Source organism: Rhinolophus sinicus, chromosome 18 (assembly GCF_057876585.1).
Source record: "Rhinolophus sinicus isolate RSI-liver-muscle chromosome 18, RSI-T2T, whole genome shotgun sequence".
In the NCBI taxonomy this organism is placed as follows: domain Eukaryota; kingdom Metazoa; phylum Chordata; class Mammalia; order Chiroptera; family Rhinolophidae; genus Rhinolophus; species Rhinolophus sinicus.
The window spans coordinates 69,026,750-69,094,097 of record NC_142518.1 but is presented as its reverse complement, the minus strand read 5'-3'; the positions used below and the strand labels follow the sequence as shown (position 1 = coordinate 69,094,097).

Sequence of the window (67,348 nt, the reverse complement as noted above, 5' to 3'; positions counted from 1 at the left end):
TCACTGATTCTTTGCTCCATCTGGTCAACTCTACTACCTAAGCTGGTTATTTCATTCTTAATTTCTTCTATTGAGTTCTTAATCTCCAGAAATTCTATTTGGTTCTTTTTTAAAATTTCAATCTCTTTCGTAAAATGCTCATGCTGTTCTTTGATTGTGTTTCTGAGTTCATTTAACTGCCTGCCTGTGTTTTCTTGCATCTCGTTGAGGTTTTTCAGAACTGCAATCTTGAATTCTCTGTCATTTAAGTCACATATTTCTGTATCTTTAAGTGCCTTTTCTGGAGATTTTTCACTTTCTTTCTGAGCTATCTTGTTGCTTGGTTATTCATGGCAATTACTGGTTTAGTATTTCGCTTCCTAGACATCTACAGGAGTGACTCTACAACAGGTTGATAGGAAGCAGTCTTTCTTTTGTTTTCCAGCACTTGTTGGTAGAATGTTTCATTTTTCCTCCAACTGCAGCTTATTTTTCTTCTCCCACACGGTAATGCTATGTTTTCTCTGCACTATTCCAGCTTCTCACACAATCAGGGGATTCCCTGGGAGATGGGCTTCTCCTTTGTTAATAGTTCGTCTAGGTCACAGGGCGCAGTGTCCCGGTGGGTATGCGGAGAGCTTTTGATGTTCCAAAGCTCTTCCAGCTCCTGATTCAGAGCCCGTATGTTTCAGCAGTTCTGTTTACTCCTGCAGGGATCTGCCCAGATAGGTGGGGCCAGGGGCAGGGTGAGTTGTGAGAGGTGGCCCAGAGCAATGGTGGCGACCACCACCACAGCCGGTCCTGCTTCCACAGCTCCCTCCCCTTTGCCAGAACTAGTTGGGCTGTGAATTTGTGTCCGTGGTCCACAGTTCTCAGAACAGCAAATATTCTCTTCTTTTGATCTGACACTGCTACTGTTCTGCTTCTAGCACCGGGCAGGTGGGGGCGGGGTGAGCTCTGGGTGGGTAGGGAGGGGGCGGCTAGTCTCAGTGCCTAAGGCTTCCGTTCTCTGCTCGGCAGTGAGGGCTTAAACCACCGTTTTCAGCCTTCTTTTCTCAGTCTTTTCTCTGAGGTCTCTGCCGTGAGCGTTGGGTTCAGCCGTGTTATGTACTGCCCCCTCAGCCCTGTGGGCCATAAGCGGAGCCCTAGCAGTCCGAGTTCTTCCCTCTCCCACAGCTGCGGTAGTTTCGGGATGCAGCGAGCTCGGAGCACTGAGCTAGGTCTGCTTCCTGTGCCCGCGCGGCTCCGTCTCCTCACTTCTCCCTTTCCTCCTCCTCCCCCCCTCCCCCGCTCACGCGAATCTCCCACCTGTAGGTGATTTCGGTAGTGGGCCTCTTAGTCTTGCCTGTCTGCTGTGTAGGGAGTCCTTTGTGGAGTTTTTGTTGTTCAATTCGTTGTAAATTCCAGGGAGCTTTACAGAGGCTCACCTCACGCCGCCATTTTTCCTCCCTTCTCTCCCCCATTTTTTTAGCTCCTACTCCTGCTTTAGATGATTACCCTAAAACATGTGATTCATACTTGTTGATTGTAATCATTGAAGCCTAATGTTCTCTCCTACCAGTTCCGGGCCTAACTCTTGTACAATTAACAACACCTGAATGACTGGCTGAATGGCCACAGGCTCTATGAAGCCAACAGATTTACTTATTAAAACCTATTTTTCCTCATTCAGGTATCTTGGGGACAAAGAGGATATCCCAGCAAGATTGCCAGTCCCAACCAAAGAAGCCAATGTGGTCTTCCAGGCGGATCTCGAGACCACTTCCTCTCGTCTAAGATCAGATAGGGTGAGAGTTCCATGAATCCCCCAATAGGTAGGGACAGCTCTACACCCCTGTCCAGCAGGAAGCAGATACAGAAGAAAAGGCCTCCTGTTCCTCAATTTCCTATAGAAATTTTATGGGGATCACATCTCTCAAGGAGAAAACAAGGCAGGCAGTTAGAAATAAGCATCAGGTCTCTGCATTCCTGTATAACCCACAGAATGAGACTACCCAAAAGACCTCCCCCTCTCACCCCAAAACTTCCCCTTTTCATTGTAATTATCTACCCCATATGAGGAACAAATGGGTACAAAATACCCAACTAGATTAAACTGGCCACTCCCGCCTGTGCAATAAAGGCTACAACGACTTCATTTCACCTGGGCCTCATTGTACTATCATTATAATATCATACATATGACCGGAAGTTCATTAATATCATTATAACAGACTGAATTCTGGGAAGGAACATGTGCATTTGTGGGGACAGAGCCAGGAGTGCAGTTTCCAGGCTCTCGGCCTCATGTGAAAAGGTGCTGGTTCAGGTAGTAAATGGCCATCAACTGTGATTGGATGGCCATCAGCTGTGGCTAGTTGGCCGTCAGCTGTAACTAGTGAGCCATTGGCCACTAATATAACTGCCGTGGCTACGCTAGCACCAAATGGGGGCTAGCAAGAAGATGGTGGCTGGGCTAGGAAGAGCGGATTACAGTTAGCAAGTGAGGTTGGTTGGCAGAGACAAGTGGACGGCAGGTTGCGGATCATGTGGCTCCTGCTTCCTGTGTCTCCAACCCAGCCACCACCGAGAATATAGTGGTATGACTCCCCTAACTATGGCTCCGTGGGTGTTCCTTTTTGGCCTCACCATATCCTGCATTCTTATTTGGGGAGCGGGACCAGAGAGCCCGCATGACACCATGCATGACAGCAGTCGAAAAAGATGAGGTAATAGCCTCTTGTCAATCACAGGTGTCAATGAAGTGGTCCCATGCTTGGAAAAGAACAGCCCATTCTAGAAGAAAAAAAAGGATTTAAAAACCAAGTTCTCTCCACTCAGTGCTTTCTGAGCCTTGCCTTTGCTCTGGGGCCCTCTCCAAACCCTTTGGAGTGTACTTCTTCCTAAAAGTGCCACCTTGGGCCTTTGAGCCATTCTCTGCTGCTCGGGTCCCCTCCTATTTCTTTGGAGTGTACTATCTCTTCTAATAAACTACACTTTCATAAATATTTCAGTGTCTCATTCAATTCTTTGCTTGAGACGCCAAGAACCTGGACATCGCACCGAGAAGATCCCACTCTCTGGTAACAATATCATGTGTGCGCACACACGCATGTGTGTTTTCATAAAGGCCCCCCTTCCCACTAGACTGTAAGCTGCCGAGGTCGAGGCCTATGCCTGTTGTCATGCAGGGTGTCATGCAGGGTCTCTGGTCCTGCTCCCCACATAAGAAGACAGGACACGGTGAGGCCAAAAAGGAACACCCATGGAGCCATAGGTTGGGGAGTCATACCACTATAGTCTCACTGGAGGCTGGGTTGGAGACACAGGAAGCAGGAGCCACACCATCCGCAACCTGCTGTCCACTTTTCTGCCAACCAACCCCCCATGCTAACTGAAATCCGCTCTTGCTAACGCAGCCACCATCTTCTTGCTAGCCCGCATTTCCTGCTAGCATAGCCATAGCAATTATATTAGTGGCCAATGGTTCACTGGTTACAGCTGATGGCCAGCTAGCCACAGCTGATGGCCATCCAATCACAGTTGATGGCCATTTACTACCTGAGCCAGCACCTTTCCATGTGAGGCCGAGAGCCTGGAAACTGCTCTCCTGGCTCTGTCCCCACACCTGTTTTTCTCATCGCTGAGCGCCCTGCAGCACCTAGTGCAGGGCAGGCACAGGAAAAGTGGCAGCTACATATTTTGGAACAAATGCATGAATGAATATGTCAAAGAATGCATGGGGAGGCACTGGTGGCAGCTCCAGCTTGGACAGTGCCGAGTGGCAATCCTCCGTGGGGACAGTCCTAGCTGCTCTGTTGGCAAGGTTGCTTGCCACACCATGAATGGACTTGAAAGGTGACAGAGCAGGGCCTCTTCTTCGTAGGCTCCCCTCTGGGGAGTCACCTAGGTGACTCCCGACATGTAAAGCAAACAGAAGCCAAGGCAGCCAGGCCTGGGGTAACAGACCAGTGGAAGCACTGCATTTCCAGCTGGTTAGCTGGGCACCAGAGGCTGGGCTGGAGGGGGGTGGCCCTGGGCCTTGCTGCCTTCTTGCCCTAGCCCTGGCCTATCCCGTCTCTGGCTCCCTGGGGAAGGGCACAGAAGAAGAACAGAATTTGCCGCCCCCAAAAGTTCCTTTTAGGCATAAAGATTATTTCAGGCTGATTATTTTTGAAACCAGCAGACACAGGGAAAGCTCTGAAAACTGAGTAGAAGTTACTCTTTTGTGAGAGGCATTTACGTGTATAAGGGAAATCTCCATTGTGAGGGTGTCTCCCTCTCTGTACCAGGAAGAGGATGATGAAATCTCTAGAAACCCTTATCAATGGAGAGGGCAGAGACTTAAATCTGGTCACTGTGCTTTGCCTGGTCATCTCTCTTAACTGCCCCTCCCCCCCCCACACATTTTCTTTTGTCTCTAACTGGAGATGCTATTTAAGGTGGTGGCTTGGGCCATTTCAAGGGGTTACTCAGTTTTTCTGTGTCTCTCCCACGTATACAGGAGGTATACAGGTTATTAAACTTCTTTGTGTTTTCTCCTGTTAATCTGTCTTTTAATACAGGGGCTCTCAGCCAAGAACCTACAAGAGTAGAGGGAAATTTACTTTTCCTCCCCCACAGCCCTTACCCTGCCATATGCAGTTTTGAGCAGGTGGCCTCAAAGCCCGGTGCCTTGGTCTCCAAAGCACCGTTCCCAAGGGAGCCTCAAAAATGAGGAGGGCCACACATGCGTTTGCACGAAATCACATGTGATGTGCATCGAGCTGCATGTATTCCGAGGGCTGGCTCAGGCACCGTGCAAACCACAGTCTTCTCATGGCTGGAATGTCATGCTCTCTCCGGAATGAAAAGCCAAGTCCCAGTAACCTGAACACTGGGACAAATGACAGACCTGAAACTGTCTGTCAGACACTGTTCAACAGCTCAAATGCTGAAGAATGAGGATCTCTGATGAGGCAAATAGCTAGCGTTTTGCAGTGTTTCCTAAGGGCACGTGCTGACTGCTGTACGTGCATTGCTGCAGTCTTTTGAGCTGGGTACTGTTGTTCCTAGTTTACAGAGGAGGAGACCGAGGCTTTGTGGGGCTAAACGTTTTTCATGGTCACTTAGTTGAAAGAGCCAGAACTGGGATGTGAACCCGGGCAGCCTGGCTTCAGAGCACAGGCCCTGAATGGCTGCTGAAACCAGAGGCCAAAGGAGTCCGGGGCTCGTGCTGCCTGTGCCGCTCAGCCAATAGACCGACACAGGAGTTGGGTCATAGAATAAGTGCTTATTATCAGAGCACTGGTGGTCTGAGACGGCAGCAGTTTAACACCTGCAAACACTGCCTTAGTATTCTCAGACTAGCCTGAGATATTTAAGGAAAAATCTGGATATGCCTCCAGAGGCCACGTGATGGTTCTGGGGTTCTGCATGGAGCCTTCCTTCAGGTGATGTGGTCTCTATCGTGGTCACCAACCCACAAGCAGTGATGACAGTAACCTGGAAAGAATGCTAGGCCATAGAAATTGTGATCAGTAAGCATGGGGTATTGTGATCAGTAAGCAAGCATAAGTTTCAGGGTAATTATCTAAAGCAGGGAACTGGCACAGGGGATATTCCATACTCAGGAGCTGGGACAGGGGACATTCCAAGCTCAAACCACTTGGAGCAGGTAGATCAATTGTTAACCTCTAGGTCAGGGAGAGGCAAAGCCTCTTTTTTGGGGGTCCAAACCGGGCCCTATTTCACTGCCTCCCTTGTGTAAGTGAAGACACTGACACAGAGAAGCCAAGCCTTGTGCCCAGGGTCACACAGCCGGTTAACGCCAGAGCTGCAACCAGAAATTAGGTCTCCTCTCCCCCACTCTCCTTTCTTTTCCCCCATGGCCCCAGCCCTCTAGGTACAACAGGGATAACTTGTCCTACTTTAACCAGCCAAGCAGAGTCCCAGTTGTGTCTGTTCGCTTGTGAGCCATGAAAGAATTCACCAGTCAGATAGAAATATAGAAGATTTATTAAAGTAAGGAGGGTCAGCCGGGCAGAGTCTGCTAGAAACTACTACAAACTACTGTGTCTAGTCTTTTCTGGGTCTCAAGTTTTATTTTCCTGTAGTTGGGGGTGGGGGAAGGTGTGGTAAAGCTGGTTATTGCAACCTTTACATATGCTATGTAGATTTAAGTTGGAGCCAGGAGTGCATCCCATACTGATGCAAATCCTCTCCCAAGTCCGAGGGCCAACACTGGGCCTAAGTAAATAGAAGCACTGAAACTGCACAGTAAATGTATAGGAAGCAGAATCATTAAGAGGCAAGGAAAATAAAACTTTCAACAATTCCCAAGCTAAATTGCATTTATTAATTTGAATTATACCAGAGATCCAAAACTCAAAAATCAATGATTTAGTGCCACCATTACAATCCCTCTGTTTTAACATTCCCCCATCACTGATCGGCAATGAAAAATCTTTGGAAATTGGGATGAGGGTCCATCTTCTGTAACTGCTTCAGAGCTGGGCAGGGGCCTAGAACTGTCCCTACCTATAAGATTGCTGGTCAAAGAGGGTGGAACAACTGGGCCTCGGAAAATCTGGGCAGCTCTGTCTAGAAACTGGACTGAGGTGGGGCCTCCAGACTGGGAGTTAGAGCTCTGATCTCTGGGGCCGGGGGCCATTTCAGGATCATCCACAGGGAAGGGCTGGAAGCCTTGCATTAAGTGCCATCTGCAATTTAATGAACTCGATTCTGGAAGAGACAAATTTAGCCAGAAGTTTAAAGAAGCATGGCCCAGATAGAAGTAACCTAAGGATAATAAGGAGGGGAACTAGTAAAGATGAGAGAAGGGACCACAACTAGGATCCCTAAGAGTGAAAAGGGGATCCCAGGTGGAGTGCAAGTAAAGAGGAAAAAAAGAGCTCTTAAGAGAGAGGTAATAAAGAGCAGCTCAAGGAGTCTGGGGTTAGTTATTAGTACAGTCCAGGGAGATTGACTTGCTTGTTTGGAGAGGAGATTTAGATCTTCAGGAACAGGTGCAATAGCCTTCCTTCTGGGAGTGTCCTGTGGACATTTAAATAAAACAGGGTTGATTCAAGGGAAGGGGACCCAGCTGCTGACTCTCTGAAGCCCGATAACTGGGCTGTCAGGGACCTCCCCCCCCCCATCCCACTCTAGGCTTCTAACAATACTTGGTCCCGACTTTAGGGGGATGCAATGTGTAGAGGGGTGGGCCTGGGGGAGGTGCCGGTCCCTATATTTCTTGAGTGCCTGCCATACCTCTCAAGTTAACATAGGAACAAACAGAATTGAGGTCAGAATCTACATGCATAAAGGAATGGGCGTAATTAGAGCTAGGGCTTAGAGGCCTCCTGACCAAGTGTCATGCAGGGTGTCATGCGGGGTCTCTGGTCCCGCTCCCTGCATAAGAACGCAGGACATTTGGAGGCCAAAAAGGAACACCCACGGAGCCATAGATAGGGGACTTATACCAGTATAGTCTCACTGGCGGCTGGGTTGGAGACACTGGTTACAGCTGACGGCCAACTAGCCACAGCTGATGCCATCCAATCACAGTTGATGGCCATTTACTACCTGAGCCAGCACCTTTCCATGTGAGGCTGAGAGCCTGGAAACTGCACTCCTGGCTCTGTCCCCACACTCCACCCCTACAGGGTATCGCCTCCCAATCTACGCAACAAGCGTCTTCTGTGAGGGGCCCTGTGTGAGCAGCCTGGAAGTGAATGCAATATTCTGGACACAGCCAGGCTCTCTGGACACAGCCAGGGTTTCTCAGGGCACCACCAGTCCTTCTGTGCACAGCCAGACTTCCTGGGCTTCTTAGGGTACCACTAGTCTCCCTGGGCACAGCCAGAGCCTCTCAGGTCACTGCCACTCTCTCTGGGCCTCTCAGGGTACCGTGCTGGAACAACAGCGACTCACAGTCAAGGTGCTTACATATTCTTGATGGTGGCCAGTCAAGACACAAAAGCAAACATCCAGCAGCTCCAGTACATGGTGGTATGTTTCCAAGCAAACAGTCAAGTGGTCCATTAAATTAGGGATAGAAGGCCATTCCCCATAGTCCATAGTCATTCGCCAGGGCTGTTCTGGGGGTGAGGGACGACCTTGACCTCACCCTTATCTCCCACAGAGGACTCAGCAAGCGTTTCCTCCTGGGACTACAAGTCCTGCATCCGGGCTGCCTCAACAGCTGCCCAGCCCACAGGGTCGCAACAACCTTCACTTTCTCCGGCCTATGCTGGTTGGAGAACCGTCCACGTCTTCCCACCCCTCAACGGGGGTCCAGCTCTCCAGGAGCTGCTCCTCCTGGTCTTCCTGAGACTGAGTGTTCATACACACAAACTGTTCCACCGCCCTTCGGAGAGCTTCGGCTGGCACTGTATCCTGCCGACTACGCTATGTGTCATGCAGGGTGTCATGCGGGGTCTCCCGCTCCCCACATCAGAACACAAGACATGGTGAGGCCGAAACGGAACACCCACGGAGCCATAGATAGGGGAGTTATACCACTATAGTCTCACTGGCGTCTGGGTTGGAGACACAGGGGGCAGGAGCCACACGATCCGCAACCCTCACTCCACCGCTGGCTATCTCAGCAGCCACCATCTTCTTGCTAGCCCCCATTTTTTTGCTAGCATAGCCACGGCAGTTATATTAGTGGCCAATGGCTCAATGATTACAGCTGACGGCCAACTAGCCACAGCTGATGGCCATCCAATCACAGTTGATGGCCATTTACTACCTGAGCCATCACCTTTCCATGTGAGGCCAAGCCTGGAAACTGCACTCCTGGCTCTGTCCCCACACCAAGCTTTCCCAGAGTCCTTTTCAAGGGACTCTATTTATATTTACAACCAAGCAGGTTTCAGGAGTGGTGAAGAAAGAATAAATGGCTAATTAACAGGCTTACCTGCCACGTCAAGGGTCACCTACAGTTTTGCTAGTGATAAGAACAGCTTGGGAGCCACTGGGAACTTCAGGCCCGTTAGTCAGTCACAGCCATTTATGGGGAAGGAGTTGGTCTCTGTTCCCTTCAGAGCAGGGGATAATCCCTTCTCCAGTGCCCTTTTACTTTGCACAAGGGGCAAGGCTGCTTTGGCGGAATAGGACACTTGTCACGCGGGGTGTCATGCGGGGTCTCTGCATAAGAACGCGGGATATGGCTAGACCAAAAAGGAATACCCACGGAGCCATAGATAAGGGAGTGATACCACTATATTCTCGCTGGCGGCTGGGTTGGAGATACAGGAAGCAGGAGCCACACGAACAGCAACCTGCCATCCACTTCTTTGCCCCCCAACCTCACTTGCTAACTGCAATCCCCCGTTCTGACTGCAATGTGCCGTGCTAACCGCAGTCTGCACTGCTAACTGCAACCCACACTTGCTAGCTCAGCTACGGCAGTTATACCAGTGACTAATGGTTAACTGGTTACAGCTGATGGCCAACTAGTCACAGCTGATGGCCATCTACTACCCAAGCTAGCACCTTTCCACGTGAGGCCGAGAGCCTGGAAACTGCTCTCTGGGACTCTGTCCCCACAACACTCCTTACTCCAGTGGTCTAGGCTTGAGCATCCTGCTGTGTCCCATCTGGGGTTTCTTGGGTGCCCTGAGGTCATCAGCCTGTCTGTTAACTACAGCTAAAAGTCTAGCCTGTCTCTGGCCTTGCCCGATCTCACTGTTCCTTTCTTTCCTCCTCTTTTCTGTCACGGTTGTAAAAGATGTTGCAACAAATTCCCTGGCCTTCTCTAGGATCTGTGCCTTTTCATTAAGATGCAACAATGGGTCAGAATTACTATCATATCTTGCCTGGTTAGAGAAAATAATAGGCCAAGCTTAATGAATTTACCCTAAATTTATCTAGGTTTTTGGTAAAAACAGCTACATCATTCTTTACAGTGGCTTATATCTGACATGAGAAAGGCATATGAACTCCAGTAGTCTCAAAATACAGAAGTTTGCATAATTATTAGCAGAACTTAGTTCTTACTGTTGTGAAGATTTAGTTTTCTTCAGTAACCAAGGACCTGATTAGGACAACATAAAACAGAAATTATGACACATGTAATCTTTGATTTTTAGGTAGAAAACTTTTATAATATCAGCAGCAGACCAATAGTCTAAGAAATTTGTCCTGTTTAGCTGAGAAAACATTCAACTCTAGGAGCTTACTTTTGATATTCAAATTTACTTAATTAATCATGTTTAGCATTTCCTTTCATATTAGAATCCATAACCTTCAGAACTTTAATTTTTTTACTGACAACCAAAAGCAAGCAATTAGCACTTCCACTGGCAAATCCAGGAATATATTTTGCAAACTTCAAAAGCATAGGCTTTGTAATAAAATATAAAATATATTTATTAACAGATATTAATTTATCTGTTAATGTTCCTGTGACAAGAAGCCAGAAATAAATGAACTTAGACCTATATAATAATTAATATTTCAGTATTTCATTGTTTTGAAATACCTAGATATTCAATAATTTTTATCATTTAACATAACTTAGCAAAACTGAAATCTTAAGTTACCAACAGATGCTAAAGAATCACATATAAGCATCCACAATATATTATTCTTACTGAAAAGTTTCACTTAAAACCGTATTTTAGTTACTTCTTATTAGTTCTTAACTCTATGAGATCCCAAAGTCAATTATGCAAGCTATTTTCTTGACAAATTCTGCAACAGAGATAACATGATTTTAAAAGGCTTATTCAGAATGCTAGCACTCTGGGAGGATGGTGACTCCAGTCCAAAGGCCATCTCCCTTACAATGAATCCCACTACGGGTGGTCCCTGCAGGACTTAGAACAGGACCAGAGGAGTAAGGGGAAAGGGTCATGAGAGACTGGGAAAGGGATGGGGCTGAAGAATGGAAGGGAGAGGAAGGAGGGGGTGCCAAAGCCTAGGGAGGAGGAAACTCCAGAGGCTGTCTCCTCCATGGGGGACCATGGGATAAGAGAATCAAGGAGGTCAGGGGAGGTGGACGGAAGAAATTTAGCCAAGCACATGCGGCATTGTTTCTGGGGGTCCAGGTCTTGACTTAGAATCCTTAATGCTTGGACATAGGGGACCTCAGATCATTTTTATAGCCACCGGCAGAGGAGGCCTAGTTGCATGGTATTAAAGTTAAGAGTTCTGTTGGCTGGCCAGACCTCCTGATCATTTAGCTTATACTGTGGCCAGGCAATGTTACAGAAAAAGATTGTTAGAGAAGCGAGGTCAAATTAGAAGACAGCTGAGAGAAGAGTCTTGGGGAATAGACGGGATACATCCCATGACTGCAGGGCCGGTTGTTCGTGATAGCTGGGTGGAAGATCGAGGAGCGTCTAGCTGAGTCTCCGAAGGTTTCCTCCCACTCTGGGTTACGGACTTAACTGGTGCTTTACTGCGTACCCAAGAGGGAGTGAACGAGAGAAACTGACTGATCATTAGCTACTGAGGTGTCCCCTGTACTAAGGTCGTGGGTCGTGGACTGGCTGGTGGAATTCCTGGTGCCCCACAGATGTCCCCAGGCATATCCACTTACTGACTGATGACCAGGTGAGTCACTGGAGCTGTTTCCCCAGAAGATGAAGTTAAAGGCAAAAGTAGAGGAGATAAGGAGCATGAGAGAATAAAAGGGGAGTCTTAACACCATTCGGCCTTGGGAGTCCCCTTTGGAGAGTAGGTCGGGCTTTCAGTCCCACTGGAGAGTAGCCCTAGCCAGGAACCTTCAGTTCCCACTGTGGGGACAGAGCCCCAGAAAGCAGTTTCCAGGCTCTTGGCCTCACATAGAAAGGTGCTGGCTCAGGTAGTAGATGGCCATCAGCTGTTACCGGTTAGCCATTAGCCACTGATATAACTGTCATGGCTAAGCCAGCAAGGCGTGGTGTGGCGGAGTGTGGATCTCAGATCTCAGAGAGGTGGATTGCAGTTAGCAAGTGAGGTGGGTTAGCAGAGAAGAGTGGACGGCGTGTTGCAGATCGTGTGGCTCCTGTTTCCTGAGTCTCCAACTCAGTCGCCAGCGAGACTGTAGTGGTGACTCCCCTACCTATGGCTTCGTGGGTATTCCTTTTTGGCCTCACCATATCCTGCATTCTTATGCGGGGAGTGGGACTAGAGACCCTGTATGACACCCCTGCTAACCAGTGGGGGATTCGTGAGAGACTCATGGAAGGGAGAGGAAGGAGACCTACTAGCGTGTGGATTCGCCCTGGATGAGCTGCCGCTGCCAACCGCACCACACGTTGGAGAGTAGGCCTCAGAGAGGATAGAGCCAGGAGACAGCTGTTCCTCCTATGGGCCACCAAATGTTGAGTCTGCTCGCTCACGGGCAGTGAAAGAATTCACAAGTCAAATAGAATTATGTAAGATTTGCTAAAGTAAGAGGAGGGTCGGCTGGGCAGAGTCTGCTGGAAACTACTGCAAACTACTGTGTCTAGTCTTTTTTGGGTCTCCAGTTTTATGTTTTCCTGTAGTTGGGGGTGGGGGAAGGTGCGGTAAAGCTGATTATCGCAACCTTTGCATATGTTATGTAGATTTAAGTTGGAGCCAGAAGAGTGGATCCCATACAGATGCAAATCCTCTCCCAAGTCACAGGGCCAGCACTGGGCCTAAGTAAATAGAAGCACTGAAACTGCATAATAAATGTATAGGCAGCAGAATCATTAAGAGGCAAAGAAAATAAAGCTTTCAAAAATTCCTAAGCTATATTGCACTTATTAATTTGAATTATACCAGAGATCCAAATCTCAAAAATAGAAGGTTTACTGCCACCATTGCAATCCTTCTGTCTTAACACCAGTGACCTAGACAGAGGCTGAGATCTCTTCAATCCCATGACTGGATTTTCTTTGCTCAGCACTGGAAGGTTCTAGGGCTGGGAAGCATGGTGGGATCAGGCCTTTGCTGTTTGTCCAAAGCTTTTGAGAAAGATGACACAGCTGACCAGCACCGTGGTCACCCTGTGGTGAAGAGCCTCCACATGTCCCATCACCCTCCTGCCACCTGGGTCTCAGGGACTCACTCTCACAGGCCCTTCGGTGAAACCTCCCACCCCTGCCCCACACCTCTTTCTCCCCTTGTCTTTCTCTCTGGCTAGCTGTGGGTGTTGGGGCCGGGTAGGTTACTCCCACCCAGGGCTTTTAATGAGAAGTCCTGTCATGCCCAGGCAGCGAAGATGAATAATTCAGTGAAGGAGGCCTAGGAAATGTTATTCTTTCAGAGAAGAGTCCCTTGATAGTGGGAGAGGCAGAGAAGGGCTGAATCTTATTATGGGATGAATGGGGGATGGGATGGCAGTGATGGAGGAGGAAGACTACACAGTAGTCACTAACAGTGTAGGCTTTCAGTAAAACGTTGTAAACAAATAAGTTACTGGAGATAAAATTGCCTTTTTAAAGAGTCCTCTGACTCTAGCGAGGATGGTGGATTGGATTTGGGGCTAGAACATAGAAAGGAAGAGCAGAGAGGACGCTATTGTAATCATTCAAGTTTCAATTGCAATCAGAAGGAAAAGGTGGAATGGACAGGACTATGTGGGTCATGAAGGAAGAGTCCAGGATGATTCTTCGGTTTTTGAGCACTGACCTCAGAGCAAACTCTAATTTGTTTCTTTCTTTCTTTTTTTGTTTGTTTGTTTTTTTTAGACATTTCACCCCTCACAAAGTGATAAGCCCCCACCTCCAATCTATTGCCCCTCTCACATCGTATATATCTATTACAATTCCATTGACTCTGTTTGTTTATTTCTTTCTTAAAGTGTATCATTTTAGGTGTGTTTGGAAGACCACAGAGTAAATTTTTAACCATCAGGTGCTTTTTCCACCAGCGTGAGATCTATTGACAGCCTATGTCCTGGCGCATAGAGGGAAGGTGAGGTAAATTTTGGGCCTCAAGGAGTCCTCCATTTTCCAACTACTCCTCTCCCCAGTAACTTCATTGCTGTGGAATTTTCTTGAGATAATCAACTCCTGATAATTCAACCTAAAATTACATTAACTTTCTTTGCAGCTACACCAAACTCTCTTCACTTCTTCCTTTCCTTCTTCCCACCTTCCCTTTCTTTTTACCTTTTTCAAGTAGTTATTGCCAAGTTCTGGGCTAGGCACAAGAAGATCATTATTAATTATTCCTCCTAGTTGTTTTTCTCATGTGCTGCTGCTCAACCTTTTACTCCTGTCTTGTACAAATGCTATTCATTGGGAGAGATAGGGATAAGAGTCTATTACTATATTCAATATGGCACTTAATGCTGTGTAAATACATCTAGCCCTTCTAAATTGCATCTTATTAGAGACCAGCCCATGTTAACAATTTTTAAAGATGGTTTCTTATCCTAATTCTGGCATCCATTATATTTTCTGTTGCTTTCAGCTCTTGTCATCCACAGATTTAATATGCAAACAGTTTGTATCTTTACCTAAATCATTGATTAAAAATTTGAACAGGTTGTGCTGAAGGACAGAGCCCTTCAGATTGTTATAAACCCACTAATTAGCACTTTTAGAGTACAATCACTCATCTTATTATAAACCCACCAAATTATATCATCCAATAATCAGTATTGTTTTCCACCTTATCCTCAAGACTATCATGAAGAGACCTGGTTAAATCTATTCCTGAGATCTGAATACATTCTCTTATTACTTGGGCATGGATGAGAGGTGAGCAATTTTCAAGAATATATCCCATGAGGGTAAGACGGATCAAATATATGGTGATGGAAGGAGAACTGACTCTGGGTGGTGAACACACAATGTGATTTATAGATGATGTAATACAGAATTGTACACCTGAAATCTACATAACTTTACTAACAATTGTCACCCCAATAAACTTTAATTGAAAAAAAAAAAAAGAATATATCCCATATGTGCATCTAACAACAGAGCCCTGAAATACGTGATGCAAAAAAACTGACAGAATTTGTTGTCACACAGCAGCATGCCTGTCTGTCCCCTCGTACCTGCCCCTAAAAAGAAAGAAGAGTCTGTGAGACTATTCCTTTCAGGGACATTGCTTCATCTTTATGCCATCTCCTTGTTTGGCCCCAAAGGATGGCTGGCTAGCCAATGACGGGTAAGATTCTTTAAGAAAGGAACAACCTAAGACAGGCACAGTCATGTGGGGACCACCAGGAGAATTCACGGGGTTGACAGAGGTGGGCACAGCCCCCCACCTTCCCCCGTCTAAGAAGAGCTTCTGCCTCTGTGGCTGTATTCCTTCCCACAACCTGCATGGGAAGTGATTCTAGATGTGCTAACATCAGTTCTCCATCTCAGTAAGTTTTCAACATAAAGGTTTTGTCCCCTGGGGAGGTACAAACAATAATTATTTTTACGTCATGGGACTTTTGACAGGCAAGGGTGATTGGTTTGAACCAGTTTTCTGGTATGGTGTATGAGACTCACAGACTATAGTAAAAACAATGCTACTTCCTTGTATGTGCATCAATAAAAGCCACAAGGTGGCCCAATTCGGGGCTCTCAGTTCTTTGAAGCTGTGAGACCCTTGGCCCCTGTTTCAAAACTTTCTTGATTTCTGTTTCTTTCTTAACCCTTTGCCACCCCTTCTCGTTCTCTCACTGCCCGTGTTGCACTGGATGCAACAAGAATTGAAGGAAGAAGTAAACAATTTAACAATAATCATTGGATACTTCAATACCCAACTTTCAATAGTAGATAGAACAACTAGACAGATGATCCATGAGCAAACAGAAGATTTGAACAACATTCTATATCAACTGGACTTAAAGGGCATCTATAGAAAACTCCACCCCAAAACAGTAAAGAATATGTTCTTCTCCAGGACACAAGGAATATTCTCCAGGGTAAAGCATATGTTATGCCATAACATAAGTCTCAATAATATTCAAAGGATTGAAATTATACACAGACCACAGTAGTCTGACCACAGACTGTGGTTCTTTGACCACAGTCAATGAAATTAGAAATCCACAACAGAAGAAAATTTGGGAAATTCATAAATATGTGGAAATTAAACAATACTTACCTAAATAACCAATACATAAAAGGATAAATCATAGGAAAATTAGAAAATATTGTCAGATGAATGAAAATAAAAGTACAACATGCCTAAACTTAAAGGATGCAGTGAAAACAGTATTTAGAGGGACATCTATAATTGCAAACACCTATATTGAAAAAGAAAGATTTCAAATCAATAACTTAACCTTTCTCCTTAAGAAACTAGGAAACTAGGAAAGAGTGAACTAAACCCTCAACAAGCAGAAAGAAGGAAATAACAAAGATTAGAGTGGAGATAGATGAAATAGAGAATAGAAAAACAATAAAGAAAATTAATGAAACTAAAAGTTGGTTTTTTTGGAGAGATCAACAAAGCTGACCAAACTTTAGCTAGACCAATCAAGAGAAAAAGAGAGAAGACTCAATTTATCAGGAATGAAAGTCATCTTTTAAAAAAATTTTTTTTAAAGATTATAGAAGAAACTATGAACAGCTCTAGGTCAATAATTTAGATGAAATAAACACATTCCTAGAAAGGCACACACTGCTGAAACTGACTCAAGAAGCAATAGAAAATCTGAATATATTTGTAATGGGTAAAGAGACTGAATTAGCAATCAAAAAACTTTCCTGCTGTACACCTGAAACTGAAGCTGAATAATATTGAATGTCAACTGTAATTTAATATATATATAATCATGGGATATGGAGTACAGCATAAGGAATAGAGTCAATGGAATTGTAACCACTATATACGATGTCAGAGAGGTAGTAGATTGGGGGAGGGGAGTTATCACTTGGTAAGGGGTGTAAATGTCTAAATATTACCTGAAACTAATTAAAGGAAAAAAAACTTTCCACAAAGAAAAACTCAGGACCATATGGCTTCACTAATTAATTCCATCAAACTTTTAAAAAAGGATTAACACCCATTCTTCACAAATTCTCCCCAAAATAGAAGGAAACACTTCCCAATTCATTGTATGAAGTCTAACAATTAAGTTCACGAATTTGTTGCAACAATGTTGCTAAATTTTTCTGATATCAGATGGATTATTCATTATGAATTTGTACCAACTGGACAAACAATTAACCAAGTTTACTATTTGGAAGTGCTGAAAAGGCTGTGTGAAAAAGTTAGATGACCTGAACTTTTCTCCAACAATTCATGGCTCTTGCATCACGACAACGCACCAGCTTACACGGCACTGTCTGTGAGGGAGTTTTTAGCCAGTAAACAAATCACTGTATTGGAACACCCTCCGTACTCACCTGATCTGGCCCCCAATGACTTCTTTCTTAACCCGAAGATAAAGAAAATATTGAAAGGAAGATATTTTGATGAAATTCAGGACATCAAGGGTAATATGACACCAGCTCTGCTGGCCATTCCAGAAAAAGAGTTCCAAAACTGCTTTGAAGGGTGGACTAGGCGCTGGCGTTGGGGTATATGGCTTCCCAAGGGGAGTACTTTGAAGGTGACTGTAGTGATATTCAACAGTGAGGTATGCAGCACTTTTTCTAGGATGAGTTCCTGAACTTAATTGTCAGACCTCATATACTGATAACAAAAGATGAATACAAGTCACGTTTGACTTCTGCAATTACATGAGGTGTTCAAAGTGGTTACCATCAGCATAATTTTAATACAGTTTTTTTTTCCTTTCTTAAAATGTGTATAAATTTTTTTGGCACCCTCTGTATTGCTTCCTTTAGTTTATCTCATTCTCTTTTCTTAAAAATGTATGACACATGCCTTTAAAATTGGAATTGAATGAAAATATTTTTTGTATTATTTTCCCAATAATCTTTGAAACAATTGGAGAATTCCAGGATGTGAAAACAGTCCTGGGAATTTGCTCCCCTAGGCTTTTATTATGAGCAGGAGCTAATGAACACTATAAAAGTCTCCCTAACCTGTGAAAGTAAAAGCTTTGGGCATGGAGCCATTTTATTTCAAATTTATATCTATTTGTAGAAGTGTTTGTGAGACAGGGTGTCTTCCAGACTGATGTACTAAAACGACAAAGAGCCTGGAGTTCTTATTAGGGTTGCAGTATCAAATATGCCCAGGTCTGGTTGAAAGAAGATACTAATTCACCATATTTGAATCCATATATTAACTCCCTGACAAAACCACATTTAAGTCCGTTGTTTTAAAGGTTTCTGAATTCTGGAGTTTGAAGTGAGAGTTGGAGAAAAATAGACCTAGAGCTGTTTTCTTTCTTCTTTCAATCCTGACCACCCTGCGCACCTTCACAGAGATGGGGGAGGGGAGGAAGGGGGAAAAAAGAACCCAACGAAGCAAGAGATTGTTTTGATACGGTTTCAACAACTCAGAAATAAATTAAATTGCTAAAGTGATGAGTGTGTTCCAGAAAAAAAAAATCCAAAACACAACGTCAGTAATCATAATGACAGTCTGCCTTACTCCACCACTCAAATAAAGCACAACTATTTTTGATACAGAGGCTGCAGAGAAATGTTTCCACTGTAACCTTCTGGATAAATACAGTACAATGGATGACACCCACAAAAACATGGTCTGAGTAAACACAGTCACTGTTGCGTAGGACTGCTTTTTAAAAATGTCCCTTAATATAGATCACTGACATCACAAAACAGAGAAATTCACTAGAAATAATTTCATGGGGGCCAATATGAAGTGATTCAAGTATGTTGCCACCTGTTGGTCTGGCATAAATCACGAAGTGATTTTAGATTGAACTGAATTCATTCTCAAAGTTTTACTCCTCTGTTCGCTTGGGGTAGTATGTAGAAAATGAAGGCATTTCTGCAAGGAGTCATCGTATCTATCTAAACACCAAGGATTGTCAGAGGAATGAACACTATGTCTTCATGTATGTGGACAGTGATAAAATACAAACTCATTTTAAAATGGCATTGAATGTTAATTATTGTTGAAGTTGAGTCATGGGTACATGGAGTTGATTGTACCATTCTCTACCTTTGTGTATACTTGAAATTTTCTATAAGAAAAGGTTTTAAAAGAATGTTACTGAATTAACAGATTTTAAATGTTTTCCTCAACCAATGGATATGAAAAGTACAGTAACTATAATGATGAAGGCCTGAAAAAAGTTTTTACCTTAGAGATTTTCATGCTCAGAATGGTTTGGAAAAACTGCTACACAGTATGGTCTCTAATGTGGGAGGGGTTTACTCTATGAGACTGCAACATGATCCACCCATTAGAACTAGTATTTATATTATTTTTTAAATCTTAAAATAAGAATTTGTTTTATTAATATCTAATATAAAGATGGACAGTGGTGTTATCACTCTGTCTATTTGTCAAGGAAAGATGCCTTTTTAACACTGAGTGAGAAAGTAAGTGCTTTTTAAAAGAAATATGACAAAAGAGAGTATTTTGAAAACAGATATTTGAAAATGTTTTCATCGTCTTGTGATTTTGTTGCTGAAAACTGTGTATCACCTACTTGCTTAGTTGTATATATAAAAAAAAGGAACGGGACATTTTAAACTTGCCTAAAACACTCTATTCCAGTAGCTTGAACTCATTTGTAAAAATATTTTAGCGTGCAAGAGCCACTGATTGACATCAGGGAGAATGGACATTTAATAGCTGAATTTTAACAAAAACATTTTCATAACTGCAGAGTGAGACTGAAAAGTCAGTAACATGATTTACTGAGCATGGCTAATGCCATACCACAGCCATTTAGATCGATGAATCTTTGTGAGGTATTGTTTTCAGTTATGACATTAATCAGAGCCAAGTGTGAGTTTAAACTGAAGTCAGTATTCCAAAATGTTAAACAACGATTTCAAAAATTAATGAGACATATCTAATCACACATTGTGCTCACTAAGATAATAATAATATGTTTCAAATAGAAGATAAATTTATATATAAATCAAATAAAAGAAAATGTATTTAAAAATATTCCTATTTATGTCATACTTCTTTTGTATCTACATCTTTTTTTTTTTTAGTTTCAGGTGTACAAAACAACATAGTATCAGACATTTACAAACTCACAAAGTGATAACCCCAACAAGTCTAGTACCCAACATGATACCATATATAACTATTAAAATACCAATATACTCGTATATTCCCTGTGCTGTACGTTATATCCCATGACTATATATTTTTTAAATTACAGTTGACGTTTAATATTATTTTAAATTAGTTTCAGGTGCATAGCGTAGTGGTTCCTCTCTTGGGTATTTATCCAAAAAAATCCAAAACACTAATTCGAAAAGATAGCGCTATTCACAATTGTTGTGAATAGCCAAATACGGAAACAACCAAAATACCCACCAATAGATGATTGGATAAAGAAATTGTGGTACATACCGTACTTCCCCGAAAATAAGACCAGGTCTTATATTAATTTTTGCTCCAAAAGACACATTAGGGCTTATTTTCAGGGGATGTCTTATTTTTTCATGTATAACAATCTACATTTATTCATGTACAACAATCTACATTTATTCATTTATTCATGTACAAAAATCTACATTTATTCAAATACAGTCATGTCATCTTCTTCTGGAATATCGTCATAACTCTCCAAACCCCGAATTCCGGCTTGAATTTCTTGTGACTCCATTCCTGTAGAACCATTGGTCCCAATCTCTCATGTCCAGCAATAGAGCTCTCCTTAAATGAGCACTTCTTGTCCACGTAGCCTGCTCGTAGTGCATTGGCAACACATCTGTCAGTGATTTTATCTCATGAATTCTTCAACCAAGTCACGACCTCTTGCAGGTTTGGCTTCACAAAGTTTCCACGATGATTTCTCTCCATTCTATTTTCAATGTAGCCATTGATTTCAATGCACAAATGGTCCTTGAATGGCTCATTTATTGCAATATCATGAGTCTAGAGATAGGTAGTCATTCCTGCAGGAATCATTATTTGATCTACTCTTCTCTCTGCAAGGAAGTTCTTCATGTCTTTAGCGCGATGAGTGCTAGCTGAATCCCAGACTAGCAGACCTCTTTGGCCACCTCGCAAAACAAGTGGCAGCATTAAATCAACCCACTTCCTTACAACTGCTTGTGTACACCGGGCTTTTTCGGTTTCAAGAACACAAATGCCTGAAACACGTTCAACCTTATCTTTCTTGCCTTTAGTGATGATTAGAGATGGGGCTTTCTTTCCATCCAGACAAATTGCCAAAATACACATAACACGTGCACTTTCATAATAAGTGGAGGGAATGTAAATTGATGAGGCACCCCTCTGATCAATTGTCGTTTGAGATCCTTGGCCCATAAACACTGCACTTTCATCCATACCAATCATGTTGGAGAGTCGCTATCTAGAAAACTCGATGCCATCAACAAAGGATCTGAATGCAAGTGCACCTTTAATAACTTCAGTATCTTCCAGCTTGAACAGTGTTGTGGGTCTCAGAGACAGTTCATATGGCTGAAGGAAGCCATCTAGCCAGTGTTGTAATGCTTTGAATTCTTCTGGGGGTATTTCTAACTGTGATGCATTGCAAGGGCAAATGCTTGAATATCAGCCCTGCGCATAACCAAAGCCTTTGCTCTCCTGTCAGCAATCCATTCACAGATGATGTCCTCCAGCTCAGGAAATAATGGTTGCCGACCTGATCCACACTTGTGCTTCTTAGCATTTCCCTCGTCCACCTGTTGACTGACGTTATTGTACTCTGCTCGCCACTTTCAGACCATTCGGAGATCCAACTTCTCTTTGCAGAAAGCTGTAAGATTCTTGTCCCAGGAGTCCTCCACAATTCCTTTCTTGTACTGGATGGAATAGCTCTTTCTTTTTGCGCTCATCTTGTCTGGGGGTCAAAATATTATTCCCTGTAAATCTACCATTAAATCAAGTGTTAATTGAAGACTTATGACACAGAAGTGGCAACAAAAATGATGACAGTTAAGAATGATGGTCCACACAAAAGCGACGAAAAATTGCAGGCACCAAAATTCAGAAAACGTTTCTTTATTTCACACGAGTGCATTAAGTACGTCCATTACAACACATGATGTATTGAATTATGAAGATTCATATTAGACACAACCACATCCGGTTGTTATCAAGTGCGCACGTTATTCATGTGTTGTGTCTGTACTCGGATTGGTCATTCGGCAGTGAGTCTCGAGTTCATCTATTTACATAGGCGTTTACCTCTCATACAAAGGTGCCCACTTGGGTATTTACAAATACTTACTTATAATTTATATTATCATTTATTTTAAGTATTGTCAATAATATTATTTATTTATATTTAATTATATTATTAATATGATTATTTTATAGTCCAATGCATCCATCATGTGTTGCAACGGATGTATTAAATGCGTCCGTCTGGCTGGTGTTCTTAACTAGGGCTTATTTTTGGTGTAGGGCTTATATTATGAGCATCCTGAAAAATCATGCTAGGGCGTATTTTCCGGTTAGGTCTTATTTTCGGGGGGAAATGGTATATACAATGGATCACTACTCTGCCATAAAAAAGAATGAAATCTTACCATTTGCGACAACATGGATAGGTCTGGAAGGCATATTATGCTAAGGGAAGTAAGTCAAACAAGAGAAAGACAAATACCATATGATCTCACTTATATGTGGAATCTAAAGAGCAAAATAAACGAACAAACAAAACAAACAGACTCATAGCTACACAGAACAAACTGATGGTTGCAAGAGGGGAGGGGGGTTGAGAGGCTGGGTGAGAAAAGTGAAGGAATTTAAGAAATAAAATTGATAGTTACAAAATAGTAATGAGGATATGAAGTTCAGTGTGGGGAATATAGTCAAAAATATTTTAAAAACTATCTCATACTCTGAATTGCTCTGTTTTGCATGCTTTATAATGTATATAACATTAATACAGCAGTACATAAATATAACATTAATATTCTAAACACAAGTGTATTATACCAGGTCTGACAATTAAGTTCGCAAACCTGTTGCAACAATGTTGCTAACCTTTTTTCTTATCAGAGGGATTACTCATTATGAATTTGTACCAACTGGACAGTTAACCAAGTTTACTATTTGGAAGTGCTGAAAAGGCTGCATGAAAAAGTTAAACGACCTGAACTTTTCTCCAACAATTCATGGCTCTTGCATCACAACAATACACCAGCTCACACAGCACTGTCTGTGAGGGAGTTTTTAGCCAGGAAACAAATAACTGTATTGGAACACCCTCCCTACTTACCTGATCTGACCCCCAATGACTTCTTTCTTTATCTGAAGATAAAGGAAATATTGAAAGGAACACATTTTGATGACATTCAGGACATCTAAGGTAATATGACGACAGCTCTGATGGCCAGTCCAGAAAAAGAGTTCCAAAATTGCTTTGAAGAGTGGGCTAGGTGCTGGTGTTGGTGCACAGCTTCCCAAGGGGAGTACTTCGAAGGTGACCATAGTGATATTCAGCAATGAGGTATGTAGCACTTTTTCTAGAATGAGTTCACAAACTTAATTGTCCGACTTCATACATTTTAATACATTTTATATAGTTACAAACAACAAATCTACTCATTTTTTTAGTGCATGTGCTGCCGAAGTGAGCACAAATCTACTCAAATTTTAATGTGTGCACAGATTGACCTGGGATCTTGTTAAAGTGCAGTGCCTGATTCTGTAGTTCTAGGGCCAAGCCTGAGATTCTGCATTTCTAACTAGCTCTCCTTGGCAATCCTAATGCGACTTGCCTTTAGACAACACTTTGAGCAGCAAGATCATTAGGACCGGGAAGCGGGGGCTTCAACACATCTTACTTTGGGTTACAGAATCAGAAATATCTGGCGATGACTAGGGACTGAAAGGGCTCTGCTCCCTTCAGGTTAGCCTCTAGAGCAGGGGTGTCCAAACTGCAGCCCGCGGGACAAGTACAGCCCGCAATTCATTTTTAATTGGCCCGCAGCAAATTCCAAAAATATATTTAGTTTACTTAAATAAATCAGGTGAGGCAATACATACTTCACCTCGAGTGAGCGGCCCGCTTGTTTGTGGATTTTACCACATATGGCCCTTGGTGAAAAACGTAGAAAACCTTTTGGACACCCCTGCTCTAGAGCTCCTGCTTCTCTCACTGGAGTTTCTGGTAGGGACTGAGCTACAATGATCGAGGTTGTGTCCCCTGACAAACACTTGGCTGTAGCTCATCTCTGCTGTGTTAGCAGTCAGCCAAACTGGGTTAGGATTGACATCCTCAAGTTCAAAATCATGTGATCAATAATGGCGGGCACGTGCTCCAGCCTGGAGCTGAGGGATAATAGTTGCTTCTGCCTCATAGGACTGATGTGAGGGTGAAATGAGATAAGACGTCTAAAGTACTTTGTAGAGGGCTCAGTAAAGTGTAGCTATTATTATTGGAGGTATGGCAGCCAGTGGACTTGCCCAAGGTTCTTTTTAGTTATTTTGGGTCTTCTTTAACACTGAGACAAACAGGCCCATCAAAACTCCACTTCATAAAGCATGCCATTAAAATTTTTTAACCTGGAAATATTTTCAAGTGGCTGTAAGCACTTCAGCTACTAAAACCAAACAACTAACAACAGCAACACACATACAAACTCGGTCAGTCTCCATAAACACCTGGCTTTGAGAAATGTAACTTACTTATGTGTCGTCCCAGATACACTAGCTGCAGAATATATATCCTGTGGTACTTGCTCTAGAATTATTTACTCTATTCACGAACAAGAAGTTGGGAACAGTTACTGAAAATTACAAATTTGTTTTTAGAAAATTTGACATGTAGGCTTTTTTTCTAACAATAATTAGCTGAGACATTGGTTTACTAAGACCACTTCTATCTTGTGATAATATCATCTGCATATAAGAGAATGCTTATGTTTCTTTCACATTTTTTTTGTTAATGTGGCTGATTTCAGATTTCAAATCAAATGAGGTTCCACAAAATTCATATCTTGTATATTTGGGTGCGTGGAAGAGAGTTTTGATTGCAAGGGCCACATTTCCCTTTTGTTTTTAAGCAGTTCTACATGTGAATGCAAGTCATCAAATAGAATTTGAACCATCTATACATTTTCAAATATCAGCTGGCTTGTTTGACATTAAAGTATAACTGTCAGATCCAGCTTTGTGGTTTTCCCTTCCTGTTCGAAAGGTAGAGTTTCACATAGTACATGGAGTATCAATGAAGCTAGTTCCTTCAGAACCCAGAGATGGCTTGCTGTCCACGTCGGTGAACAAAATAGTACAAGGCCATTTAACATTTTTTGACCCTAAATACCATAACACACTAGGCCTCTTTCCTTAGATACAGACTTGCATGCCTACATTGTCTTTTACTTGACCCTTTGTTTCTCATGGGACTGTACAATTTCTCCGTGATTCTATCATTTCTACCTTTTCTATCAAAGGATGTTAGTCTCATTCTTCAGCACGCTTCCTGTCTCCCTCCCTAACCCTTTCTGTCTTTAGTTGAGTTCTATGGCGTTAGAGATCGCGTCTGTCTTATTCACTGCTGTATTACCAGCACCTAGCATAACTCTTGGCATAAAGAATTTTTTAAATAAATATTTGTTGAAGGTTTGAATAAAATGTTAAGGTTGGATTTTCTTTGGTTATTTCAAAACCTGGAAAATGCTCCCTACTTTATCTTATTTTTCTTTCCTTTGGAATAAAGTTGATCAATTCAAGGAGTACCAGAGCAGGAACACGGACACCAAACTTTGCAGGACAACAAAAATTGCGAAGGGCATGGTTGCTTGTTTCAAGTCAAGTGAGTAAACTAGGAAAATCTTTCCCATTTTGTAGATATTGACTTGAATTCCTTACCTGCTATGGATGTAAGAAACGGCCAAGTTTTGATTTTGTTTTTGTAAGAATGAATATTTCTTCCATTTGTTACTTAATAGTCATCAAACTAACTGTTAATGTCAAAATAGAGACACTATCTGTGCCCACGGTAAGGAAATTCAAAGAGAGAAGTAACTTGCATCTTATCATACCCTTCCATGGCTTCTCGGATTTAGCCTGGATGGAAAGAAAAAGCCGTGATGAATAGTCTGTGTTTGTGTAAATCCTGATCCATGTGCCCTCTGACTCCTCAGATGACTGAGTGGGTGGAAGCACACACATGCATTGTGACAGCATATGCATAAATACTGTCACATGTAAGGCCGGAATCAGGGTGACATAGAGACAGCAAGTCACAAGTTGTTAGGACTCTAAATTGAAGTTTTGTTTTTATCAGCGCCCAGAGGACCGAAGCCACGTGAAGTCATGGCCCTTCACCACCACCTCTCCCACACACTGAGAGGAAAATTCAGACGCCCATTGCAGTCAGCTGGTCAGATTACTTCTTGTATGTTTCTTGCCTCCACTTCGCTCCACCCTGGGAGACCTCTCTGCTCTGGTTGAGGCTGAGTGAGATCCTTGAATGTAAGATCATATCTTTACCACGTTTCTACCCACACCGCCCCCAAACTTGAAACTCCCAGGGTTTAGCACAAAGCTTAGTAGGTCCTCCATAAATGTTTGTAGGCTCAATGAATGAATGAACGAATGTTGCTCTGGCCCAAGCTGCAGCTTCCACACCCTGCATAAATGCATGCAATACTGACCCTGAAGATAGGAAAAGCAATACAACTGACGCTGTAAGAAAATGTTTCTTGTTTATACTGCTGCATCTTGATCTTTGGCTGATCTAAGCACAAAGAAAGCTCTTTCAGTTCAGAGAAAGGAGGTTCATGGTGTGTGGGAGAGCTAAGAACAATGGGCTCAATTGATAGACTGGAGATGCTCTCAGCTTCTGAGAGCCTGGAAACTCCATCTATAGATCCGTCCCAGAGGGCAGAGCCAAATAAGGGCAGATGGAGAACACAGCTTTCTTGGGAACTGGCTTCTCGCTCCTCTGATGCAGAAATACATTCACTCTATAGCACCCTGAATCAATTCTCCAAGATATGGTGTTGTGTCTTTGTTTGCCAGTGTCTAAAAATAAGTCCCTGTCATATCTTTATTCTCTTTGTCTTAAAGTCATCCAACCAGACTTGCTTGCAGAATATTAATTGTGGTGAAGCAGAAATCAGGAGATTAAATTGAAACTACTTTTGAACAGAACTCCTCAACTTGTTGCCCCCAGCTAAAGTCTCCTTTCTCTCCAGTCATGCTCCTTGCCAGCTGCAACTATGGGACAATGAATCTACAGCTAATTTTAAGTCAGCTTTCTTTAGGCTGGTCATTAGAGTACTGTTCAAGAGTGTCAAATTCTCGCCTGGGCTTCTGACAGGCATTCAATGCGGTGTCCCAAAGTGGGCTAGTGGGCTGGCCAATCAGGGTAGTAGATGTCACTGAATTATTTTAATACCGTCCTGCCACAGACTGTTTAAATTTACATTGCCCTTACCATATCTGCTCTGCCCTCAACATTAAACCTTTCATCCACTACTTTCCAGATAAAGCTAAGCATTACTCGTGTATGAAGTACTAAGGGCTCATTATTGGAAAATTCAAACAATTCAAAGAAAAGCTAACCATGACTAAATCCTAAACACACCAGAGCTGGGCATCATTATCGTAATTAAAGAAGTAACTATGTCTGACTCTGAATTAGCAGAACACTCTTAAACACAATTAAGCAAAAAGAAACCTTAAAACAGGCAATGAATTGGTATCAAGATTTGAGTTCTAGTCCAAGCTCATATATGTACTTATTGGGTTTCTTTGGGTAATATATTTTGCCTCTATTTCTTAGTGTCTCCAGCTATAAAAGTGGAAGTGATTTATCTACTCTGTTTTAGAGACTTATTGTGAGACTGACTTGGATGACCTGAAAAATAAATGAGCTCCTTGGACAAACACAATAAAGGTACAATTATTCGAGTTCTATTGCGGGGATAAACAGAACAATTCACTAAAAGGACACACTGTTTGATTGAGAACATTCTTATTTTTATTTTCTTTAATTTTATAAAATACATTTTGTAAGATAAGTTTCTAAAAGTTTATCCTTTATGCGTGTTAAAATTGAAATTCTATATCAGAAATGAAGGAAATACTTTCAGTTGATTAACTCTCTTCTTGTGTGTATATGTGTGTATGTATGCCTGGGAGGTTTTCAGGGAAGGGCTGGTTATTTGTTATGTTATTAAATCAAAACAAAACACAAGATATGGATTACTTCACTTTCCTTGATCTTGATTGGTTTCTTACAGAACCTTTTCCATCTCCTCCCTTTATGCAGCTAGGAAGCTTATCTGGTATACTGGTCTGAAAACAAATATCAAGTATCTTTTTGTAATGATCCTTACATCTCCTTAAACATTGCTGAAACCACGTTAGGAGGGGAAAAAATCCAATTCTTTACAGCAAAAGAACCACCTACAGTCATACCTGTAAAATCTTCCCTTCAATAAAGACCAATCAGCCTTTTATTTTTTAACCCAGTTAACAAATGAGAAAGACTGAAACCTGGGACCTATTCAGGTTTCAAACTCTTTCCACCTTTCCTTTTCTGTGGAAGCTTGCCAGCAGAATAGCTGATGGCTGGTGCATTCAGTTACGTGATCGATACCAGGAGAGAATAACCTGTATGTTAAATCTGATTCTTTAACATGCCAAGGCAACATTGCTAAATCAAATCATCTCCCACTAGCTAGAAAAAACAATCAACTAACGATTAAAATAATAGCTTATTCAAATTGAGGTTTAAATTCACCAAATCTGTTTCTGCAAAAGGCAGAATAATTTGTAGAAAATCCCAATAGATGCATGGAACTAGCCAATTTTACATATCATTCGTGCTGTTTAATGTCCAATTTTCATTTGTTAAAGAATCATATTCAAAGAATCATTCTCCAGACCTTTCTGATACAACCCCAACCAAGTGATAAACAAACTAGAAAATGTGAAATGTGCATCATTCTGAAACAAATCAAGATCTTCAAATCACCTACTATGACTGAATGAATAATACCCCATAAAAAGAGCACCATTGTGAAGATATGACAGGGGCCAGAATACACAACTAATTAACAGAAAAAAAGACATGCTATCCAAAGAGTTATCTATCCTGTGTCTACCAGAGGGCTGGCTCAGTTTACACCTTCAGACACTAGCAACTGCTGCTCCTCAAGCCAGTCTTTTTTCATCTGAGCTAGTTTCTCTCTATTCTCAGCTCCTTGGAAATCACAGGGTTGTCATGATAGCTATTCTCAAGAAGAAGGGAGTGGGAAGATGCTGACAACACCCTGTTTCTCTTTTCTAGTGAGGTGTAAGGCCAGGTGCCCCCTCTGTTTACACAGACACTACGTTCCCTTATGCTATAAGTAAGGTTGGCTGAGTTAGGGCTTAAATAGTCCTTTGCCATTGGGGTCAGTGCTCTCTTTCTATAAGTGAAAGATCCTTGCTTTGACCCCCTTCTCCCAGCTGCAATAGGTAGATATGGGCAAATGCTCTTACTGTTTTGCTGGCATTCCTTTTTCCCTTCTATCTTCAGTGATAATAGGGAGACGAATGTTCTGTTTTGCACACTAAGGAGAATATGTTTGGCCCCTATCGATGGCAAAGGGACCAGGTAAATCCCTTCTCTCTACCTGAACATCTTTTTTTCCACTTTGTTTCCATTAGTGGAAGTGCCCTTTGAGAAGAAAACACTTCCTGGTCCTCAGGAGATGCTTGAAAATTGAATTAGAGCCTCCATTTCTTTGTGACTTGCAGTTGGGGAGTCACCATCTTAAGCATTTTTCATGTCTAGCAGGAACCAGCTGTGAAGCAAAATGACTAAAAGAGGTACATAAGAGGGGAGAGTCCACACAGAGACATTAATCACCACAAGACTCTCCTTTCTTGTTACACTCGTCAAGTAAGAAGAGGGCCAGTCAGTGGCAAAGGCAAAGAGTTAACACGGGGCATGCAGCATTGTAGGCTGTGTGGTTAGAGCCTCGCTATTAGAGAAAGGGACATTTCTACACGCAATCAGAACTTGGTGCCTCGGCCCATGAGCTTAAGGACGGCAAAGTTGTAAGTGGCAGCAATCATGAAGGTGAGCTGTAGGGAACAGAAGAGAGAATATGAGTGAGAGTAGAAAAGGAAGCTGTCCCTCCTCCAGTCCTTTTGGGAATGAAGAAGGGTCGAAATAAAGTCATAGCTAAATAAAGGGAAAACCCCTGTTCTACAAAAAGCAGAATGCCCCAGGCTTTAGCCCTATGTACTTGATTAGAAATCCTCTCTGAGGCATTTCCTTCCAATGGCCCAGGCCCAGAGAACAAACTCAACAAGGATTTATTCCACACCTATGCTTGACCTAGCACTGAGTTTTCCTCAGGAAAGCAAACAATGCATGGGCTCTGCCATCATCCTATATGCATGTCTGAGTGACCTGGAGTCATACAGTGCCTGCTGCAGACACACAGCCCCACCATGCAGCACAGCCCTCTCATGCTTAATGCATCAATTTATTTTAGAAAATGAGAAGCCACTCGACTCTGTATAAAAACCTCAGCAGTAGGAACCAGGAGGTCTGTGAGCTTATCCTAGAACATTCACCACTTGTTCAGTGACTTCAGATAAATTGTTTCACCCTTCAATGACCTAGGTTCTTAATCTCAACGACAAACGCACTACACTGACACTGCACTGTAACACCATCAGCAAGATTTGGGACATAGGATCACATTATAGTAATAACAGTTCTCATACTGTTAAGAAGTGCTTCCCAGTATTTTCAGGAGAGTAACTAAATCCCTTGGAGAGTGTCCAAGATGGAGTCCTATTTACAGTATATAGAATTCCAGGTTTTTGGTGGGGGGGATGGAGGACCATTTTTAGTAATGTTTCAGTGTTTTTCTCATTGATCTGACCAGAGTGTGTTGAGAATTAATTGTAATGTACAACTGCAAAGCATTTGGCAATATTACCTGCTCTGTAAATGCTAAATATCATCATTCTTGACTATGAATCTCTTACCTCCTCTTTCTTCACACCACTCTTCTTGTTCCTGTCTAATTTCTGAAGTAGAATTGCACAGTCCCTACACTTTGCAGTGTCTTCCCAGTAGCTTCTTTCCACGATTTCAAGGTTAGAAGGAATCTATCTTTTTTCCTTTCAGCATAGCTGGACACCAGGACCCAGCATGCCAGCATTCCTGCTATCCCAGGACCGTATATTTGCCAGAGTCATTCAAAGACAACTCACCAGAGAAACCAGTGTAGCTGCAGCCCCCACAAATGCAGCAATGAACAGGTGGAAGGTCATTTGGAACTGCAAGAAAATTCAAAGGGAAGAACTGTTTCTTGCAACAGCAAAAATGAGTATTTTTGTAGATTATGCATGCAGCTGTTGTAGATTATGCATGCACCTTTCTTTTTTTTTAATTTTATTTTATTAAATTTATTGGGGTGACAATTGTTAGTAAAATTCCATAGATTTCAGGTGTACAATTCTGTATTACATCATCTATAAATCCCATTGTGTGTTCATCACCCAGAGTCAGTTCTCCTTCCATCACCATATATTCGATCCCCCTTTCTGAATGTATTGATATCTTCCTGTGTGTTAATTCTGCATCTCTAACTAAGTTGTCACTTCCCTGAGTGTAGGCCTCCCATTTTTCAATGTACACCATAGCACCTAGCTGCATAGCACCCAGAACACAGAATACTCATAAAATATTTTAATCAACTGGTTCCCTACAATTGTACCTTGGATCCCAAAATTTAAAGTCAATATTTTGTTTTCAAATAAATTATTTACTGCATTCTTCCTCAGGACTTACTTTTATTCCTCTACCTCATTTGTGTGCAATATCCACTCTCAATACAGTGTTTTCCTTTTCTCAAATGTACTGTTTTTTTCCTCATTAGAGATTGGGAAGTTACAAACTGAAGGTGTTTTGTAAAACCCATGAATGTCTCTATGCACAACTCATTTTCTTGATAAGGTTTTTAACTAAAAGAATGAAAATTTTCATTTGGGGGATTTTACCATTAAGCTCAATTTTTACCTAAATCTACAAATGTCTCTTTTAAGGGAGGAAATCTTGGAATGGAGGTCTTTTCTATGCAGCTCTAGGGAAAAATAGATACTTTTACCACCTATGCTCGTTGGCTCATGCATATGCAGCCAATATTTTGTAAAAGACAATCTGCTAACTCAAAATCCAGCAAAGAGAAACTGTGGTCCTTAAAATTGAAGGCCATGGGTAGGAATTTGTACGGTACTAGCCACTCCATTGTAAAGTAACCCAAATGGCCCACTCACCTCAGCTGTTTTGCAGATGGACAGAAGGTTGGAGCCACACACCTTGCCGGGGAAAGCATTCCATGGGAGAACACCTAAGTAAGACACACAAGTCAACCAAGGTGAGCTTCATGGAGTCGTGGGGTTACATGGAGATTTCCCTTCAGAACCCTTCTTCCATCTTTAATCATCCTGGCTGAAAAGTTGGATCCTACTAACAATCAGGTTCCTCTTTTCTAAAGATTTACAAAAAATAGAAGGTGGTATTGAACAGTTGCAAAATCTTGTGTTTGTTATTGAAATGTGCTGCTTCTGGGTTGGGAACTGCAGTCAGCTAGGGTAGAGCAGTGTGTACAGCCGAGAAATCCCCCCTCCCCCCACTTCCAAGAAGTTTCCTTCCAAGGTAAGAAATCTCTCCAGTTCCAGTGGAAAGGGATTAACAAACTAAGATCCAGGCATCCATACTCTTATTTTTCCCATAATTACTACCCCCCTTACCCTAAGCAGAGAACCAAATATATAGTGCTTCCATAAGGGGATTGGGAAACGAAGGCACCCATGCACTAACTCACCATACATTCTGGCATCTGCACAGAGGCTGCCTATACTGGCAGAGGTCTTGCTGGGGAAGGCAATAGACTGGCAGGTGGTCCAGGTGTTGAAGTAAATGTACACAGGCACAGCAGAACAGGCAAACACCAGGAGCCACACAACCGTCAGGGCATAGGTGATGCCCACAAACTAAAACAATTGACATGAAGTGATTAGAAATGAGCATTAGCCTGCAGACGTCAAAACACAAACTGGGAGATCCTGGAGTGGCATGTGCCAGACATGAAACCAAATTCCAAGGATCTCCACCAAATGAAATTAGTAAGCAGAATACCTCTGTCAAATGTCATTGGCAGTATCTACTAGAGAACTGGCCCCAAGTGTGACGGAGGGTGGTGGGAATGGGTGGGGGTTGGAGTGAGAAGGATCCCTGGGTTAGAGAGGCTTCAGGAGATTTGGAGGGCATATAAGGTGTGAAGAAATCAAAACAGATCTTGAAAGAAAGTCGTGCCATTTATTGCCTTAGGCTAAGCTTAGAAAATGTTTCTTGTCACCAGACTTTTGATCCCTAGTCATCGAATAAAGCCAATAGGAGATTTAGATTTCAGATCCAAAAAAAACCTTTCTAAGCCAACTCCTGGCCACAAAAGATATCACCACAACCCACAGATGTTTAGCCCCCAAAGGACCTTTAACTAGAGACTGAAACCCAATGTGTGCTTCAGTAGAAGCATGGATAGCCCTCAGACAAAGATGAAACATAAAATATGCCGATTTATCCTAGTTCCCTCTGGGACCTCCAACAGTGCAGGATCCCAGAATATTGTGAATTTCACCTTGGAGTCAATTATTTAATTTCCATTATCCACCCTCCCTCTCAGATCAGATACCGACATCTCAATCTCATGGGTAGTATTTTAGACTCTTGAGCAGTCAGATCTACTCTTGTTGTGGTCGCTCCTAGGAGAGGAGTAAAGAGGTACCAATGGATGGCTTAGAAATGGTCTGATTGTACAAAGCATCCCACAAAAGTCATGCTTTTCATTTTGAGATGAAATTTTCTAGGGAACTTTTCAAAGGTGAGGCTAAGCCAGCTGGGCACCACGTTCTTCCTGATCTTCTCGTTCGGCTGTAGCCATCACTTATTCACTCAAAAGCCAGGCCCCTGGAGAGGACCCAGCCTTGGGTGAGGGTGAGGCCACAGACTAACGCCCAGTTGTCCCCCACCCCTTGTTATTGCCACAAAATCCTGAGGATGATCACCTTGTCGGGATGTCCTAGCCATTTTCCCAAACAATGACACACCCGCTCCAAAGAATGAGCTTGATGTTGGCCTCTGGAACCCCTCCCCTTCTGGCCCCCTGTTACCGTTGCGCTCAGGCCCTTGCCGCAGATGGTGGTCTTGTAGTCGCCAAAGATCTGCCTGACTGCGCCGGTGGTGTAGAAGCCCTCAGCCAGCAGGAGGGCCCCATAAAGGAAGAAGAAAGAGGCAGTTCCATAGATGACATACTGGAAGGCATGGATCCTGCATTAACAGATAGACAAGAGACCAGAGAATCTTATTAATTGAGAAATGAGTTCCCTTCCTGCAGAAGTGAAGTGGACACTTGAGAAAGCATGCAAACAAGGCTAGGGATTCTTTAGAGGGATCACTAGATTCCTCCCCCATCCAGTCACTGTGCCTCCCCTGAGTTCTCCATACCTACCACTGAGGAGGCTCCAATTCAGTCGATGTTAACCCTACCGAGCAAAAGTTAGAATACATAGGAGAAGCAAGGGCAGGCAGGCAGAGCCCTCCTTTCTGAACATGGCACTTTCCCCTCACTTAGGGCTTCAGATGTGGCATAGGTGGAGTCTGCACACAGAGGAAAGACTCAGGAATCCTTTCTGGTGCCACACCAATCCCCGGCTAGTCACTAAGGTACTGATGAGTTCTCTCCCCTCCTCCAAGATGGAGAGAGGGGAAAAAGAGAGGGGTTTGTGTGGGACAACAGGTACTTACACATTGATGAGATACTCGTAGTCCTGGTAGTTTTTGGAGAAATAGGTCTCAATTAGTTTTTCTGTGCCAGTGAGTGCTTCATGTCCACAGCCACAGAACAGTGCTACCCCAAAGAAACACAATCCAGTGGCCACCAGGGAAGCAAAGGGGGCCCCTACGAGACATCTTGCACAGCACTCTAACAAGCCTGGGGAAGAAGAAGGTGAAAAAGTCAGGGATGTACAATCGGAAGCTCATGCCACTCAGACCTCTCTACCAGACCGTCAGGCTCTGTGCTCCCATGCAAGGATAGAGCGTCACCCCACAATCCAAAAGCAGGAAAATCTAGATCTGCCGGCTTCAGCAATGTGAGATTAACCCGAAAACCATATTTTGTTCCATTCTTGAAAATAAATTTTTACCTTTACTTCACAGAAATTGTGTTTTTTTAATAATCAGTAATTCAAGTAGCAAGCCAGAGAGGTTATGAAATCATTCTCTTCCTTTCCTATCATTCTGATTTGTTTGTTTTAGTCATTCATCAACTCTTACAGAGTACCTACTGTGTACCTAGCATTGTGCTAGGTATTATGTGAGATGTGAATACATAAAAGACAGATTCAGCCATATAGGAATCTTGTTTACTGAGGAAGAATGAGTTAGGTAGACCTAATATTCTCAACTAACAATATCAGGCAGTCAAGGAAGTGGTTACAAAGGGTTAATGCACTTAAAGTTCCAGGAAAGAATGAGTACAGGGCCAGAGATATCTGTACTGTCAGACAACATTTGGGCCTTGAAAAACATTCTAGGTGTTTGTGTGGGGGGGGGGATTTTGGAAATTGCACCCTCCTGGATATTTCTGAACGTTGTGTGTATATGCTGCATGGAATGCTTGATTCTTCTTAGTCTAGATATGTAGCGAGCAGTCTAAAGGGAGGGAGGGAACTGGCAGAGGATAGGAGATGGTGATGGGAGAATTACTATTATTATTCTCAGTAATAAAAATGCAGGTTTAATGATTTCTGAACATTTTACATGGATGATCTGTCCCCTGCAGCTTAAACAATGTCCTCATCCTCAGTTTTACATTGCAGTTCTGTCAAAACAGGTACAAAGAGAATTTATACAAAGTCAGCAAAGCCTGAAAGGTCTTTCTAGCATGACGAAAACACACCAGGGTCTGGGAACACAGGTATCTTAAAGTGCTAACGATCCCTTAGATCCCCAGACCTGCTGAAAAACAAGAAAGGCACACAAGAAGTCACAGACTCCGAGAGCAGATGTGCCCCAAGTACCAGCCCCATGTTCTAATGTGCCACATGGAGTGAAACTTAACAAATTTCAAGTAGATGACTCACTAGATGGGGAAAGGATGGCTCCCTCTGGCCTCTTGGCCTGATCCCCAAAAGGTAGAAGAAATAAAAATGTTAATCTCTTCAGAAAAGAAATTATATATATACACATTTTAAGAGCTGTTATCTATGTATTATTTTTCTACCATAATCAATGTTCACCATAATCAGAAGTGTCTGGACACTGATGGTAACCACGAGTACCTCTTGTAATTGCAGAAGTCAAACATGACTTGTATTCATCTTTTGTTCTTGGTATATACTAAGTATTGCAATTCTAATATAGTTTTTTCCTTTCTTAGAATGTGTATACATTTTTTAGCACCCTCTGTATATAGATATAATATATGAATGATTTTTGTATTTTTGTGTATATATTATATATATGTGAACTAATTGTACATATGTACACACACACACCCACACACACACACACAACCAGCAAATGTGCTGAGAAGCTGCTATTTTGGAAAAGCATGTTGGGACTCCTTACAGAAAGAAAATAAATTGTAATAATTTTTTACATTTGGATTTTTATGTGAAACTCACTTGTCTATACCAGGGTACGAGGGATTAGGGAAGTCCTTTGGCTGACCTTCTTAATACTAATACAATTTCTTTTTAGCCCTGAGTGTTTGACCATCTGGTGATTTGCATGGCTGAATTGCATCAACGTGAACAGATTCTGCAAGACCAAATTATCTCTATCATGGGAAAACTGAGGTAGAGGCATTTGTCTCTGTTCTCAGAATCACAAAATGAGTGGGTCCTATTACCCATCGTTCTCTAAAATGAGAGCCCTTCCTTGGTCCTCAACGAACCTCTTTCTCAAAGATTCTTGTATATCACACCAAAGATGAGGCTTGGAAGCTCAAGTTAAGCAAAGTAAGTAGTTAACATTTGTAGCAGAACTGAATTTCTTTCCTTTTCCAAGAACTGAAGCACTGCTGTCAGAAAACTTGGCCTCTACTGGAAGCAATGTGTAGCAGTGCTGCCGTAAGTGGAGGCAGAGTTTACTTAGCATAAACATTGCAGTAGTGCTTGGTAAGAGTGTCTCATCAGAGCTGGTCCACGGTGTGTGTGTGTGTGTATGTGTGTGTGTGTGTGTGTGTGTGTGTGTGTTGCATGTGCACATGCATATGCACACATGTATACATGCGAATGTGCACACACATGCATGTATACACCAAGAGAGAAAAACACAGCAGTGGAAATTGATCATTGTTCTCAGGAAACATTCCAGAAATTGATCTTCCTCTTTCACAACAAGTTAAGATACTAGATGCAGACTATAAATCAAGAAAAGGAGCTTGAATAGCACTGCCATTTTCCATCTCTGCATATCCAACTCTTCCCCGCCCGCAAACTTTTAGACTCTTCTAGTAAAGAAGGCCTCTGAAGCCTGGGGGTGGGGGAAGGGGAAGGCCAGTGACCCCACTGTTCCCTCTCTCCCTAGCACAGGGTCAGGGCTTGGACAGAGCCCTGCATAGCTCCTCCAGACAAAGAAGCCTTGTTTTGCCCTGAGATCTCAGGAGCCTCATTGGTATTCTGCAGGGGCCCACAGGCCTGGGGGTGGGGAGGGGGTCAGACCCAAGGAACAATGGCAGAACTGTTTGTTTAGAGTAAGGAGAACCATCCACCCTAGCAAGTGACCATCCTGTGCCCACTCACTCACCCCAGCTTTTTCACTCTGGGAAGGGCTAAATGGTGGTGCAGGTGTGACCAGGGGTAGAGGAACTTGAGCACTTGCTACCCAGAGAATTCCACTTTAAGTTTTAGCTGATGCCCCCTCTAGGGTTGTAAAGATGAGCAAAAATCCTCTTTAGTGTATCTGATCCCTGGATCGTCATCCAAATAACCAGTGTCATATGTAGTGTGTAGTGTTCTTACTGGGTGATAAAGGGTTAAGCCTTAGGAGCAACTCTGAATCACCAACTGATACTCTTTCTTTTTGCATCCATTTTTCCTCTAGTTTCTTAGAGCTCAAATAACTTAGCACAACCTTTTCTGCTCCACTGCCACTCAAAGCAAGGGACAAGAAGGACATAGGCTTAAATGAGTCTCTAACATGGAGTCAGAAATAAATGGCCCTGGATCAATCTATCACTCTTGAGCGATAAACAGTTCAACAATATCAGCATAAGCATCAGGTGGCCATCTCTTCACGACCAAAGTGAAATGTTTTTTTCTGGGGGCATTCAAGTTCATCACAAGTGAAGAACCTGCCAGTATGTCCAAGTAAAAAATCAGATTTTGGGTTCCAACTGGGAATAACTCAGAACATGCAAGGCATTTTGTCTTCACCAAATTAGTCACCAATTGGGGTGGTCAGTTAGCCTAGTTGGTTAGAATGTGGTGCTATTAACACCAAGGGTACTGGCTCAATCCCCACATGGGCCACTGTGAGCTGTGCCCTCCTTAAAAAAAAAAAAAATGTAGTCGCCAATCAAAACAGAAAGGTCCATTGGGTTCGTTTTTCACAGCCCAAGACATGTCCATGAGAATGTGAGAACAAGAGCCTAAAGCCACAGGCTCTCCATTTCAGAACCCTTCATGATTGAAAGGGTATTGGTGTGATTCAAGAAGGCTGTGAGGGATTCTGGAGAAGTTCCTTGGCTCTCTCAAGAGACAGGCTTACATTTCCAGGCTAAGTACAGTTTGCGGCATAGTAGAGTTGGCATAAAAGAACTACATAATAATAATATTACCCAATGCAACTCAATTGAATTAAACCAACTGACTTTAATGAGAGGTCATAGAGAAAAATAATGACCCTCCCCAGTGTTTTCCTTTCCTTTCTGTTTATGTGGATTCAGTACCATTATTACACACTTTAGCAGCAACCTAGATACTATGAGAAAGAAAAGGAAACTATAAGGTCCAGTCTCTTTCTTCAAAGATCCATCAGTCTTGAGGAGAGAACAAACTTAAGTCTGTGAATCAAAGACCAAAGCTACCTATTATCTAGTGTTAAAATGTATATGACCAAGTGCCATGGGCAAAAGGTAAGCAAAGGGGAAATAGTCAGTGTTGACTAGATTTATCTGCAAACTCCCAAAATTGTGACAGAACTTCAAGCCCTTCTCACTGATGATCTTCACAGGAGTCTGACGAAGAACGATAGGACTGTTGTGACTTTTATCTAGATCCATGTGCATCCAAGGGACTGTGTTGCTCGTGATGCTGTCTCTTTAAGCAAGATCCGAAAACTCCCAAGGCCTCCCTCCTTTCCCATGCCCCGGGTATGCCTCAAGGACCAGCTCCATGGTGGAAATTCAGTGTGAAGCTGGGAACTCATCAAAGGAAGGAGAGGAAGGGCTTTCATCGAAAGGGATGGTAGAAAGAGACCAATTGTGCCTTGCACAATTCCCAGCCTGTCCCTTGAACCCAGCTGACAAAGGGAGAGATAGAACTCTATACAATAGAGCTAAACAACAGGCAGGCTCATTGAGTAAAAAACTGGCCCCATCTCCCTAGGTCTCTAATCTGTACTACAGTCTTACCCTCCTCCCAGAACCCACCCCTTAACCTCACTCCATGAACAGAGGCCTCCTTGATCAGGGCCTATAGGCAGTTAACAGGGCCAAGATGCTAAAGTAGCCGTGACTGGTACTGGGGATGGGTGGGGATCAGTGGGTGTGTTCTAAGGGTAAAACAACAATTATCAGGAGGTACCAGAGACAAAGACTTTTGCTTCTGGCCTTATCCTGGTCAGACAAAGCCCTGTCTATAATTTTGTCTTTCCTACATGAAATCAGCACTTATACAACATCCAAGGGCTGGAAAGGGGCCTCACAACTTCTAGGGCATGAGAATCCAAGCCTGCTGGTTAGTCAAGTCATGTGGACAAAGTCAAAAGGAATCTCAAAAAGTCAAAAGGAACCTCCTCTTTGAACAAGTATTATTATTGCCATGGCAACAACATCTGGGCCACCTTGTTTCCTATATTCCCCACTCCTCCCCAAACACACACACACACACACACACACACACACACACACACCCCTACCAATTTATGCCCAAACGTTGGCAGACCGGGGCAGAAGCTTGATTGTTAAACTCTATCCCTGACACACCATTTTTACCTTGCCCACATATGGGAAGGTGAAAGAGAAGCACCTGACACTTAGCTAAGAGACAACAGTTTCCATACCTTATTCCTTAGGTCAGTCTCCCACCAATTCCTCCTCTCACTTTAGGTGAAGTGTGAAGCTGACCTGGGGAACTTTGTTCTCTTCCTTGGGATGTCACTGACTCTTTTCCAGAGTCCTGGAACAGAGCTCAGAAGCCAGGACAAAGCTGAGAGATCACCCTTAGGACCATTTAAAAATAGCCAAGGAGAAATTAATCAATCAGTACTTGCTGGGCTTTTAATGAAAGTTTGGCACTGGGTAGACCCTGACAGAGGGAAAGGAAAAGAACACTGCTGTTTGCCTGCCATGGCTGATGTGACCCTTCCTGATCAACTCACTGCCCTGACTAGAACTTCCCTGGATCTGAAGTTCTGTGGGCAAGGAGGGCATTTCTACTGTTGTTTTCCTTCAAGACCCAATAACTATACCCTGAGGATGGTTTTCTGGGCTTCAAAATAATACACAAAAGGACAACAAGAGAAAAAAGATGACACTGGCTGGGGTTCTGCCTTGATGGGTTTGGAAACTATACTTCCTCTCCCACCCATCTTCCAGGGGTTTCTTGAGTCTATTACTACTTAGACAGCTTTGAGAGAGTAGTTCTTGTTGTCAGGCTGTTGAGTAAACTGGTTTTCCTAGCGCAAACCTAGGATGAAAGCCCCCTGAAGCAGAGCAGACTTTTCTATCAGCCTGGCTCCCCAAGAGCTCCTCTGGCTCTGCAAGGCCAAGGTCAGAAGTGGGGTAGGGAAGACTATCTGTGATCGTTTCAGTCAATGTCTCTAAGAAGCATAAATGAACGTGCTGGTTAGGATCTGGTTGCTTTTTAGCTCCTGGCATTCTTATGGCATTCTTGCTGTCATGCTGGGACTCAGTTAGTCTTCAGGTGTTTTGTAAAACTGGACCCCTGCTCTGCCTGTACACTTTTTGCCCGGGCTACACCCACTTACTCTGAACCAGTCAAAACTACACTGTTCAGCAAACAGCCACCTTTAGAGAGAAGCATCACAGTCTGATTACCAGGGTAACAGCCACTGTTCTCAGAAACAGGCTTGCAGAAGCCAACATTTTGCTCTTCAGTAATGGCATTGTGTAACTGAGCAGAAAATAATCAGCTACTTCTCTTTGGCTCTTTTGCAGTTCCATTGTTATCCCAAAGACTCATTTAGAACATCCTCCTCCCAAGTCGGGACAAGATTTAATGAACTATCATTTTCCCCATAAACCTTTTGTGCAGACACTGCTGAATTCAGTGTTCCTCTTTACTTCCAATCCTATGGAATTCTATATGGTTGAGGTAGTGAGCTCCCTGTTCCTGGAGGTGATTAAGAAGAGGCTGTAGGAATGTTTATTTGGCTATTGTAGAAGGGACTCCTGCATTGAGATTTGGCTCAGACAGCTTCTAAAGTTCCTTCCAACCCCAGATTCCATGATATAATTTGTCTACCACAATTGTTAAACAGTTACTCACTCCACTTCAGAAGTAGTAACAGTTCAGTTCCTTGTTGGAGATGGTCTATTATTTACAAAGTATCTGAGATACTTTGTTATTGAATAACTGAAAACTCAATGACTACTCCATCATATGCACCTGGCCCAAGTATCTCCCACCATCAGAATCTGGGATACAATACAGGACCTCAACTCTGCCTTTATCTGTGGCAATCTCCGCGGAGGAAATCATCCAGCTTCCATAACAGGAAACTGTCCCTGTGCTCATCTTATTTGTTCCTGTCTTTTCCTCGGGGCTGTAACTCCCTGAGAAAGTAATATTCAGCATGCTTCTTTACTCTTGCTCTGTTTTTAATTCACAAACTACCCAATCAGCTGCCCTAACATTAGGTGGCATTTCTGATGTTACCTTGGGCAAGAATTGAGTTTCTCCAACATTTGCCTCTCACCTGGCCACACTCAATTTGTCAAATGATTCTTACCCAAGTGTACAAAGTACAGACCAAAAAAAAGAAAACAAGAAAAAGAAAAAACAACCACTTTGGAAAAAGTAAGAGTCAGCCTGCACACAAGTTATTGTATAATAATCAGTATTATCATGACTTACAATTGTTATAGAGCTTGCCCATTTTCAGAGGACTTTCACATTTTTATTACTTGATTTTCACAACCCGAAAAGTATACAAAACAGTTGTGATCCCCATTTTCCAGATGTAGAAGTGATAACTCACAGTGACCTACCCAAGGTCATGAAGTTCATAAGTGGCAGATCTGGGATTCCAACCTGGTTGTGTTGGCTAGTCCAGTGCTCTACCCTCTTAATTATCCTACCTGAACACATGCTTCCAAGAGCTCTTTCGGTATTTCAGGATGAAACAATCTAAAGGCTGACACCAGCTTAATAGAATTTAAAACCTATCTTCCTGGATGCTCCTTGAGTCTTCTGGGTAATACATTTGATGGTAAATACACAGGGCAATTGACTTTCATTTCATTTAGGATGCATTCAAGCTGCTACTCGTTTTGCCAGATGGGAGCAATGTCTACACATCTCTCTGGCATACTGTGTGAGCAAAGACTCTTATGCTCTGAACACCTTGCTCTGAGTAGACACTACCAGAGACCAGACCTTGTAGCTTCTCTCTTTTATCATGGAACCTAGAGAAGCCCTCAGTACTCAACCAAGTCAGCAAGATCCCTAAGGTCCCTGCAGCCTCCTTGTCAAAGCAGGGGTTTAGAGTCTGGGCCATGCCCTCAGGAAGGCTAAGTCTGTGATATTTGCTAGATACGGTCACCCATACACATGCACGCATGTGCACGTACACACACACACACACACACACACACACACACACACACACACCTACTCATATCCATTCCCATGGTAAAGCCATTGAAGACTTTATTTTCATTTCCTGAACTGAGATTGGCCTCCTCAGTTATGGCCAAGCCTGAATCCAACTTGCCCAATTCCCCAGTTTCCTACTGTTGCAAACAGGTCCAAATTTTGTATCAAGCAAGCAGTTATTTAGTATATCTGAGGGCTAGCCAGCACTCAGTTGCTTCCAGCAGAACCAGGGATGTCAGCTGACCTGGCCATTACCAGGGCCTGGGAACCAGGGTGAAAGAGAAGGTAGAAGGAAGTGAGGGGGTAGGAGGACACATGACCACATCCAGCCCGCTGGGCACCCTCTCCAAGGACCTGTGGGACTCTCCACGCACTGCTGGAATTCTTTGGCAATAAACCATCAATCTCAATACAGCAGAGAAGGAGTTAATCCAATTGAGTGCTAAGGAATTAAAAAGAAAACAAGTGCCAAAACACAACTCATTTAAACTATTGAAAACCCGGAACCCCAAAGTTGGAAATTCTCTTGAGCATTCCTGTGCCTGCTTGAATCTTCCATGCTAAAGTTTTTGAAACTCACCCATGGCTTTGGGACTCTGACTGCAATTGTAGCCGGCTGGCTAGTCTGCTTTGCGGCTGACTTTGTGCAGCTGGAAGGATCCTGGTCTCTCCAGTCTCCTTCTTCGGTCCTTTACTTTTTCTCTCTGAGTATCTTTGTCCTCTTCTCCAGCAATGAAAAGGGCTTTCTGATTGACAGCCAACCCCCTTAAAGGGACAGGCCTGCTTTCCTCCTCCTCTCCTCCTCCCCTTCTCCTCCTTTGTCCCCACCTCCTCGGGGATACTCCCTTCTCTAAGGGCTCAATCTTCTCTATCTGCCTTTCACTGCCAATTGTTTCATTTTCTTTTTTTTTTCCTAAGACTTGTCTGTGTGGAATTTCACTTTGCTGAAGAGACATCTGGAAATGTGATTTTGGGGTGGAAATAAAAAGAAGAGGTCCTGGAAGCCTCCAACTGATCCTCAGATCTGTTTGGTGTAGGATGTGGCTGCACAAGTGTCAGAAGCCATGGAAATGGTAGCTCTGGTGAAGGGTCAAGGTCAAAAACCCACATGCTATCTCCCAGAGTCTTTCCAACTCTGGCCCCAACCCCACCCCTCACTCATAGCTGCCCTTGGCCTTGTCCACCTTTCCCTTCACCCGACTCCTTAGCAAATAAGCACTCACCCCCTCCACCCAGCTCCATAAACACAATAAAGAAAAATTTGTCTTTTAAAATAATTTCCTCCAAATCCTCCAACTGAATGAGGACAAAATACAAGCTGTTAATTCCACGAACAGATTGTGATGAAGCTGGAGGAGGCTAGAATTATAATAATTTTATCGAGAGGACAACAGAGACCCAGAGAGGGACAAGACCTGTGCAGGTTCACAGAATAGGCTAAAGAAAATGTCAGAGTTAGGAATGTGGGTGATTTCCAAGGAGGGTAATTGACTTTGAGACAAGTCAAGAACATGATCTGAGAATCACATAGTCAGTATCCCATCCTGAGAATGTAGTATCATCAGAGAGCTGAGGCCAGGCTGGTGAGAGGCAGGGAGTGGGTTGGGTTGAAGCAGTGGGTGACAGTGAAGGTGGAGAGAAGGCGAAAGTCAATATAGTGCTTGCCTCAGAGAAAGAAACACTAAGAAAAAATGGCCAAGCAGCAAAAATAGGGGAATAATATATGAAAAATGCTTTACCAATAATAGGTGTTTCTAAAGACTATGAAGGTATTTGAGTGCCCAGGGCCAAGTGGGATTAGCCGGGGAAGGTTTTCTATTATAGAAAAGGTGAATCTTAACCAGTGTCTATCTAGGCTCCTTGTTAGTGTTCTCTATCCCTTCAGGAGCCTCAGAAAGGCATAAATCTCTTGAACCTAAGGCCCTCATCTTACCATGGGTGGCCTGTAAGGAAACTGGTTGGCAAATAACTGGAGGAATACCTGTTGGAAGACTCCAAGGAAAGAAGGTATGGATCCCCAGAGTTTTTCCTATGGCTTTGCCTTGGGGTCAGAAAGGAGAGGAAGGAGGTGCTGAATAGAGCTTAGAATCTTCCTGTTGGGGGAGAGAGAAAGATTGTGTCTTACAGTTTTCTCTTTGAGCTGTGACCTTGGACTTGTTTCTGGCTTGGGCTCTGTCGTTGGGAAAAGAGTGAGTCTCATGCAGATGCCCTTGTGGGTCTACCAGAGTCCTGCATCCTGCAGTGTTTAAGGCTCTTATAGCAGCTAAAGGAGAAAGGACCCCTGTGAAGGCTGCCTCTTTTGCAGAACAGTACAGTAGGCTTCCAGAGCATATCAGACTTAGGCCGTATAACTGAGGGTACAGAGGCCTGGGACATCTGACCTCGCCAGCCTTTCTCTCCAGCCATAGATTTTACCTGCTGAGGTAGCTGAGTTGTAAGTTTGTGCCAACAATTAACTTCTGGATGGTTCTTGTCAGAATGGCCCTGGAGGAGAAGGAGGATCAAGAGCAAGAAATCCACAGATGTGTGCCCTCAGCTCCTCAGATGACAGAAGGAACTGAGTCCAAACTTTGGGGGTTCTGATTTAAGGATGAGGGAGATGATTTTTCACGGCCCGAATAGATGAGATAGCCCTGCATGCAGGGGACATTGCTCATGCTGAGCCCTCTCACAAATCTGCCCCTGGATTCTCAGCAGTAGCAGCTCTGGGGACTCCTTGGCTGTTCGGAAAAAAAGATGTATTCCCAATAAACCCGCAGATACCAAATTTTCAACTATGTTGACTTACCACACATTTCTCTTCTTCTTTCCTCCATCTCTATTGCCTTACTACTCATGCTGTCTTTTCCCCAAGTCTCAATCTCTCTGTGTCTCCATTTCTCCGTCTCTGTTTCTGTTTCTTTTTTTCTCTCTGAACTCCTTGATGGAGTATGCCTTCTTGTCTCCATCTTGTTCTTATGCCCAGGAATGGGAAAGGGGCTCGGCCAGGTGACTGTGTCATGCTTACTGTCCTTGGTGCCTTAAGATTCTCAGTTCCCCAGAATCTAGCGTGCTGCAGGCAGTTACTCTGGAGTCCTGACACTCTGTCTCAGCACCCATTCACCATCCCTTCTCCTGAGCCTTTCCCACAGCCATCATAGGGTTTCTGGTTTCCAGACTCCCAAGGGGACTTTTTTATTCACCCAACTCCACCTATTTCTGTGATTCTGTTTCCAATGGTTCTACTGGGTGCCCTTGGCAAAATGTTTTCGAGTCCAGCTGGGTACCCAGCAGTGCCCAGGGATTCCTCAAGAGGGCACTGCCAGCCTTCTTGGTGGTAGCCTGCTGCCTGCACTGGGTGCCTGTAAGAACAATGCAGAATTTTATGAAACTAGTAAACAGTTGGCTTCACACAATTCTGATAGCATCTCAGAGGATCTTGGCCCCTTTGATCATAGCTTACTTTGGTTGCACAGCTTTCTTGCAAATAATTCCAAAACATTTGGGTATTACCCTCCACTCTCTGCTCTGTGATCCCACAGTACCTGGTTTTTGAAGGGCACTGGACATGTGGGTTCTCTTTGCTCTGTTGTATAGAGTGAACTCTGAAACTCAGGGAAGTGAGTTTCTCCCAGGAAATTAAATAAGGGTTCAAGTGCCCAATCTGGTGGTCCACTTCTCCATGTCTACATAAAAGATCGCAAAGGGGAACAGAGAAGGCACAATACCAGTGAAAGCTGGGGGGTCACCTGCCAGCATCTGGGCTCCTGGAGCTGAGGTTCTGCTTCTCCTCCCCAAGATAATGTCTTCCCAGATCAAGCTTAGGAATGCAAGAGGCTTCTTCTTACTGCTTTTCTAGCCCTGACACAGAAGGCTGGCTGGCTGGCTGGCTGGCTGGCTGGCAGGCAATATATTATGCTCTATGTACTTGCTGATAGAACTCCCCACACCCAACCTCATGCCGATTGGCTTGGCCGTGCCTTTCTGGCCAAGAGAACTGAGGGCTGAGGGCCAGAGATGTCACATACTTTGAGTTGGTGTGGGTGGGGGGAGTAGAGGCTGCTCTTCTTCCTCTCCTGAAGATTCAGGGAGCAGTGCAAGGACAGATGGGGGCAGGTGATGAGTTGGATATGTATTCGGGAAGGGGAGATGCCCATGACTTGGGGATAAAGTGCAGGGTAGACTGGAAGCCAAAATAATCAGGTTAATAAGCCCAGGAAAAGAGTGCCTGGGGAGCACCAATCAGCTACTAGCACCGTGGGTAAATCAGTTGTCCACATAACCCACCTCCACCAACATGGAAATTTGGCCAGCTTTGGCACAGTGGGGGCCCTGCAGAGAGGCGGCATGTTTGATATGATCTCTGAGCACAGCAGAAATACTTCTACTGTCCTTGGCTGTCAAATACCCAACTCCTGAGGATCAATGTTCTATGTTCCATTTTTCTGACGGGGTACAGAGGCAGCTTTCCCAATGCCACCCAGCAGGCAAGGGACAGAGCCACCTCGAGGTAATGCCTCTCTCCAGCCTTGCATTGCTTCGAAGTTTCTTGAAAGATTGTGCTGCTCCAAAAGAATATCTGAATAGAAAGCCTCTGCCCTGAACAAGAAGAGCCACTGGGAGGATGAACAGGCTTCAGGCTGCTGTGGCCCGAGTCTCCAACTCTCTGCACTTCTCAAGCTAGCAGGAGGCCCATGTTAGAAATCCAGGCAGGGCAAGTGGCATGCAGTTTTTAGGATCCGTGGGATTCAAAATCAGACAGTGGGGATCCAATAATACTAAGGACTTTGTTACATTTTTTAGGCATGGTAATAGCATAGTGATGGTGCTTTTAAAAAGTTCTTTATTTTTTAAAGAAATAGAACAAAAAATCATCAGATTTGTTTGGAACCACAAAAGACCCCAAATAGCCAAAGCAATCTTAAGAAAAAAGAACAATACTGGAGGTATCACACTTCCTGACTTTGGCTTGTACTACAGGGCAACAATAATCAAAACAGCATGGTATTGGCAGAAAAACAGACACATAGACCAATGGAATAGAATTGAGAACCCAGAAATAAAACCACATAAATATGGACAGATAATTTTTGACAAAGAAGCTAAAAACATACAACGGAGCAAAGACAGCCTCTTCAATAAATGGTGCTGGGAGAATTGGATAGCCACGTGCAAAAGAATGAAACTGAACTGCTAAGTCTGTCACCATGTACCAAAATTAATTCAAAATGGATCAAAGACTTAAGCATAAGACTTGACACAATAAACTGCACAGAGGAAAACATAGGTACTAAACTTATGGACCTTGGGTTCAAAGAGCATTTTATGAATTTGACTCCAAAGGAAAGGGAAGTAAAAGCTAAAATAAACAAATGGGACTATATGAAACTTAAAAGCTTCTGCACAGCACAAGAAACCATCAACAAAAGAAAGAGGCCACCAACTGAATGGGAGAAGATTTTTGCAAACAGTGCCTCCTATAAGGGGCTAATATCCAGAATATACAAGGAACTCATGAAACTCAACAACAAAAAAACAAACAACCCAATTGAAAAATGGGGAGATGACCTGAAGAGACATTTCTCCAAAGAGGACATACAAATGGCAAATAGACATATGAAAAAATGCTCAACATCACTAATCATCAGAGAAATGCAAATCAAAACCACAATGAGATATCACCTCACCCCAGTCAGAATGGCTATCATCAACAAGACAAATAGTAACAAGTGTTGGAGAGGCTGTGGAGAAAAAGGAACCCTCATACACTGTTGGTGGGAATGCAGACTGGTGCAGCCATTATGGAAGGCAGTGTGGAGGTTCCTCAAAAAATTACGAATAGAATTGCCATATGACCCAGCACTCCCTCTCCTGGGTATCTACCCAAAAAATCTGAAAACATTTATCCATAAAGACACGTGTGCTCCAATGTTCCTTGCAGCTTTGTTTACGGCGGCCAAGACATGGAAACAAGTAAAATGTCCTTCGATGGATGAATGGATAAAGAAGTTGTGGTATATATACACAATGGAATACTATTCGGCGATAAGAAAAGATGATATAGGAACATTTGTGACAACATGGATGGATCTTGAGAGTATAATGCTAAGCGAAATAAGTCAGACAGAAAAAGCAGAGAACCATATGATTTCACTGATATGTGGTATATAAACCCATAACAACAAAAGAACAAGACAAACAAATGAGAAACAAAAACTCATAGACAAAGACAATAGTTTAGTGGTTACCAGAAGGTAAGGGGGTTGTGGGGTGGGAGATGAGGGTAAGGGGGATCAAATATATGGTGATGGAAGGAGAACTGACTCTGGGTGGTGAACACACAATGGGATTTATAGATGATGTAATACAGAATTGTACACCTGAAATCTATGTAATTTTACTAACAATTTTCAGCCCCCAAAATTAAAAAAATAATAAAATTTTAAAAAGTTCTTTATCAGTTAAAGATGCATAGAGAAATATTTAGAGGTGAAATGTCACGATGCCTGAGATTTTTCCTCCCTAGAAAATTATGATAACAAGGTTAGATGAAATAACATTGGCCAAATATTGAAAAATTTTGAAGCTAGATGACGGGTACATGGAGTTTTATTATACTATTTTCACCACTTTATGTGTGGTTAAACTCAAGGTTAGAAAAGAGTAGTCATTAGAGTTAAGATTCAGATTAGCCCAGAAGGAAAAAAGAGAACAGTTCCAAGAGACATTTCTGGTATTTCTGGGAGGATACATACAGCCTGGTAAGAGTGGCTGCTTCTGGGGAAGGGGACTGGGGGCTTGGAGTGGGAAGGACACTTCTCACTCTACATCCTTTAGTATGGTGGGAATTTGTAATTATCTGCATTTCTTACTTTTTCTATGGGAAAATCTCATTTGAAAAGTCCCTCAGGCAGATTGCGGGACAGCAGTCTGCTGGGTCCTCGGGTTTGCTCCACTGCAGCAGGTGGATCACAGGAGGGAAATCCTCACCGTGGCAGGTTGGCCAGCCCCCACCCCCCCACACACTATCCACACTGCCCACACCCTTCTTCTGCCTGTGTCTCCGAAACGCTGGCCTATTCCAAAACACGGGCTGCCCCCAGCCCCAGGAGAGGACTCCCAGAATAACCCTGCAAGCCACAGCTGGGTAGGGAAGAGGAGCTTCTCTTGCCCTGTTCCCCATGGGAGGAGAAGACATGAGCCTTTGAAAGCAAGAAAGGTCCTCAGCCCAAGATGCAACTCTCTGTGCTTTCCAGGGGAACAAGGTCCCTCCTTGCCCCTTTGCTGGCCCCACAAACAGTGCAAGCTACATTTACCACTGAAGGGACTCACTCAGACAATTGCCCAGGCCTCCTCCTTTCAAAGCCACTGCCCAGGACTGCCTTTTCAGAGGTGTCACTCTACTCCATCTATCATCATCATCGTCATCATCATCACCATCATCGAAGTTTGCTGTCCCTTTCAGAGAAGCCAGGCCAAGTCCTTGACCTCTGGCTGGTTGACTGGGTAAAAGGGGTCACTGCGGGCTGTGGAGACACCTGAACGCAAAGTCAGGCTCCTATAGAGCCAGTTGTCTAACCCTCAAGGCTGGGTGCCTTCCTTGGGAAACTGCCAGAAGCCAGGATGAAGAAGGGGAGCCTCAGTTCTCCCTGCTGAGAGCTGTGAACTCCAGGTAAGCACAGATCACACTGCCCAACTGGGAGACCCGCCTGCCTCAGCCTCTTTGCTGAGGCCATGCTACTCCTCCACCCTGGCCAAGCCCAGGAGGAGGCCAGGACAGCTGCTCCCCTCACCAGGATGGGCTCCTCCTGTCAGTGAGTTGGATGGGACAGACTCTACCACGGAGAACACCCATCCTTCAACTATTCCTCCCCTGGGCATTCCTTGCTATTGGATTCTCTCTGTGATAGCCAGGAGAGCACAAGGGGTGGGGGCCATGGAGCTGAGGCTGTTGGCTGGCTCTTTTGAGCTGCTGCCACCCCCAGCTCCCAAAGCACAGAAGTGTTGCTGCCTGCCCCTTCCTAGACTGCAGATACCCTGGCCCTCAGAGGAAAATTGGTTCTGTTTTTAAGCACAATTAGTCCCATAAAATCTAAGAAGTGATTCCCCTGAAGACCCTTCAAAGAGGGTATTACATGCTTCTTGGGTTATCCTTGAAAAATTACTGCAATTATTTCCACCGGCTGAACCCAGCAGTTCTTGGAAGGATTTCAAAGAGCAGAGTGGCAGGAGCTCCCCTTAGCCTCTGCTCCCTCCCCACAGAAGAACTTTCTGAAAGAGAAGCAAATCCTCGCTGAGCTGTCTACCCTGGCTGTACCGCTGCTGCCTAGCTGTGATTCTCACCCAAGAGACACCCTGCAAGGAGCTGGCCTTGGAGTCGTAAGCCTAAGCCACAAGCCTAAAGAGACACTAGGGCTCTCCATTCTGGCACAAGAACTGTCCAGCTGTCCTCAAATTTCCTCAAAAAGGGGGATATGGTGGTGGCTGGTGAATGCTGGTGTGGGGTGGGCTATCCCAGTTAAAGATGGATTATAAAGAGTAGCTAGTCCTGGGGTTCCTGGGAGTAGCCATCCTCTCTCTGCCGATAACTATGCAAGAGGGAAGTCACTAGATCACAGCATGAAGGGTTTTAGCTAGATATCAAGTGGGCCTACCAAATCATCAGGGCTCTCTATGAGCAGTGGTGTATAGTGATTAAGAACATAGATTCTGGGAGATGGCCGGTTAGCTCAGTTGGCTAGAGTGTGGTGCTCTTAACAACAAGGTTGCCGGTTCGATCCCCACATGGGCCACTGTGAGCTGCTCCCTCCACAACTAGATTGAAACAATTACTTGACTTGGAGCTGATGGGTCCTGGAAAAACAGACTTAAAATAAATAAAAGTTTAAAACAAAAACAAAAACCTTCTTCCTGTAGACAGAAGGAATTAAAAAAGAAGAAGAACATAGATTCTGTTCTCTGTACCTATGAGTCTGTTTCTGTTTTGTTGCCAGATCAGAGGGGGTTGGGGGCTAGGTGCAAAAGGTGAAGGGACTAAGAAGCACAAATTGGTAGTTACAAAATAGTCACAGGAATGTAAAGTACAGCATAGGGAATATAGTCAATAAATTTCTAATAACTATGTATAGTGCCAGATGGGTACTAGACTAATCGGGGGGATCACTTCGTAAATTATATACTAACCAGTAGGCTGTACACCTGAATCTAATATAAAATAATATCAAATGTTAACTTTAATTGAAAACAAAAAGAATATAGACTCTGAAGTCAGACACACCTGGGCCTGAATACCAGCACTACCAAATGCCAGCTCTGTGACTTTGGACAATTCAAGCTCTCTGAATCTCGGTTTTTTCATTCTTAAAAGACATATAATAATAGTAGTGATCTCATGGGGTATTGGGAAAATCATACAAGATAATGAACAGAATATATTTAGCAAAGCGCCTATGCTAAGGTACAACAATAATAATAATAATAATAATCGGGTGAGATGACAGAATCTCTCTGGAAATGTTTAATAAACATTTAACAAATAGAGACTGAATTTTAGTGATCTCTAGAACCAACACCTTCCAGATCTAGGATTCCTAGACTGCCTCAGAATCTTTCCATCTTTGAAATGGCCCTGAGGAAATGTGCTTAGAAGTATTGAGATTCTCTGAGACTCACCTACCAGTTTGGCCAGGCAATTGTCTTCCATCATCTCCAACTCCTCCAGGCATGTCCCTCACTAGATTAACAAACTACCCCAATTTGCCAAGGTTGCCTGCTATGTGAGAATTTCAGTGCTAAAACTGGGTAAGTCCCAGGAAAACCAGGACAAGTTGGTCAGCCTCCATCAGCACTCCAACGAGACCATAAATACTGCGCTTAAAGCAGTTCCCTCAAGAGCGGCTGAAAACAGCAGGGAAATTCCAAAAGCCCCCATTCCTCCACAATCTGAAATAAGATGGCCAGATAAAATATACTATGCCCAATTAAATTTGAATTTCAGATAAACAATGAATAATTGTTTAAGATAAGTATATCCCAAATATTGCATGAAATATACTAAACAATTGTTTGTTGTTCATCAGAAAGTCAAATTTAACTGGGTGCCCTGTGTTTTTATTTGCTTTTTCTGGCAACCCTAAAAGCAAGGGCAGTCTTCTGTGACTAGCCAGGCTGGCTTCTGGGGAGGGAGCCAGGGGAATTGCTAGGGCAACCTCAAACAAGAAATCATGGTTCCCTATGGACACAGCTCCTGCTCTGCGTTTTGGCCATCAATTCCTTCATCTTGTTAGCCTTACCAGGCCCCCCAGCCACACTTAGCTCTAGGGAAGATCATCTGGGGCAAGGCCAGATGCCATGGGCCCTGGGGCAGGCCCATAATACAGTGGTTGGGGGTTCGGGCTTTGTAGTAAATCAGATTGGGTTCATACTGCGCCCCAGCCTACAACATAGCACAGTAAGCGGCGATTGTTGTTAGTACTTAGAGCCTGAACTTTCCCCTGTTTACCTTCTCTCTTTTCTTCTTATCCTGCATCTAGCACTTTGCCAGGCTTTGAGGGGATTGCACAGAAATGGAAGGATTTCTGGACACAGCCCTTGCCGGAGGGACCAGACTAATCACCTGCTTCCTTCATGTTTTCTCCCCATAATGCTAACGTGTATCCTTAGCCCTCTAACTGGCACGATTCAGCAGGGACAATTTAAAATTGTGGTGGGCCCTTTGGAGAGCTTTGGACATGAACAAGAGAAGTACTTTAGAACAAAAAGCAAAAGAAACCCACATGAGGAGATTGTCTTGTTTGTCTAAAAGAGAGATTGGTTTGTTTAACGTAGGAGATATCACCTCCTTGGTTTCCATACTTGGGGGATTAATAAATGCTGTCATTTTTATTATATAGCTTGATAAACTTGTCAAGTATCCATGTTATGTCAAAACTAGCTATATGCCATTCTCTTTTGGGGGTGTATGCCTCAAAATCTGTATTTCTGTATGCCAACTTTCTTCCTTCTCCTTGCAGAGGAAACAAAAATAGTCCTTTACAGTGATAATTACATCTTTGACTGTAGCTGGCTCTGTCTTTCATTCTCATTTTTGTCTGTTCTCTTTTCTCTATTTTTCTTCTCTTGTGAAATTTTAAATATTAACTTATCAAAAAATAATTTAGGGCCGGCCCAGTGGCTCAGGTGGTTGGAGTGCCGTACTTCTAATGCCGAGGTTGCCAGTTGGATTCCTACATGGGCCAGTGAGCTGAGCCCTCTACAGCTAAGATTGGAAACAGCAGCTCTCCCTGGAGCTGGGCTGCATGAGCAGCTGGAGGTTGGCTTGAGCTGCCCCCGGCTGCTGTGAGCTGCCGTGATAGTGCCGCCATGAGTGGCCGGTGGCCAGTGCCGTGAGCTGCTGTGAGGGGCTGACCGACGACTGACTTCCTCAGCGGGGGGTGGGGTGGGGGTGGGAGCACAAATCTCAAAATACCAGCATGAGCCAGGGAGCTGTGTCCTACACAACTAGACTGAGAAACAACAGCTTCAACCGGAGTAGAGTGGGGGGAGGCTACAGAAGAGGGAGGAAATATTTAGTTATTTTGTATACCCTCTAGGAATATCTAGTCCAGATATTTAGTCAGATTGGTCTAAATATTTATTTTTTTTTAAGATTTTATTGGGGAAGGGGAACAGGACTTTTTATTGGGGAACAGTAGTGTGTTGTCCTTTCAATCTTAGTTGTGGAGGGCACAGCTCAGCTCCAGGTCCAGTCGCCATTGTTAGTTGCAGGGGTCACAGCCCACCATCCCTTAGTGAGAGTCAAACCGGCAACCTTGTGGTTGAGAGCACGCATTCCAACCAACTGAGCCATCTGACCACCCAGAAGCTCAGCGGCAGCTCATTGACTTCATTCTAGTTGCAGAGGGTGCAGCTTCTTGGCCCATGTGGGAATCGAACCAGCAGCCCTGTTGCCCAGAGCTTGCGCTCTAACCAACTGAGCCACCTGTCTGCCTTAAACATTTTTTAAGGTTATTAAACTGTGCCACTTTTTGTGTGCACTGAAAGTATATTTACATAATAGCCTTATTACTATAACTGTAAGAAAATAAGAGGCTTCAGTTTCAAGATAAAGGAAGAATTTTGTGATTTGGTGTCTTTAGCACATGATTTTGGTTTGTTCAAGACCAGATTTAAATTTCTCATGATTCAAACTTCCTAAATTTTCTATATTTGCTTTATGAGTTAAATAAGTTACCACTGTTTCCATAACTTGTTTAAATTAAAATTATACTCAACTAAATAGAAAGATAATAATGGATATCTTTTCCAAAGTTTAATTTTGTGAAATTATTAAAATGCTATAAATCATAAGAATTCGGAGTGTTAGCTATAATAAATAGTCATTTCCAGATTCTTAGCTAACTTCAATCTAGATCTTCGATCTAACTTCATCATAAATAATCTTTGGATGCCCGGACAGCTGCAGAAATAAATAAATAAACCAGATACAAACATAGTATTTTCTTATTTTTTAAAATGGCAATCAACTTACAAAATAGGCGAAAGTTTTTGATGATCTTTTTTATATAGTTTGCCTCCTAAAACTGTTAAAATGGTATGAAATAAGTGTGGAGAAAAAAATAGCTAAACAATTCTTTATTTTCTGTTCTCTAGTTTTCTCTTTTTTGAAGAAAGAAAAGTTGGTTACTTTGATTAAAGATAAGAAATATAAATGGTTACCTACACTTGATACAATAATTACAAAGAGAAATATGTACATAAGATAATGGATATTATTTTCAGTTTGGTTATTTAAAAGTTGTCATACAATACTTTAGTGGTTACCAGAGAGTAAGGGGGGTGGGGGTGGGAGATGAGGGTAAGGGGGATCAAATATATGGTGATGGAAGGAGAACTGACTCTGGGTGGTGAACACACAATGGGATTTACAGATGATGTAATACAGACTTGTACACCTGAAATCTATGTAATTTTACTAACAATTGTCACCCCAATAAATTTAAAAAATAAATTTTAAACAAAGTTGTCATAGTTTATTTATATGATAAATTTAATATGATATATTTTATTAATATATTAATAAGTTATATTTAAAGCTATAGTTAAAAGCTTAAGATTATTACCTACCTTCATATTTATATATCTGTGTATACATAAATGCATATATATAAAGGTACATTAATAAATCCTTTACTACAAATTGTTACATGAATAATGTAGCAAAGGAGTAAAATTAGAATTTGTGCCTTTTCTATGTAGAATGATTAAGTTATTCTATGCCCAGATTAGTAGAGTTTCCTTTTCTATCACCAAATTATTCTGTTAACTCTTGGAGCTTTGTGGGCATATTCTAAAATTGTTTTTTAGAAGATTTCTTACTTTAAAAAAGAGTTCATTTCCTAATAGACATTGTTGTTTATTGCTGGGTAATTTTCCAATGTTAACTATAAATATTTCTTGTTTTAGATATTTATGAGTTATATCTTGTCCCTTCTAACTGTTCTTAATTTTGCCTTCCCCAAATGCGAATAATAAAACTATTAAGATGTCTTTTATGCCTAAATGATCTTTGGGTTTCCTAAAATGGCCATTAAGTAACAAAGATTTGCCCTTTTACCCTATAAAAGACAATAAGAATAATTAGTTTTGTCTAAATGACTCCAACTTTTAATTAAGTCAGACTGTTATGAGAACTTTGTCTACCAAACTTAGTATTAAAATAACCTGACAAATTAAAAATGGAGTTTTATACCTGCAAATATAGGTATCTTTCCATGTTGAATAACTTTCAAATAAAAAAAAAAAAAACATACTTGGGGCCCGCCCAGTGGCTCAGGCAGTTGGAGCTCCATGCTCCTAACTCCTAAGGCTGCTGGTTCAATTCCCACATGGGCCAGTGGGCTCTCAACCACAAGGTTGCCAGTTTGATTCCTCGAGTCCCGCAAGGGATGGTGGGCCGCACCCCCTGCAACTAGCAACTAGCAACGGCAACTGGACCTGGAGCTGAGCTGCGCCCTCCACAACTAAGACTGAAAGGACAAAACATGAAGTTGAATGGCACCCTCCACAACTAAGATTGAAAGGACAACAACTTGACTTGGAAAAAAGTCCTGGAAGTACACACTGTTCCCCAATAAAGTCCTGTTCCCCTTCCCCAATAAAATTTGTAAATAAAAATAAAAAAAACATACTTGTATTTATGCACAAAGACTGATACAATACCTGTCTGCCAAAAGATTTTTCCAGGATGCTAGATTCACAAAAACCTTTTCCCTTTTTGTTCATAGAGTTTCTGGATAGACATTATATTGGCTTAGAATACCCCTGGTCGTTCACAGAATGTAAAAGCATTCAAAGACTCAAAAGGAATAGAAGTTAGAAAGTTTATTAAGAAGAAAGGCGCCAGGCAGAGAAGCTGGGGACAGAGTCTCTGAGCAGACAACTGTGCTGATCTTTAGATTAGCTTTATATGTATATATATATATATATATATATATATATATATATATATATATATATATATGAATGAAACGGGGAGTTGGTGTCATGCGGGGAGGCCTGCGGGGTCTCTGCTCCCGCTCCCCATACAAGAACGCAGGATATGGTGAGGCCAAAAAGGAACACCCACGGAGCCATAGATGGGGGAGTCATACCACTACGGTCTCACTGGAGGCTGGGTTCACTGGACGTGCGACCTGCTGTCCCTTTTGTCTGCAACCCACCGACGACTCTCTTTCACTCTCCTCCACTCTCCTCGGCTCTCCTTCGTAGCCGCAGCAGTTATATTAGCAGCTAATTGGCTAACTGGCTACAGCTGACGGGCAATCAGCCACAGCTGACGGCCATCTACTACCCGAGCCAGCACTCCTCCACGTGAGGCCGAGAGCCTGTAAACTACTTTCTGGGGCTCTGCCCCCACAGTTGGTCAGGCAGGTCTGAGGACTGACATTGCTTCCTGGGGTCTAGTCTGTTTTAAGATAATGTGTCATGCGGGGTCTCTGGTCCTGCTCCCTGCATAAGAATGCAGGATACAGCGAGGCCAAAAAGGAACACCAACAGAGCCATGGATGGGGGGGTTCATACCACTACAGTCTCGCTGGCAGCTGGGTTGGAGATATAGGAAGCAGGCTCCACACAATCTGCAATCCGCTGTCCGCTTCTCTGCCAACCAACCAACCCCCTAGCATAGTGGCGGCAGTTATATTATTGGATAATGGCTAACCGGTAACAGCTGATGGCCACCCAGCCACAGCGGATGGCCATCTGATTACAGCTGATGGCCATCTAATAACCGAGCCAGCACCTTTCCACATGAGGCCGAGAGCCTGGAAACTGTTCTCTGGGACTCTGTCCCCACATAATGTTATCTCCGGACTCCAGACTCGGCCACCATGGCCTGGATGCAATCCCCTGTAAAAACTGCAAGGGAGTTACACATTGGATTCCGGTGTCCGGGTGCCTGAGAATTAAGAAATTGCTCTTTTCAGGTTAGGATTCTGTTGACTAAATGGATTCACAAGGTATGGGGAGCCGTGAGAAAGGGAACAAACCAGGGTTCTTAAATTAATCAGTGAGGGGAGAAACAAAGAGAAAACAGCTGAATATCAGGATGGATCAAACTGCAAACTAGCTAAGTTTAACTACAGGTGGCTAGATAGAGAGCTATGTGGCGAGTCAAACTGCAAACTAGCTACATCTAACTGCATTTTTGATTCCCTGAATTTCACCCTTACAGGCTCTAGGGCTACTAACTTAATTACACAGGAATGGTCAGGAGGTATATTGCTTATTTCAGTCTTTCATTAGACCCAGCAGCTAAGACAGAGCACTTTGTCTGAGAGCTATAACAAGTGTCATACAAGGGACCCTGCTCACTCCACCATTTGCCGTGTGGTGTGGCCTGCGGTGTCTCTAGTCCCGCTCCCCACATAAGAACACAGGATATGGTGAGGCCAAAAAGGAACACCCACGGAACCATAGGTAGGGGAGTCATACCACTATAGTCTCACTGGAGGCTAGAGTCACACACCCTGCAACCTGCTGTCTGCTTCTCTGCCTGCCAAACGACCGACTCCCCAACCAACGCAGCCACAGTTAAATCAGTGGCTAATTGACTAACTGGTAACAGCTGATGGTCAATTAGCCACAGCTGATGACCATCTACTACCCAAGTCAGCACATTCTCACGTGAGGCCGAGAGCCTGGAAACTGCTCTCTGGGGCTGTGTCCCCACAACAAGCAATAGCAAAACATGTAAAAACTTCAATTAGCTTAGTTCTAGATCTCCACGAAATTCAATAGTTCCCTATGCTGTGCAAACTCTTTTATTAGCAAAAAAAAAGCACTCACCACTTTTCAGCTAGTGGTCTAACCTCCTAGGAAACATTGCTTTCTCCTTCACACTGTCCATTGCTGTGACACTCGAAACCCAATCAGGCTTCTCCATTCACTTGAAACAAGAAAAACCTACAATTGCTTACTTCTGTTGGGGCATTCTTCGTATACGATAGAGACCTTCAGAGACACTTCAGCATGCTTTGTAAGTACTGTTTACCTCAACCCAAAAAACTCTGTTAAAGGAACACAAAATGGGCTCACTGCTATTTTCACTGTGGGGACAGAGCCCCAGAGAGCAGTTTCCAGGCTCTCGGCCTCACATAGAAAGGTGATGGCTCAGGTAGTAAATAGCCATCTGTCGTGCGGGAGACCCTGCTCGCTGCGCCATTTTTCAGGCGGGGCGGCCTGCGGGGTCTCTGCTCCCGCTCCCCACACAAGAACGCAGGATATGGTGAGGCCAAAAAGGAACACCCACGGAGCCATAGGTAGGGGAGTCATACCACTACAGTCTCACTGGAGGCTGGGTTCACTGGACGTGCGACCTGCCGTCTGCCTTTCCGCCAACCGACCGACCGATGACTCTTCTCCACTCTCTCCTCGACTCTGTTCCTCTACTCTCTTCTGCTCTTCTCGGCTCTTCTCTTCCGCTCTCCTCGGCTCTGCTCAGCTCCTCGGCAATCCTCGGCAGTCCTCCGTAGCCGCAGCAGTTATACCAGCGGCCAATCGGCTAACCGGCCAAAGCCGACAGCCAATCAGCCACAGCCGAGCCAGCACCTTTCCACGTGAGGCCGAGAGCCTGTAAACTACTCTCTGGGGCTCTGTCCCCACACCATCACTGTGATTGGATGGCCATCAGCTGTGGCTAGTTGGCCGTCAGCTGTAACCAGTGAGCCATTGGCCACTAATATAACTGCTGTGGCTACGCTAGCAGAAAATGGAGGCTAGCAAGAAGATGGTGGCTGAGCCTGCAAGTGGTGCAGTGAGGGCTGCGAACAGTGTGGCTCCTGCTTCCTGTTTCTTCAACCCAGAGGCCAGCAAGAATATAGTAGTATGACTCCCCTACCTATGGCTCCATGGGTGTTCCTTTTTGGCCTCACCATGTCCTGCGTTCTTATGTGGGGAGCGGGAGCAGAGACCCTGAATGACACCCTGCATGACAAATGGCGCAGCGAGCAGGGTAAAGCTCCAAGAAGGGCTGTGGAGCAGTTTGTGCATATGAACACTCAGTCTCAGGAAGACCAGGAGGAGCAGCTGCTGGAGAGCTGGACCCCCGTGGAGGGGTGGAAAGACTTGGACAGTTCCCCAACCAGCATAGGCCAGAGAAAGCGAAGGTCGTTGCGGCCCTGCGGGCTGGGAAGTTCTTGCTGAGGCAGCATGGATACAGGACTTGTAGTCCCAGGAGGAAACACTTGCTGAGTCCTCTGTGGTAGATGAGGGTGAGGTCAAGGTCGTCCCTCACCCCCAGGACAGCCCTGGTGAATGACTATGGACTATGGGGAATGGCCTTCTATCCCTAATTTAATGGACAGCTTGACTGTTTGGGAACATACCACCATGTAGTGGAACTGGCGGATGTTTGCTTTTGTGTCTTGACCAGCCACCATTGAGAATATGTAAGCACCTTGACTGTGAGTCACTGTTGTTCCAGCACGGTACCCTGAGAGGCCCAGAGAGAGTGGCAGTGCCCTGAGAGCCCTGGCTGAGCCCAGGAAGTCTGTCTGTGCCCACAGAGAGTGGCAGTGCCCTGAGAAACCCTGGCTGTGTCCAGGAAGACAGGTGGTACCCTAAGAAGCCCAGAAAGTCTGGCTGTGCCCAGAAGTACTGGTGGTACCCTGAGAAACCCTGGCTGTGTCCGGGAAGACTGATGGTACCCTAAGAAGCCTGGGAAGTCTGGCTATGCCCAGAAGTACTGGTGGTGCCCTGAGAAACTCTGGCTGTGTCCAGGATATTGCATTCACCTCCAGCATTCTCGCACAAGGCCCCTCGTGGGAGACGCTTGTCCCGTAAATTGTGAGGTAAGACCCTGTAGGGGTGGAGTGTGGGGACAGAGCCCCAGAGAGCAGTTTCCAGGCTCTCGGCCTCACATAGAAAGGTGCTGGCTCAGGTAGTAAATGGCCATCAACTGTGATTGGATGGCCATCAGCTGTGGCTAGTTGGCCGTCAGCTGTAACCAGTGAGCCATTGGCCACTAATATAACTGCTGTGGCTACGCTAGCAGAAAATGGGGGCTAGCAAGAAGATGGTGGCTGAGCCTGCAAGTGGTACAGTGAGGGCTGCGAACAGTGTGGCTCCTGCTTCCTGTGTCTCCAACCCAGCCGCCAGCGAGAATATAGTGGTATGACTCCCCTACCTATGGCTCCATGGGTGTTCCGTTTTGGCCTCACCGTGTCCTGCATTCTTATGTGGGGAGCGGGAGCAGAGACCCCTCAGGCTGCCCCGCACGATAGTCACAAATGATACTTTTGTTCCCAATACAGTCTGTGCCCCACTAGGGTACTACCATGTTTCCCCGAAAATAAGACCTAACTGGAAAACAAGCCCTAGCATGATTTTTCAGGATGACATTCCCTGAACATAAGCCCTAATGAGTCTTTTGGAGCAAACCTTAATATAAGACCCGGTCTTCTTTTGGGAGAAACACGGTACTTCATATGTAGACATCAGACATCAATGTCACACACTAACTTATCCTGTGTATTCAGGATAATTTTTAGAGACTTTCACATATTTAAAATTACCACTCTTCTAGAGGATCATGTTTCTCTAGAAAAAATTTTAAATTACCCCCAAATGACTTAATTACCTTCAAAATGAGGCAGACACAAGTTACTTTGGAGAACTCCCAGAAGGGATAACTGATTGTCTCTTCATGTATGTATACTATCCAAGCTGTGAGTCCCACGTTAGGAATAATACAGCTAACAAAGGTGGTCCAAAACTTGTTTCTGACCCTAGAAAAAGTCATAAATGACATAACCTCTACTCTGAAAGCCCAACAAACTAGTCTAAATTCAGTAGCCAAGGCTGTTATAGACAATCACATTACCCTTGGCGTGGGGACAGAGTCCCAGAGAGCAGTTTCCAGGCTCTCAGCCTCACATGGAAAGGTGCTGGCTCGGGTAGATGGCTGTCGGCTGTGGCTAATTGACCATCAGCTGTGACCAGTTAGCCAATTAGCCACTGATATAACTGCCGAGGCTGCTTTGGTTGGTTAATTTGTTGGTTGGCAGGCAGAGAAGAGGACAGCAGTTTGCAGGTCATGTGGATCCAGCCTCCAGTGACACTATAGTGCTATGACTTCCCTACCTACGGCTCCATGGGTGTTCCTTTTTGGCCTACCCATATCCTGCATTCTTATGTGGGGAGCGGGAGCACAGACCCCACAGGCTGCCTCGCATGACAAATAGCGCAGCCAGCAGGGTCTCCTGGACAACACTTGGTTTCCTCTCAACTAGTCAAGGGGAATTTTATGCTAGAGACAATACCTCTTGCTGTGCCTATATACTACAACACAAGGAAAAGAGCTGGGGGAAAAAGCCACTTGTTTTCTAGACTAATCATTTTGTTCCTGATCATTGTCAGTATTACAGTTGGCTGATATATCCTGTTTAGTGTTTCAAATGCTGCTACCCAACCATTGTTACATCAGACGACATCAACATAATGAGCGGAACAGACTAACCCTAGTCCTACTATGGACTATATTCTCCAGACAACCTCCTGATCAGCAGAATGTTAGCAATGATGAAAATCTGGACATCATTGATTAATGTCCTTCACCCTTCTACCCTTGGCTGTAAGGGAGACACTAAAAAAGAAACACGTGGCCCCTGACAGTTAGGACCAAGCCTGGTACTATCAGCTGGGCCTTGCTGTTCTCCTACTAAACAGTCTCACAGAACATACCGTGTTTCCCCCCAAATAAGACCTAACTGGAAAATAAGCCCTAGCATGATTTTTCAGGAGGACATCCCCTGAACATAAGCCCTAATGTGTCTTTTGGAGCAAAAATTTATATAAGACCCGGTCTTATTTTCAGGGAAATATGGTAACCTCAAAGCCACTCTTTGATGTTGGACAAAGCCACACTTTGACCACAATGGATCAAGACCAAAAAACACCACTGTGGGGACCAAAATAGCTCAGCTGGGAGAATGTCAGACTTAAAAAAAAAAACCACTGTGTAATCAGATCTGAACACAGACAAAACATGAACATTATCTAAACCACAGAAAAGACCCAACTTCCCCCTATTCTGGCTAATAAGAGTGACTATTGTTTCTTTAATTACACCTTTATCTTTGCTCTAATCTTTCCTCTTTTTAGCTAAGATTTATTGAAATGTCCAATTGTAGAATTACTTCTGCTTTCTGACAACATCCAATCCAGAGCAAAGCCCCACTTCCTGAAACCCTCTCCAAAATCAATTAAGTTGAGATCCTGAAGAGCCCCATGACCCCCACCCCCACCATGTGCGTTCTCCCTCACTGCGATGAGTAATACATACATTATGTCACTTTTATCCCACAAGGAAGAAATTGTCATCATCACCATTTTGCAAATAATGAAATTGTGACTCTGAAAATTTAAATAACTGTCCCAAGACTACCCAGCTAATAAGCAGAGAAATCCACACAAGAACCCAGGGCTTGTTCTTTGCAGTATATGTCATGCTGCTTTTAAAAGAGTGCCTCAACAGCAATTCTATTAGGTTCCTGGCAATTCCTCTACAGAAAATCCTATGTTCCAATAGGCTGCATTTTATTCTTAGTTGACATATTGGCATATCATCCCTTCCGTTATTATTCTCGGCTGCCACTTTGAATGCTTTCATTAACCTTGCACACAGTAGTCACTCATTAAATTGTGTGTGTGTTTGTGTGAATATGGATGTGGTTGGGTTGTGATGTACAGTAGTTCCCCCTTATTTGTGGTTTCTTTTTCCACAGTTTTAATTGCCCAAGGTCCAAAATATTAAATGGAAAATTCCAGAAATAAACAATTCATAAGTTTTAAATTGCAAGCTGTTCTGAGTAGTGATGAAATCTTGCGCCAACCAGCTCTGTCCCACCCGGGACATGAATCATCCCTTTGTCCAGTGTCTCCACATTGTAGATGCTCCCTGCCTGTTAGTCACTTAGCAGCCATCTGGGTTATCAGATCGACTGTCAAGGTATCATAGTGCTTGTGTTCATTTCATCCTTATTTTACTTAGTAATGAGCAAGAGTAGTGATGCTGGCAATTCAGATATGCCAAAGAGAAGAAGTAAAGTGATTCCTTTAAGTGAAAAGGCATATGTGTATAGGAAAATCATAGTATATATAGGGTTTGGCACTACCCACAATTTCAAGCATCCACTGGGGGTCTTGGAACATATCCCCCACAGGTAACGGGAGACTACTATATGTTGATGTGTCCTGTGATTTGTCCTGGGGTCTGCACCTGCTTACTAGAGTCATCGGACCATATCTGCACAGAACAAAACAAAACAAGGCAAACCTCTTTCTTCAGGCCCCTTCCAGGCTGAGGAGCTCAGGAGGCCTGGTGAGGCTGCTAGCTCAGTGCAGGGGTTGCCAGGGAACATGAAGGGAGGAGCCAGAGCTGCCACTGCAGAACTTGTGACTATTTAGTGCTGACAGCGGAGAATCAGCTGTCAGTCATCCAGCAAGGATGGAGTGAATTCTTACTGCTGTCAGCCTCCTGCCCACTTTATGCTGGGCACAAGAGATGGAAAATGGGGTTTAGATATAGCTTCTGCCCTGGGGAGCTTACCTTAGCCTCCTCTTCTCTCCCTCCCATCTGGTGCCTTGTGTTGAAATGCTAAAGGAAGCACTCTTGGGGGGTGGGGCAGATGTGCTGGCTGATGTGGTCATGAGACACAGCCCTGAGAGCTCTCTGATGGAGAGGTGGAAGCCTTCATCGACCTAGGCATGTCTGCTCTCGGGTAATTACCAGTCAAGAAAGCCTCAAGGGGCGGTGAGAAGGGAGAAAGGGAGGGAGACAATGAACAAAGTTCTGGCCACTTTTGTGCAGCAGAGGGGTTTAGGGACAGCGATCTGAAATGTGTGTTAAAGGAGCAGGGGAGTTTGCCTGGAGGCTGCATCTGCTTAAGAGCACTTTATTTAGATTATACTTTCATTTGGGGTGGCTTGGTGAGCAGGTGGCAGCTGACAGCAGTGCAAGTAGAGCTAAAGCCGCTCACAGCCATCCCTGCTTTCAGGTGTGATGATGAGAGGGGGCTCCTTCTCTGGGCCAGGCAGGCAACAGAGGAAGCCAGAGAGATGGGACCAAGGAGGAGGGTCTGGAGTCTTGAGAAAGGGCTGGCGCAGGGACAAACTATTTCAGATAGCTGCTTATGAACTGCCCAAGACAATAGTCAGGGCCTTCCTACAAGGGCACTGTGGCTGGCAAGGGAAGAGGGTGTGCTATATATAGCCCATGTGTGAGGGCTATAAGGACCAGATATCCTCTTCCCACAAAGCCCTAGCCTAGTACAGTGCCTTGTTCATGGCTGGCCTTTTATTAGATAATCAGAGAACATTTTCCCATCTCCACTCATAGATTTAAGAGGCGGAATAGAATCATTGGAATGATCCAAGGCATTCTTGAGATTTGATCCTCCCAGCTTTGATCTGCAAGGTTAGAGTGAGAGCTGAGTTGGTCCATCTGGACTTCCATCCTCTTGTTTATCCCACAGCCACCAGAGCCACCAGCCCAGTTTCTGCTCCTCCTCTTAACAAGCCCCACCCCCCAACAAAGAAACACTGGTTCTTTTCTTGTCCCCAGCAGCCCAGCTGATACAGGCTGGCATTTCAAAAAAGAACCTCCCTCCATCACCCCTCCAAACAGGAGATAAGAAATAAAACAGAAAGTATCCATGACATCAAATGGAAGCATCTCCAAAGTACTGACACATTTTATTGGAGTCCGTCCCTTGAAGGGGAGGGGCGTTTTCCAAAACATGTTTCAGATGATTTCCAGTTCCACTGGATGTTGAAAGGTGTGATGTAAAAAAGAGGGCTCTGCAGGCAAATATGTTTGGAAAAGGCTGGGTTAACCAAAGTTAAAAGTGATTCTACTTTGAAACTTCTCAGAACTTCCAACATGCTAATGTGATTCTCTAAAAGATGGAGGGAATAGAGTTTGTGGCTAGATGCCATTTATCAAGCACTTCCTGTGTGCTAGGCTCTGCTAAGTGCTTCCCATGTATTAGTCTTCGTGTAATCCTTATTACATTAGATAGATGCTACTGTTCTCTTCGATCTATACGTGACAAATGGAGGCACAGAGAGGTTAAGTAACCCATCCAAAGTCACAAGCTAGTAACTCAGCAGAGCTGATACTCTGTGGCACTGTACTACAGAGTATGGGATCAGTGTGGCAGAGACTTTACAGATGCTCACCAAACCCATTTTCTCTTCTTATAAGGCCCACCACCAAATTATATTTCCCAGGTTCCCTTGCAATGAGATAGTCAGTCCTTACCTTTGGAATATGAGCAGAAGTGATATGTGTCCTCTCCAGGCTGAGGCAGTTAAAAATGGGTGTGTCTCCTCTATATTCTCTTTTTTCCCTCACTTGTTGGCAGAATGCAAAAGATCCAGTAAAGGATTTCAAGGACATACAGGTAGCCAAGCCACACTATGAAATAAGCTTGTGTCTTGGATGACTATAGATCACAGCTTACCAGCCCAGTCCACCCCAGCTCTTTCTAAGCATCACTGGACTGTGACGTGGATAAAAAATAATTGATTGTGTTAAACCACTGAGATGCGGAAGCTGTTTATTACAATATTTATTTTATCCTATCCTGACTAATATAATCAAGAAATTCTTTTTTTCTAGAGCATTTCCTAGAACAAAGATTCTGAGGAGTTTACACTGAGGAGTGGTTGTGTAGTACAATGAGCACCAAAATCAGAAGTAGATTGAAATCTCAGTTCTGCACCAGCTGTGCAACTTTGGGCAAGTCACTTAACTTTTCTGAGTTTCTGTTGCTTAACTTAAAAGTGGAGATAATAATGTCAAACTCAGAGAGTAGTTATGAAGATTAAGGGAGATCATGTACAGAAAGTGCCAAACACAAAG

At 43.6% G+C, this 67,348-nt stretch overlaps 1 protein-coding gene and 1 long non-coding RNA gene across 3 annotated transcripts; one reads left to right on the top strand and one right to left on the bottom strand.

Moving 5' to 3' along the window:
- Positions 1-26,336: 26,336 nt before the first annotated feature.
- On the top strand, positions 26,337-54,330 carry LOC148754657 (uncharacterized). The gene is made up of 3 exons (XR_016020015.1): positions 26,337-27,757; positions 30,998-32,249; positions 53,457-54,330. It is a non-coding gene; the product is annotated as an uncharacterized LOC148754657 (long non-coding RNA).
- PLP1 (proteolipid protein 1) lies at positions 27,819-43,685 on the bottom strand. 2 transcript variants are annotated; one of them, XM_019719807.3, is made up of 7 exons: positions 43,526-43,685; positions 34,682-34,868; positions 33,943-34,204; positions 32,700-32,868; positions 32,149-32,222; positions 31,084-31,149; positions 27,819-29,937 (listed from the first exon to the last, which is right to left on the bottom strand). In XM_019719807.3, the coding sequence occupies exons 1-7, from the start codon at positions 43,527-43,529 to the stop codon at positions 29,866-29,868; spliced, it is 834 nt and encodes a 277-aa protein (XP_019575366.1). In that variant the 5' UTR covers positions 43,530-43,685; the 3' UTR covers positions 27,819-29,865. The 2 variants fall into 2 exon arrangements, with proteins under 2 accessions (XP_019575366.1, XP_019575367.1); XM_019719808.3 differs by having other exon boundaries at positions 34,048-34,204.
- Positions 54,331-67,348: the final 13,018 nt, after the last annotated feature.

Excerpts from the sequence above, each read along its gene's own strand:
- PLP1 (XM_019719807.3), bottom strand. Across the intron at positions 32,869-33,942 it reads GGCTAGGACATCCCGACAAG|TTTGTGGGCATCACCTATGC; the intron begins GTGATCATCCTC and ends CAATTGTTTTAG. Across the intron at positions 31,150-32,148 it reads CCATCTGCAAAACAGCTGAG|TTCCAAATGACCTTCCACCT; the intron begins GTGAGTGGGCCA and ends ATTTTCTTGCAG.